At 64.8% G+C, this 60,948-nt stretch overlaps 1 protein-coding gene, 2 long non-coding RNA genes and 2 pseudogenes across 3 annotated transcripts; 3 read left to right on the plus strand and 2 right to left on the minus strand.

The window, feature by feature from the left end:
• Nucleotides 1-2,345: 2,345 nt before the first annotated feature.
• LOC107515737 lies at nucleotides 2,346-4,668 on the plus strand. The gene is made up of 3 exons (XR_001598078.2): nucleotides 2,346-2,609; nucleotides 3,590-3,702; nucleotides 4,338-4,668. It is a non-coding gene; the product is annotated as an uncharacterized LOC107515737 (long non-coding RNA).
• Nucleotides 4,669-9,399: 4,731 nt separating this feature from the next.
• On the minus strand, nucleotides 9,400-9,518 carry LOC118611633 (annotated as a pseudogene).
• Nucleotides 9,519-13,398: 3,880 nt separating this feature from the next.
• KLF13 (Kruppel like factor 13) lies at nucleotides 13,399-47,285 on the plus strand. Its single transcript, XM_016154878.2, has 2 exons — nucleotides 13,399-14,350; nucleotides 42,413-47,285. The coding sequence occupies exons 1-2, from the start codon at nucleotides 13,774-13,776 to the stop codon at nucleotides 42,700-42,702; spliced, it is 867 nt and encodes a 288-aa protein (XP_016010364.2). The 5' UTR covers nucleotides 13,399-13,773; the 3' UTR covers nucleotides 42,703-47,285.
• LOC118611413 lies at nucleotides 46,158-47,285 on the plus strand (annotated as a pseudogene).
• A 3,645-nt stretch (nucleotides 47,286-50,930) lies between these two features.
• Nucleotides 50,931-55,555, minus strand: LOC118611414. Its single transcript, XR_004954371.1, has 2 exons — nucleotides 55,402-55,555; nucleotides 50,931-55,041 (listed from the first exon to the last, which is right to left on the minus strand). It is a non-coding gene; the product is annotated as an uncharacterized LOC118611414 (long non-coding RNA).
• Between the last annotated feature and the right edge of the window lie 5,393 nt (nucleotides 55,556-60,948).

The following is a 60,948-nucleotide window of genomic DNA, read 5'->3' on the forward strand; positions in this document are numbered from 1 at the left end:
AAGGGGCCCTGCGGAGGCCCACGCGGGGGCCCAGGAAGCAGGCGCAGCTGCTCGGCAGGGGACTTCCGGGTCTCTGGTGCCTGCTGCACCGCCTGGAAGAGGTACAGGCTCCGGCTGGGCGTGTCCCCTGGGCCTGCAGTCCCCTCGCAATGGGGGGGAGGGGCACAGCTGGAGGAAGGCTCCGGAACCAGGCTTCCACGCCCTGTGTGATGGAGGGGTGCTGGGGCCGGGGAAGGGGGAATGCCAGAGGGTCACCCTGGGGTCCGGTCTGGGCCGGGGGCGGGGGGACGGCTCCTTCGCCAAGATGGGGCTCTGCGGGAAGCGGCCATGGGTGCGAGCCCTGCGGGTTCCCCTGGCATCTCTACGAGTACCTCTACGTGGCGTGGCATCTGTCAGGTGATGATGCCGCCGCACGCCGGCCACTGCCCCACCGTCCCAGGCGTGGGGCAGGACAGGGGTGTGAGGGCGGGCGTCCACTCTGGGTCTGGGGAAGGCCTCTGCTCTCTAGGTAACGTCGCTGCCTCGTTTTCTGGTTTATGAGCCTGGAGCAGGCCTGTAGGCTCCAATGCGGGCTGGGTGTCCTCCCTCTTTTATTATGATGAAAGCCACGCTCCGGGGGGGTCACCTCTGGGTGTGGAGCCCGGAGTTCAGGGCCTCCCTTTTGCTCCTTGCGGCCAAGTGTGGCCCAGGCTGGGGGCCCGTGTAGAAGCCCGTTGGGCAGGGAAGGGCAGAGAGTATGTGGGAGCCCGGGTCAGGCCCGGGTCCTGGCTCCAGCCCCCAGTGCCTGGTGGAGTGACTCCGCAGCCCACTCTGCACCTTGGGGCCAAGGCTCTGAGGATGCTGGACTCAGAGCCCCTCTCACGGAGACGGGGCCAATGACAAGAGACAAAAGAACCAGGCTCAGGTGACGGGCCTAGACCCAACAAGGAAGCCAGGTTGAGCCCCCGGGCGAGAGGCCGCTCCCTGTTTTAAGCTCTGTATTTCCTCCTGTCCTGGGGTACCCCTGAACCCCTGCCTGGCTGGGTGGCTGCGTGTGGGGTCAGACGCAAGGACGCAGAGGATGCAAGGGCAAGCTCCCCGCCTGCCGCCCGCCCTCCGCCGTCACGTGCCTGCCTGCCAGGCGGAGGCCACAATGCAGCTTTGTGTGGCAGCTGGCTCCGAGCACACGCGTGTCTGGGGCGGCCCGGGCGGGCGGCGGTGCCAGCCCTGGGGGCCCATGACGCGAGGCTGGGGAGCGAGGCGCTCCCTGCCCGCCTCCCAGGGCTAGGCACACACGGCTGGCCAGAGACCTTTGGCGGAGGCGCGGCCATCAGCCCCCCCACCAGGAGGGCCTGGGGGTGGGGGGGCCCTGGCACCCCCGGCCTCTTTGGGCTGCTGTCGGTCCCTGCCAGGGTGTCCAGCAGAGCCCGCTAGTGTCAGGTAAAGCGAGAAAACGAGGGAGGCCTGGTCACTTTGTGAAGCTTTGAAAGTCAGTTTTGTGCAGAGGTGAAACATCCTTCTTCAGGGGAGTGGTTATGGCGGATAGAGGCCGTTTGGTGACAATGCCCTTAATTGATAGACTCGAAAGTTGACAACTCTGTTGTTATCCCCTTAGAATAAGTGGCCAGGAAGCCCCCAGCGCTGACCCACAGCGCCGGCCGGGGCCACGTGACAGAGCCTGGGGCATGGGAGGCGCTGGTCCCCAGACGCTGGCACTGGGTGGGTGGGGTCCTCCTCAGCCCACGGCTTCTCCCCTCTGGACCAGGGAGACGCAGGGAGAAGGTGGGCTGCTGGGCGGCCCTGGCCGGTGGCCTTAGGGATGAGTCGCCCAGTGGGGCCGGTCGCGGTGAAGTGTGTGCTCGGCGAGGAGGTGCTGTCCTGCCCATCCCTGCCTGTCCCCACACAGCGGGCTCCCACCGGCCATCACAGCTAGGGTCACGGGGACACCCTCTGCAGCCCTGGGCAGTAGGACCCCGAGTGTGAGGGCAGCGATGGGCATGGCGTCTGGACAGGAGGGGACAGCCCTCTGGGACCCTGCAGCCGCACGGGACCCCAGGACCACACGGTCCTCCAACCCCCACCCCCAGGACCCCAGGACCATACAACCTCCAACCGCCCGGGGGCTTTATGAGGCAGGTCCATCTGGAGGGAGGGGCCAGGGTTGGTGTTCTCTGGGAACAAGCCTAGCAGGGAGATGGCTTTTCGGTCGCCGGTCACCCGTCACTGAGACGGACAAGAAAGGAACGCGGGCACGTCCCCCTCGGCTCCGCTCTCCGAATGCGTGGGCGGGTGTCAGACTCGGCTGAGGAAGCCAGGAGCTCGGATGCGCCCCCCCCCCCCTCGTCGATGCTTCCTTCCTTCCTCGGCCTCATCCTCCTGAGCATTCGGTGGCAGCCCCGCCCTGGGACCCCTGCCCGGAGGGGTTTGGTCCCCAGGCTGAGCTTCTGCTGAGCTGGGCTTTCCTTGTTCCCCAGAGAGGGGAAGGCATGGCCCCTGGGGCGGCCGCCCCAGAACCTGGAAGCCAGCGGAGGTGGCCAGGGGAGACAGATGCCATCGCTCTGATCCAGTGTCCTCATCTGGGCGGTGGAGACTCAGGGGAGAGAAAGGGGTCGCTCACGAAGCACGGAACGGTGATCGCGGGGCAGCAGAGTGGCTGGGCCCCCTGTGGGGGCAGGAGGCAGCGGGGGCAGGGGCGGGGGCGGGGGGAGACAGGCCGTGCGCCCACCGCGAGGCGGCTGGGCCCTGAGCTGGAGAAGCCTGGCCTCCCCTGGGGGAGGGGACCCTGCTGGTGCCTGGCCCAGGGCTGAGATGACGCAGGCCTGTTTCTGGGCTTTGCCGCTGGGGGGCCGAGCGGGGAGGCTCCCTACTGAGGCACCCTGGGAAGCTGAGACCTGGGCAGAGGCGGAACTGGGGGGCGGGAAGGAGATGAAGACGGGGTGCGGGGTGAGCGGGGGGCTGGACTGCTGGGCTGAGGGCAGCTGGTGGAGCGGGGGGCGGTCTGGTCCCACTCCCGGACCTCAGACAGGGCCACTGAGGCCGGAGAGGCCGGCACTTGTCCCCGAAGCCCGAGGTGCCTTCAGGAGTGCTGAGAGGCAGCATTCGGATGAAAGGAGCATAATCCTTAAATAGATTCAACCTAAAATAGTGCCTAATATCTAAGCGACAGATGCTTAATTTCTCAAAATATTTCTGTCCTTATGCTGGGCCAGGTCACCTTGGTTTCACGGGGGATTTTCTGCCATAGAGCAGGAAAAGCCACACCCCACACATGCCGTGACTGTGCTGGCACTGGCCCCTCAGCCCAGGGATGTCACCGTGGCCGGGCGCAGGGCTGTGCCAAGAGCCAGGTCCACAGAGCCGGGAGAGGGGCCTCGCCTGGCGGGAAGGGGGATGGGGCGGGCGGCCTCAGCCTCCGCCGAAGTCGGCACGCGGAACCACTGGCCCCCAAGCCCCTCGGCGGGAGGTAGAACCGTCCCCGTCCTGAACAGCTGAAGGCAGATGAGACCCAGGAGGGCATGTGACAAAGCCACCCGCACAAGACATCCGTGCACCTAGAGTGTCACGTGGGTTTTCTGTGCTGTGCGTGATGCTCCTGTTTACTCTTCAAAAGGTACTTCCGTCGCTGCTGCCTGCAGGTGGCTCGCTGCCCGGCCTCCTGGACGCGGAGTGAGGGCTGAACCGTACGCGAGCCCGGCCCCTCCCGGTTCCAGCCCCGTTGCTGGTGTGAGTGGCAGAAGGGGACGGGGGGGGGCAGGGGGTCCTGAGGGAGTGGGGACACACACAGAGGCCCTGACGGGGCTAGTGAGTGGGTCGTGGGCGGTGGGTGAGACAGCTGTGAGGGGGACCGGGAGGCCGCTCCCTGGAGCCCGCCTGGCCGGGCCCCCGCTGGGCACTGAGCCGCCCACCCCGGGAGACGCCGTCTGCCTTCTCCCTGTCCTCTGGCTGGTGTTTGTCGGGAGGAGGCTTGGGTGGCAGGACTTCAGGACTGCACCCCGCCGTTTATGAGAGGGGGCGAGGGCTACGCGGTCCCCTGGGCCTGCGTGCGAGGCCACTGGCCACTGTCCGCTGGGCCCTCCCCCTGCTCTGAAGCACGATCCCGGCCTCTCCCCTCCCCCCCTCCCTCCGACATCAAGGTGCGGAGGTGTGCCAGCTCACACCTCCTTTTACAGACGGGGAGGTTGGGCCGCAGGGGTCACAGCGCTGTGCCCGCATGCACACCCGGGGTCACAGAGGTGCCACGGGGGGGGGGGGGTGCACCCTGCTGGGGGCCTGCAGCGGGGCTTTGTGCTTGGGGCTCTGCCAGTTGCCGTGGTGACAGGTTCTGCCGCCACCTCGCCTGAGCCTGTCTGCTTCCGCAGGAGGTGGTCTCCGTCTCCAGGAGTGTGCGTGTGACCGCCGCCACCCGGCCCCGCACCCCGTCCCTCTTCCATGGGCCCAGTGGCCCCCGGTGACGCTCGGCCCCACAGGGGCACTGGCTGGGCCGACAGGACGTTGTCCCCGCTCCCGGCCCCCTCGGTGCCCGGTGTCAGGACGCGGAGCACCCCCTTCCTGTTTCGCCGGCGCGTTCTGTGTCGTGAGTGGACGGAGCGGAACCCGTTAACCCAGCCGGCGGGTAAACGGGCTGTGCCCGGCCTCCGGCAGCGACCAGCAAACCCGCGAGGAACAGCCGCACGCCTGTCATGGGGCACAGGGAGGGCGTTTGCGGGGACACTCCCGGGGGGGGGGGGCGCGGCTGCGAAATGAGCATGCGCGTTTCCGAGCCTGGCGAGCGCGTGTCCGCCCCGCTCGGAGCCCGGCCGCGGGCTTTGCCCTGGGCGCGCTCGTTGCCTCGCACCAAGACCCACAGCCGGCGATCCCCATCCTCGTCCTACGACCGACGAGGACACCAGAGCTCAGAACAGCTGCCAGTCACCGTCCAGCCTGGTGGCAGCGAGGAGAAGGGCGCCAGGTGCCGCTGGCCTGGACCACAGGCCCAGGGCCCTGGGGCTGGGTCCCCCTCTGCGTGGGAGGGGCCGCCCCTCCTCGGGCCACGGCAACTGCAGGCCTCCCCCAGAGGCCGTCCGCCCAGGCACTGTCCCCGGCCTGGTGAGCTAGGCCTGAGCGTCGCCAGCTCGGAGGGCCCTCTGCCAGCTGCCGGGCCTCCTCCTTCCCGGGCCTGCCCTCCCTGCCTCCACCTCTGTGCCCTGGTCCTGTCACTGCCTGGCTGCATGGAGAGCCCCCCACCCCAGGCTCCTGCTGGACGCAGAGCCCCGCGGGGCTCAGCAGGCCTGGCTGGGGGACAGTGGGGATGACTGGGGGACAGTGAGGGGGGCCAGGCCAGTTTAGGAACTACCGTGAGGGGGACCTTGGCTCATCTGCATCACAAAACAGTGAGCAGGGGGGAGGCTCCCGGGACCGCCTCCTGCATCTGCATAACAAAAGCCATTTCCCAGAGCCTCGCAGCCGCACTCGGGTGGCTTTGTTGAGAGTCCCTGCAATGCTCCAGCAAGCCTTGGGAACTGTTCCCCCGCACAGGTCGTCCCGGGCTCCACAGCCACCCGCCGACAAAAGCCACATTGTGAGGCCGGTGGCAGCTGCTCCCTCCCAGGAGCCTCGAGGCTCAGCCGAGCAAACACTGCCCTTGCTAGGGACATGGCCAAGGCCACCGACCGCACCCCGAACAGGGCCAGGGACAGAAAAATGAGCTTCTTCAATGCACCTGGTGACTAACGGTGACCCGGGGCCTGAGGAAGGCAAGCACACCGCCGTGGTCTATGCGCCTGCCTCCTTAGCCGCCCCCAAACCCACAGAATGTGCACGCGATGGTGGACGTCCACCGTTCCGGCCAGCCACCAAGGTCGGGGGTGTTTTGTCGCACAGCAGGAGTTGACGAACAGCAAGCAGCTAGCGATGGCTGTCAGGACAAGGAGAGACAGGAAGGTGACAGAAAGGAACGGAGAAGCGACGCTTTTCCTGGGGTGAATGGAATGAAGTGTCCACAATTTTTACTTTTTAAGCGTGTCAGTGTTTTCAAATTAAATAATGTCACAATCAGGAAGCTGTTGAAACATGGCATTCAGAGTGTGGCAGAGGAGCCAGGCCTGGGACAGTGCCATTTGCCTTGGGAAGGGGGACCCCAGTGGGTCAGGCAGAAGGGTAAGATGACAGCCTTTGCCCAGCCCATCACAGGGGGCTCTGAGGAGGCAGAGGGCTCGCCACTCGGGGCCCGCAAGGGCAGCCACCAGCCAGCTGTGAGCACCGGGGACTTTCAAGTCGGCCCCTCAGGCAAACGCGATGGCATCAAATCCCCCCAGACTCACTTAGCTCGCCTGCAGGGTCCAGACCTCAGCAGATTTCTCTCCTGGGATTGAGAGAGGCCATTTTCCTTTGGTCGAGCTCCAGGGCAGTCGGTCCCTGGTTTAGAGGCCCCTGTTTGCTCCAGTAACGGAAGCTGGTGCCTCTTATGACCTGGTGTTGCGAGCCCCGAAGCTTCTCTGCCCCCCTGTCCTGAGCTGCCCAGATTCACTGGGAGGGGTGTCAAGAAACGTGCGGCCATTTAAAAAGAACACAACAGCCCCGCACCTTGTGACCGGGCAACGATTTCTGCCTCAGAGGGTGAGGTCCAGGCTCCAGGCACCCAGGGCCCCCCAGCTGCCCTGCAGGGCTCCCTGGGAGCAGGGGCAGTCCCTGCACCGCCTGGAATTCTCCATGCTGCCGGCACACACGGTGTGTGAGTGAACACCAGCGTGGCTCGTCCCCTGGCCGGCCAGGGGCGTCTGGGGCCCAGTCCTCGTGTCCAGCCCTCTTGGTCCAGGACTTACCATTTCATAGTGACACCTGGGCAGATAAAGGTCCTTAAGGGGACACTTCAGGGAGACAACAGGATGTGGCTGGAAAACACCCCCATTCACCGGCACCTCTGTCCCGAAGGGCTGCAGGGCCGAGGCGCTGGGCACGGGGCAGTGCTGAGGAGCCCTGTCGGATGACTGACCCCAGGGCCGGCCCAGAACCCAGGGCGTCTTTTCATATCCGGAGATGGGCCTTCAGAGGGCCGGCCTGCCTCCCGGTCACTCGCCAGACCGGATGCAGACCGCTCACAGGGCGGGGGTCAGCGGCTCCAGAAGGGGCTATTTCTGGACTTCAGGTAAGGGACTCGTGGTCGGAGATGGCGGCCTCCTGGCCACACTGGAGTTACCTGCAATGCGGTTAACACGAATTCCTTCTCAGCGTCTCCCTTGCTTCTCCCTGGGGGAAAATATCAGAGGCCTTGGGCATGCGGCTCGGGGCTTTGGCCATGAGAGAAGTTCCACTGTCAAGGCCAACACCAAATCCAGCGCCAAACCGGGAGGCCCCCATTCAAAGAGCCACCAGGAGAAGCAGCAGCTCAGTCTATGTTTTGAAAATGGTTTACGACGAGGCGTTTAAGTATAAAATCAGGCCTAGTGTGCTGCTCCACAGGTGCCCAAGGCCCAGAAAATGACATTGAGCGTAAGGGGATGTGAGGGGTGGGTGGACGGTCCCCCGGAGGTGACAGCAGACACCGTGTGGCCATCTAGAGCTCACCTGACAGCGAGTCCCACGACCCTGCCTCCCTGCTGTGGTTTGGGGACACGGTCTGGTGCTCCTGCCCCCGGGGCCAGCCCCATCCGCGCGCTCCGTGCAGAAGGAAGCCGGGACCCCGCATCATCCACGGCAGCCCCCACCCCCGTCAGCGGGCTCGCTGGGGAGACGGGGCCTCCGCGACAGCCGGAGCCGACCTCGTGTGCGCGCGCGGCGCGGACCCGGCAACCGTCTCTCGCGTCGCTCCAGGCCTCAGCCGCGGGAGCGTTTCTGGTTTCGATCTTCGCCTACGTCGACATGTGAAGTCATTTGGGGCCTGATGGGTTACTTTGCGCTGACGACCCCCGGGAGAGGGACAAGAAAACAGGGTTTCCTACCGCGCCCCCGTGTCGCACAGCCGAGAATGGCTCGTCCTCTTCTCCACGCGGCAAACGTCGGTGACTGCGGAGAGGTCTCTGAGCAGAAGGTCACCGGCCGCCCAGTTCTCCTTTGTCCTCGAGGGCTGCGGAGGGCTCGGGGGTTGACGCCACGCTCATTTCATTCATTTATGTGTTTATTATTACATATTTTATTAAATTTATCAGAGTGACATTGTTTAATAAAAGCATATTAATAAGGTTAACAAAGTCCTATTTAGTATGAATGGTTCTTTATGACATTGTGAGCAAGTCAGGGGACAGGCAGAAGCAGGCGGGAGGGGCGGGGGGAGACTTGGGAACGGACGAGGGACCCCGGGCTGGGTGACGAGGCCACTGCCGTCCTCTGCAAGCGGAGGGCGCCGGGCATCAGGACATCGTGGCGGATGGTCCTGGGTGAACCCGGCCAGGCCACAGCTTGTGAGCACATGCGGGACTTAAAGCAGCAGCTACCCCGGGCAGGAGGGAGGACAGTGCGCGGAGCGTCCCCCGCGGGTCCCCCGCGGCCTGGCCGCCACCAGGAAGCCAAGCCCAGAGAACAGCAGAGCACAGCCCTCGCTCCGCCTGGCACCGCCCCTCTCCTCACCTGTCTCTTTTACCTGTCTTTCCCCGTCCCCTCCGTCCCCTTCCTCGTTTCTGTTAGGTAAGGCGGGCTGGGCTCCAGTAACAGGTAGACCCCCAACCATCATGGCTCAAACACAGGGACTGTTTGAAAGCGTGCTCTCGGCCAGATTTCTGGGTGCCAGGCTGTTCTGTTCGCCGGCCCCATCATCCCCTGGGGCTTCGTCGTCATAGCAGCCAGCTGGCGCAAGGGGAAAGCCCGGATGCGGGAGCAGCCCGCGCAGGCCCCGGGTTACACCTGCGCACACAGGTGTGGGGCGCGCGGTCAGTCGCTGCTGCGGAAAGCGGGAGCGGACTTGGCTGGCGCGCGAGCGCGCTCAGGCTGCTGTCAGAGAACATCACGGTGGGAGGTGAGCGACCACGAGCTTCGCTTCTCAGCGTGCCCGGGGCTGGAAGTCCAAGGTCGCGGCAGGTTCGGTGTCTGGCGAGGGCGGCTTTCTGGTTGTGGAGGGCTGTGTCCCTGCACTGTCCCCGTATGCAGGGACTTGTGGTGGTGGTGGTGGTGGGGGTCTCCTTTATGAAGGTGCTAATCCTGCTCACCTGGATGCTTCCGGCGCTTGCCTCCCTCTTTCTTGGTTAATGTTGTCTTTTTGGTGAAGTGTTATCTCTGAAACCTTCCGACCATGAGAAAAGATGCATGGAAGGCAGATTTTTTTTTGAGACTTCACGCATTTAAACATACAGTTGACCCTTGAATAATGTGGGGGTTAGGGGTGCTGACCCCCATGCAGTCGAAAATCTGAGTATAATCGACTCCCTAAAAGATTAACCACTAATAATAACCTGATATTGGCCAGCTGCCTGACTAATCTCAGCAACAGCTGATTAAGACTTTTTTTTTTCACGCCTACGGCACCTGGTCTCCCTAGGTGGTCTCTCATCCAAGTACTAACCAGGCCCCGCCCTGCTTAGCTTCTGAGATCAGACGAACTCAGGTACATTTAGGGTGGTATGGCCATAGACAAGACTTATTTTGTATGTTACACGTCATATACTGTATTTTCGTGATAAAGGAAACTAAAGAAAATGTTACTAAGAAAATCATAAGAGAAAATGCATTTACAGAATTGATTGAAAAAAGTCCGCATAAATGGGCTCGAGCCGGTCCATCCTGCGCTGCCTAGGGCCAGGCGGCCTTGGCGCCACCGTTGCGGGGTGCAGGAGGACAATGACACCCCTTCGGTGTCTTACCTCTTGCCTCTGCCTGCTCCCTGCTGCTACGCAGAAGCCCACAGCCTTCTGGCCCCTGCCTCTCTCTGGTGACCTGCTTCTGAACTGGACACCTTTTGTCCCCATTACGCAGAACTCCAACAGCCATGAGCCTCGGGGTCGGGCCGTTTGTTCCCGTTGGGCGGTGCTTCCTCTGGTCCTCCCAACGCCCGTTCCGCTGGGGAGACTGCCCTTGGATTAACATGAACGGTCACCTCGGTTACCCGTGTCCTCTCTGGTCACGCCTTGGGGGTCCTACTGTGATTTCCTCAGCAGACTTTCTGGGTGGTCCTCTCAGTTTTGTTTTTATCTCTATTTCCCATTTTTGATCCTTTTTGGTTCCGCTTTCACTGAGGCACTGTCAGTGTGATCGCCCGATTCCTCTCTTGAGGATTTTTTTCCCCCCAGCCTTATTTTAAATTTCTGAGAACGCTCTTGCTTTGTTTTCTGGCTTTCTGTGTGTGCCCCTCTTCTTGGGTAGCCTTCAAGGTCCCTGATGGCATTATGCATAGGTACATTGTGTACTTCTCTGCAGCGTGCTTCCTCCAAGCTGGGGCTTTCGATTTCACGACGTGGGCTTTCCCGACGTGCCAGGGCAGCTGTGGCTGCCTGTGAGAGTAGAAGCCCCAGACACGTGCTTGAGGCTCACTAACTGCGGCCTTCCCTCTAGGGCGATCTGGCCGATTAGTGAGGCAACTGCAGGTGTCAGAAAGTTCGGGGGTCCCCATTGGCCCTGTGCGTCTGATGTGCCAGGAAACAGCCTTCTAAAGAGATCTGGGGGTGGGCTCAGGATCCAACATCTGTATGTTCATTTAATCACCCCCGTCTCTGTTATGTAACCTCTGCCCTTAATTGTGTGTAGTGTCTCCAAGCCCAAGATGCTCCTTTGACCTTCTCTGGACAACACACACCCAGACTTGTCAGGATGGGGAAGGGAGCATAGAATGACAGAGACAAGCTGGGCATCTGAGTGCTTTGTAGGCGGACTTTTAGCCAATTATCTTAGACCCCCAACCACCTCAGCACATCCAGAGGGACCTAGTGCCACCCAGTCGTGAACCTCCTGGAGATTCCTCAGTTTGTTCGTGGCTTTCCTTCCTGGCCACCCTTTCAGGGTTCCGTTTCCTCAGTCTGTGGAGCATGTGAGCCCCAAAAGTTGTGTTGCTGCTCATCTCTCCGTCGCTCTCCCTGTCCTTGCCAATGTCCACCTTACGACAAACTCATTTCGGGAGGCTGCAGGGATCAGTCAGCACATGCCGTGACTCTGGCACCTTCGCCAGGAGCCCCAGCCACCTTTCTGGTCCAGCCTCGACCTCCCCAGCCACACCTCCAAGCACCTGATCTTTCCCACCTTGCTTTGTTCATTCTGTTGCTTCCAACACCTGGTCCCACTCGCCCTCATGTACACATAAGCCACCTCTGCCGAATCCTCTTTAGCAAGGAAAATAGGGACCCGCAGCTAATTCGAGGTTTTCTGGGGAAAGGAACTGTGTCTGTCTGGAGATGCTGCCACGTGGGGTTGTGACAAAGGCTTCCAGGCCCGATTCCATAGCTATCATCAAATGCTTGAGAAACCAGCCTCGCCAGAGGACTGTTTTGGGCTGTGGACGGGGGTGGGGTGTGCTTCAGTGTGGGGACCCTTGGCCCAGCGGTCTCCTCTCACCCAGGGCGGGTGTCTGGTCCATGGCTGTCTCCCAGTGCATACTCATACTGGATAGATGCCGACCAGTGTGTGTGCAGGCCAAGGTGACCCAGTGGGGGTCACGGAGGTGGAGCAATTGGAACCTCGAAGACGGGACAGGATCCTGCTGGCCGGAGAGGTGACCAGGAGGGGATGGGTGACTGGTAAGTCTGTGCAGGGCCAGCTCCATCCTCAATGACAGGCCTGACTGACACGTGGAGGGACTGGAGGCACCCTGCGAATCATTATTTGGTCATTAGTACAAGACGGCCTGGAAGAATGCTTACTTCCTGTCAACAGGAGACCACCCTGGAGGGACAGGAACCCTACGGAGCCCACCCTGTCGCAGAACACAGGGGAGCCATCTCAGGCGACACAGGCTTGATCAGTGAGAGGGGACTTTAGGCTTTTAGGTATAAGACCAGGACGCTCAGACATCCAAGCGTCTATGGTTCACCATAACGTGCAACTCAGAATGCTTGTCGCAGGTCCTCCCGTCTTACCTGGAAAGTGTGTTTTTGTTTTTTACCCAGCCCCCAAATTAACTCGGTGAGAAATGGCTTTTCCTAGTTCCGGGCGCAGGCTGACTTCGCCTCAGCGCCCCTCCTCTCGGGGCCACAGGGACGCGCGCCCTGGCGGCCCTCACTCTCCGGGCTCCGCTCGCGCGGCCGGCGCGTTCGAACGCGCATCGGGGCAAGCGAGCCAGGGCGGTCTCCCGGGTCCGGGAAGCACTCGGCCCTCAGGCGGTAGAAAGTTACGCACGGGCCAGCCGGGTGATGGCACAGGGCTGGAGGACAGTGGTGGGGCGGAGGGGGCGAGAGTGAGGGCGCCGGTGAGCGTCAAGGCCAAGTTGGCGGGACAAGGAGACCGCGAGCGTTTCCTCTGGGAGGCCCAGACGGTGGGTGGGGCGCGGTGGGCGCGGTCCTCGCAGCTGGTGGCGTTTGAAGCCTCCGCGACCGCGGCGGGAGAGGGGCAGCACGGGGGAGCTGGCGGTAGGCCTGGGCGGGGAGGGGGAGGAAGGGGCCCCGCGACCCGAACCGCCGCCCAGCACGTAGCTCGCTCTCGCAAGCACGGGACGGCGGTGGGCGCGACGTCCACGCAGCCAGGGAGCCCGCCAGCCCGGGGCCTCTCCGATTCCGGCCGCCGCGGGTCCCCAGCCGCCCGGGGCCAGTCGGGGAGCTCGCGGTGCTTCCCACGGGAGCGGCCCCGCCCCAGCCGTGACCCCGCTTCCGGCCGAGCGGCGCCGAGGGCCGGGAGCGCAGCAGGGAAAGACCGTGAGGGGCCAGCGGCCTGAGTCCGGGGCGCGGCCGCCCCGGAGCCTGACTGTGTGGGCGCGGCCGACAGTCCCGCGCCCGGCCGGAGCGGACACGCCTCCTCGCGGCGCAAACCTCGCTCGCGGGGGCAAAGAGAAGCGGAGGCGAGCCCCGCCGAAGCGCACCCACCCCGGCGGCTGCGGGCCCAGCGGAGGGTACAAAGGGGCGCCCTCCCTCGCCCGCGCTCGCCTCCACACCGGGGCGCAAGGCTGTCACTGTACAAAGGTCTGGCAGGAAAATGCCCAGCAGGGACCCCGCGGTGGGGGAGGGCGCCGAGCGGCCCCGCCCCGGCCCGCCGCCTTCGGACGACGTGCGTCCTCGTGCCCGACTCGCTCGGCTCCCATTTCCGCCCCGCCTCCCGCGGGCCACAGGGCACGCCCATTGGCGCGCGCGGGACCGGGCCGAGTACGCCTCTCCTGAGGTCCGGATTGGTCCGGCCGCGCACCCACGGACCAATGGCGCCTGGCCCACGCCCCCTCCCCAAGCGCGGGCGCGCGGCCGCGCCATCCTGCCGGCGCGCGCCCCGGGGTCCCCGCCCCCTCCGCGCGCGCAGCTCCGCGCGGCCGCCGCCGCCTGTAACCTGCGCCGCCAGGATGTGGCTGGGGGCTGACGTCGGGTCCAGATGTGGCCCCGGCCCCGCCCACCCCCGGGCCCGGGCCGCCCACACCGAGCCGCGGCGCGCACGGCTGCTGTCCCGCCTGCCACAATGCACGGCGAGGCTGCGGCCGCGACTCAGCGCGGTCGTCCGTAACGTCGCCGCTCGGCATCCTTAGGGCAGGCCGCCCCTGAGACCCCTCGGGGACCCCATTCGTCCTCACCCTCCCATGCGCTCAGTCTTCGGTGCCCGGCCGAGCGGGCGCCTCGCGGACGCGGAGCCGCGCGGGTGACGGCAGAGGCGGCTGCACGCCCAGCCCAGCCCGCGGAGAGGGCGCGCCGCGCCCCCGCCCCCCGCCCGCTCCCCGGAGGCCGTGGGTGCGGATGCGCCGCTGACGACTCGCCCGCCGGAGCCCGCAGCATGGCAGCCGCCTATGTGGACCACTTCGCCGCCGAGTGCCTCGTGTCCATGTCCAACCGCGCGGTCGTGCACGGGCCGCGGGAGGGGCCGGAGTCCGGACCCGAGGGCGCGGCCACCGCTGTGGCCGCCACGCTGCCCCGCGTCGAGGAGCGCCGCGACGGCAAGGACAGCGCCTCGCTCTTCGTGGTGGCGCGGATCCTAGCGGACCTCAACCAGCAGGCGCCGGCGCCCGCTCCGGCGGAGCGCAGAGAGGGCGCCGCGGCCCGGAAGGCGAGGACCCCCTGCCGCCTGCCGCCCGCGCCGCCCGCGGGCCCCGAGCCCGCCGCCCCCGGCGGGGAAGGAGCCGCAGCCGCGCCCCTCAGCCCCGCGTGGAGCGAGTCCGAGGCGGGGCTGGAGCCCGAGCAGGAGCCGGGGCCCGCGGGGAGCGGCGAGCCCGGCCTCAGACAAAGGGGCCGGCGGGGCCGAAGTCGCGCCGACCTCGAGTCCCCGCAGAGAAAGCACAAGTGCCACTACGCGGGCTGCGAGAAAGTTTACGGGAAATCCTCGCACCTCAAGGCGCACCTGAGAACTCACACAGGTCAGTGGGGCGGCCGGGGCGCCCCGGGCGCGCGGGCCGGGGTCAATGCCAGCCGCCGGGCCACGCCCCCGGAGCCGCCCGCGGGGCGCCAGAGCGGTCGGGTCGGGAACGGTCGGGGCCTCGCCCCTTCCCCCGCCACTCGGTCCTGCGGTCGGCCCCGCGCGAGGCGGGTCCCGGCGCTCGGAGCCGGCGCCCGCCAGGCGACCGCGCCCCCGCCGGGCACGCCCCCTCCCCGGGCGCGCTCGGGCGGGGCCGCGGGGGCGGATGTCGTCATCTGGGTCGGGGGCGGGGACCCCGCCCAGGCCCGGGGGGCGGCGCGGGCAGGTGCGGGCGAGTTGGGTGAGGGCCCCGGGGGCCGATCGGGGAGCCGCGTGGCCGGGGTACCCGGGAGCTGCGTGGGACGGGGTGGCCTTGCCCCGCCCCTCCCCCGCCGGCCGGTCGCGCGCTCGGAGGGGCGGGCCCGGCCCGGGCGCGCGGCGGGCGAAGTTCACGCGGGGACAGGGCTCCCTCCAGCCAGTCGCCACATTCTTTGCTCTCCTCTTCCTGTAATTTTTCCAGCACTCTAAGGTTTAATTTGTCGAAACCAGAGCCAGAGGCAGGCACGCGGGGGGCGGTCCGGGTTCCCCGTCCGCCGCTCTTTGTGGGGGCCCCGCCCATCCGGCCGGCGGGGGCGCGCCCGACCCCTGGGGCTCTGCGGTGGGGCGGCGCTTTCTCCAGAAAGGAGCGCCCCGCCCGCCGCCCGCGGGTCCGCGCCGCCCTCCTCCCGGCCCCGCGCTCACCTGCCGCGGGCCGGATGCGGGCACCGGGCACCGGGCACCTGCACGGGGGTGGGCGGCCGGCGCCGGCAGTCTGGGGACCGCGCACCGCCGCGCGCCCTCCGACCCCGGGGAAGCACTTCCCATCGCGCGCGCCCGCGACCTGGTAGTTGATGCCTCTGCGGTTAGTGGTGGTTTAAACACCGAAGTGGAAACATTTTAAGGGGTGGCTACCTTCCTCTCCCCGTTCGGTCTAAAGAATCGCGCATCTCCTCTGGGCTCACGCGAACTTCTCGGTGACATCTAACTCTTCCACGTTTGTCGCAAATTCAAAACCTGTGTGTTTATGCCGTTTCCTTGTTACCGAAGGTTTTGCCTTCTCTTTTGTAAAACAGTTCACAAGGTAATTCACAGACTGGTTTAAAAAACTGGAGCGCCTGCAAGACCCTAGAGCTGAAAGGCTGGTTTCTGTCGGAGAAATTGGTCCTGAGCAGGTCCCGGGTCTGCAGGCGTCGAGGGCCGCGGACCTCGGTCTCGTGCTGTGGCGGGCGGTGGGGTCCGGGGCGAAGGCAGGGCCAGTTCTAGGCATTCCGGGTCGGAATTAAGGGCGTGTGGACCCAGACGAGAGGTGGGATTTGCGTAAGGGTGTCGGGTCTTAGGAGCGTCCCTGCAAGGGTGGGTGTGGTCGTGAGGGGAGGGTCGGGGCTAGGTTCGGAGCCCAGTGGACCCCGAGTACGGGGGCGGGGGCCGCGCTTGGGGCGTGGCTGGCGTTGAGGGCGGCTTTGCGGGGCGAGGCCGGTACTGGGCGGGCGGCTTAATGACTGGAAAATCTTTCTGCAGCCAATTTCTCTGTGGCCTCCCACCCAGCAGCACCCGGTGGCTCGGTCTTCGTTGCGGAGGGGCTGGCCGAAGGCGGGGCGGGGCGCCCCTCGTGGGCGGGGCGGGCCTCCGGATCGGCTCCCCACCCCCTCCGGTCCAGGCTCTGTGGGCCCTGAGCCGGCCTCTCGGCTAGAGGGTTGGGGCAGGGTCCCCGGGGAGCCTGGAAAGCCAAGGTGGGCAGACGAGGAGGTAACCCACACTCTGCCTGAGGGGCGCTACGTCTATTATTAGTGGGGGGAGCCGTGTGGGCAGAAGCTCAAGGCGCCAGCTATAGGGACTTCCCTGGAGGCCCTTGGAAATGCAGGGTCCCAGGTCCCGGGTACCGACCTTGGCCGCGCATTGCGGTTTAAGTGGTGCCAGGTGAAACTTTCTGAATCGAGAGGCTGCTTCTGATCAGGGCACCGCCGGAAGTGGCCGCGCGCCCCCGGCCCGCAGCGTCCGTAGCGCAGACAGGCCGCGCTGGAAGGCGCGCGGGGCAGGCCCTGAGTCTGCGGTGGCTCCGTGGCTTAGGTCCTGCGGGGCCTTCTGTTCCTCTGGGGACCCCAGCTCCTGCAATCCAGTGGCGGGGTGAATATCAAGGCCCTTTACCAAGAAGCCAGTTGGCAGCTTGCTCTTCTGGCTGTGACCGGAGCCGGTGTGCAGACCTCCGGGCAGTGTCTCCCCTGACATGGGAAGTCGGGGAATCCAAGGGGGAAGTGTAGGGGTCAGCTTTGACTCTGGGGGAACCTGGCCTTCCCCCGGCTCTGCTCTGACACCCCCAATACCTGAACAGGCGTACGCGAAGAGCTCCCTGCCCTGGCCAGCTGGGGGGCAGTATGTCCACCCGCGGTAGCCGTCGGTACTGGTAACCCTGTCGCATTTATGGTTGAGGGAGCAAACACAGTGACAAAACAAACACAGGACTTTCTCGGTCACCCAGGCCACTTCCTACAGGCTCGATCCCGGCCTCCCAGCCCAGACTTGGGGTCCCGCGCAGACCACCTCTGGGGAGGTCCTAGGGCCAGGGGCAGAGTTTCTTGCAGGCTGAAGGGCTTTGGTGTGAAGATTCAGGACTTGCAGAAGGAACGCCCCTCCCCCCAGCCCTCCCCCACGTCTGGGTGGGGGATGGGGAGGGCTGCTCGGTGGGCCTCCAGGGGAGTGGCCACCCAGTCCTTCATGTCATAGATGCCCCAAATACATTTTACACGTGTGTCCCCACAAAAAGTTGTTCTCAGAACGCCTCTGTGCCCTGTCTAGTCCCCAGACTCCTCACACTGCCCACCTCAGTGGGTCCGGGGGCCTGGCTGGAGAAGCGGGCACTGTGCTGTGCGTGGCCCCTCCCTCCCAAGTCCTGGTCACCTGCCCTGTTTGGGGCGGGTGGGCAGTGGGAAGGAGGGTAAGACTGCATTCTCTCCATTTCCCATCATAGTTTGGGCGGGGTTACTCTGAAATTTATCTTTACCCACCAAACAAGTGTTCGGTGGAGCAGGAGAGATGACTGGGGGCCAGGGTATCGCGGTCCCCCACCCCAGGCGCAGCTGGAAGGACCCCTTGCAGGTGACCTGGCTGCAGTGGCCTTGGGAAGGTGGCCTGTCGGGGTGAGTGGCAGGGATGGCTCTCTCTGGGCAGAGCGGGCCAGCCGAGGGCAGGCCCTTTGCCTGGGGCATGGCCAGCCAGGCCTACGCGGCCCTGCCCCCACCCTCAGCCTCGGGCACAGAGCTCCTGCTTGTGAAACTTCAGCCCGTGCAGAAGGGCGGGGACCCACTGCAGGCCCTCCCCTCCCCCAGCAGGCCACCTCGCCCCTGATGGCGCCTCTTCCTCAGCCTGTGACGGGCGTGCATGACTGCATGCGTGTGCACTCACATGGGTGTGTACGCAGCACACGCGTAGGGTCCCGGCAGACACAGTCAGCCTCAGGCTGCCGTCCGTCCGCCCGCACGTGTGCGGAACACAGCGTCTCCATTCTTCCTGGCTGCGTGGTGCTCCCCAGGTGGCTCTGTGAGCGAGACCGCTCAGCCTCGCGCCTGCGGGAAGGACGGCCACCGTGCCTGCGTCTTGCAGCCGTGGCCGTGGGCCCCAGCGTGTGTGCGGGTGACGGCCGCAGGCGGCGTTCGAGCCCGCCCTAACAGACGCGCTGTTTTTGGAGGAACCGGGCCTTGTCCCCCACCCCCACCCCGAGGTTCCTGCTGTGCTGCCGGCTACCTTTTTTTTTTTTTAAACCCCTCCCAGTTCTCCTTCTGCATGTGAGAGCACCGCAGAGAGCGTGTTTAAAACGCCACCAGCAAAGCCGCTGGGTCTCACGCCTCGCGGCCCGCGCTGCTGCCGGGTGCCGGGCTCACCGGGCCCGGGCGACCCCGCAGCCCTGCGGCGTGGGCGCGGCCCCGCCTGGTGCTCTGTGCTCCCCTCCCCCCTCTGGCTGGACGAGGCCTGGGGATGCGGGGTGGGGAGTCGCATGTGGGGGGCTCCAGATCTCAGGGATGCAGCAGAGGCTGGGGCTTCGCCCTCCGGAGCGGGCGCCCTGAAGTCCTCAGTGCGGCGGCTCAGGTCCTGCGGCTCTAACTTCATCCGGAGCCTGCCCAGTTGTCTGGTTCCAGGTGACACAAATGAGACGCCAGTGGCAAGCTCCAGGCTCAGGAGCTCAAAGCAGGGGAGGGGCGGGGCCCGCAGTGTCACCATCACCACGCATGCATGTGTGCATTTCACGGGCGCAGGCGTGTGCGCATGTGCGTGGGTGCCTGTGTGTGTGTATGCATGTGCCCACGTGTGCGCGTGTGTGTCGAACTACATAACTGACGAGACCCCGCAAACCCGTCGCAGGGCGCCGTGACGAGGGCGCTGAGCTCGTCACCCCGAGGCCCGCTCCCTGAAGCTGCTGACTCCTGATGCCCGCTTGCGGTGGCGAGGGGGGGTGCTGGCAAAGCGTTGGGCCTGTGTGCGCCTTAACGAGGAGTTAAAATCGTGTTCGAAATGAAAACATGCAGAACGGTGCGCTGGGCCCTCACAGTGGCATGTCGCGGGGCTGGCGTGGCTCTGTCGGGAGGTTTCCTGTCTCCGCCAGGACCCCGTGCAATGGGGCCCATTCTCATGATCAGTTTTCAAAGGTCAGTAGGGCTCAGATGGGTCAACAGGCCCAGGGTCACCCAGCACGTGGCGGGGGCGGGGGGCTGGGCTTCTGCCCGGCGGCCGCGCCTCTGAGTGTGGAAGTGCCCACTGTGCCCACCGCCTGGACCTGCCTGGACCTGCGTTCCAGGTGAGGACAGGTGCACAGGCCTCACGGTGTTGGAAACCTGCACGTCCCCAGCCACGGTGGCACGGAGACCGTGCCGTGACCTCCCGCGTGCTTCCCTCCGTGGTTTGCTAGTCGATATCTCGTCTCACGTGTTTTGTCCTTTCCTCCCTCCGTCCCCCCTACTCAGTGTGCGTCCCCCTTCCCGGCCCCCCCTTGCTCTTTAAGTGTGGCATGTAACCTCAAGCACGGTCCAGACTTAGCCTTCCTAACGGTCCCCAGGCCGTGCGGGCCCCGGGGCGCAGCCCGTCACACCTCGTGCTCGGCCGTCCTGGCCCCCCTCCTCTTTGTCCAGAATGGCCCCCATCTTTGGAACGGCCCCCCCTCTTTGGTTGCATTGGCGTGTTAGGGACGAGGTGGTTGTCTTGGAGGAAAGCCCACGGTCTGTATTGGCCTGATGCTTTTGTCACGATTGGATCGCATTTTAAACAGTTTTTGGTCAAAAACGCGACGTGGCGGTGGGCGCGTCCCCGCCCCGCGGCGGGGAGGCGCGCGTGACGTCACGCGGTCCCGTTGCCGGGTCACGTGGTTGAGGTGGCGTCTGCCAGGTTTCTCCAGTGTAAAGAGACGTTCTCTTCGTGATAGTCAACGAGAAACTTGCGGGGTGACGCTCGGGGGCTGTGGCTCTCTGGAGGGCCTGGTGCCGTGCTCGACAGGTATGGCGTCTGTCCTGTGCCTGGTCACCGCCCGACCGGCGGGCCGGCCCGGCGACCTCTTCCGCCTCCGCTGACTGGACAGGGGCTGGGTTTTCTGGCTTTGCTGCCGGAACTCAGGGCGGCTCGGCCGAGTCTTAGGTGTTCCCTTCCCCAGACAAACCAGTCACCCTAGCTTTAAACGAAGACGTCTCCCATGGGGGTCAGGGGCGCGTTCTTGGTCAGCCTGGGCGGGCCTGAAGGTCGCGGTGGGTCTCCACACGCTTTCCGGAAAAAGCCCCACGTCGGCCTGAGCCCGCACAGCCGAGCCTGTTTTCTCGGAAGTGAACTTGAGAGGAGGGCTCTCCACGGCTCGGCGGCTCAGAAGTGGCTGCCGCGGCCCTCAGGGTAGGAACGTGGATGCCATGGCCACCGCTCAGGGTCACCGCGACGGAGGCTCAGCTGTTAACGTCTTATGCTCTGGCAGTGGTTTGACACTAGGCACTTCGTGTGAGGCAATTTGTCACCCAACCCAAAGCTCTGCTCCCGAATGCACATGCACGCAGTGCGTACACACAGGCACACGCACACACATGCACATGTACGAACACACATGTACACACACATGCACACGAACACACACGTGGTGTCCTGGCCATTGCTGTGGCTGAACTGAGCACCCGGACCTGGGTAGGTTTACGTGGACCCACTAGCCTGGGTCACTTGCTCCCTTTCAGGGCTCAGGGTCACCTGTGCCCGGCCCCGGCACCTGCTGAGCATAGGCTTCCGAGAAGCACCAGGTCCCCGGCTGCCCTCGCTCCTGTCAGTGCTGGGCTCTGGCCTGTCCCCTGGCCTGGCCGCTCCTGGCCAGGCGGGGTCAGTGCCACTGGCCGTGGCCGTTCGGTCGTGGTGGGCGGCCTTGACCAGTCCGTGGTTCTCCCCAGCGCTGCTGTGTGCAGACAGGGCAGAGGCCGCGTGCTGCGGGCTCTCACTTTGGGGTGCGCCTGTCGTGGGGGGAGGTCTGTTGATTGTTCTCCTTTCTGAAGTTCATCACACAGAAACGCTCACTGACCAGGAACTTGGCTGCATTCCGTGGCCACTGGCCAGTCTGTCCCAAGGTGACCTGTTTGGAAATGCGCTGAGGCCTGACGCCACAGATTAACCGTGCCCGCGTGGCCGGGGGACCGTGGTTCCCTGGGGGCGTCAGGAAGCGCTCTGTGCAGAGGGGCCTGGATTAAAAACCACGTGGCCGACAGCGTGTGGCCCAGTGCCCGTGCTGGGCACCTGTCTCCGACGGAGCCTCTGACGCTGGTGTCCTGGCCGGCGACTGTCCCCTGCAAACACGGGCCAGTCGGAAGGGAGTTCGGACACGGGATGGAGCGAAGCGGGTTCAGAGGAGCCCGGGGGGCTTCCTGGCCCCCGCCCAGGGCCACTGGGCAGACGTAGCGGGTTCGGGCGGCCAGGCGATGGGGGGCAGCCAGGCGCGCGGCCCAGGGCCCAGGGCGGGGCGTCCGCACAGGGGGGTGACGCAGACCCGAGCTCGTCCTCCAGCTGTCCCGCTCGTCTCTGGTTCTCTCTCATCGTGTCCGTGGTCACGAAGAAAGCGGAGAGAGAGGCGGGTTTGGGGCCAGCGGACGGAGCTCCAGTTCTCGGGGGGTCCGCGGGGAGGTGTTGGGAAACAGAGGAAGTAGGGAGGCGGCTGCAGCCTCAGAGCTTGGCCCTTTGGGGGGCGGGGCGGGCAGGGCCCAGGGGCCAGGCGCGTCCTTGGCGCTGGCCTCTGTTTTGCCTGGCTGTCGGCTAGGCGAGTTGCTCAAAACTGTGTCTGGGATCAGAGGGCGGGCCTAGGGCCGGGGGGCCGGCCCCGTGGGTCCTCCCCAGGCGTCTGAGCAGTGACAAACCCCAACACGGTTTCTCCGAAGAAGGGACGATAACCGCACACGGGTTAGAGTCGCCGCCGATGCTCGAGGAAGCTGCGTGACACGTGGCCGGCAGCCTGGCCACTTAGCGGGCCGCCTGGGCTCCAGGCCTCTGCTTCCCGGGACTCGCTGCCCACTGCGCCCCCGGCCGGCCACCGCGCCACCCACGTCTCCGCCCCAGGCCTGTCCCCCGGGCAGGCCAAGTGGCCCGAGGCGGCGGGGAGGGCCTGAGGCCGTGTGGACGGACGCCCGTCGCAGGGCCTGAGGCCGTGTGGACGGACGCCCGTCGCAGGGCCTGAGGCTGTGTGGACGGACGCCCATCGCAGGGCCCCCGTGCGTCACCGAGGTCTCGCCCACGCCCCGCGTCCCCCGGCAGCCGCAGCCGAGGGCGGGTTTCCCGCTGCTGCTTCATCTGCTGCCGCTTTTTGTCACCTCGCTCGGTGGCAGCCCGAGAGGAGCTGGCAGGACTCTGGCTTCCTGGTGTCTTTTCTGGAGGGTCCCCTCTGGCCAGCCGGCCGGCCGGCAGGGCAAACCGTGTTTTCTAAAATTACCCTGTCGCTCGGACTCAGGCACTGAGGGTCCCCTGGGTGCGCCCGAGGGCTCTGCAGGGTGCTGTCTTTGTCCCACAGTGCCCTCCTTGGTGGGGCGGGGGGTCTGGCCGATGCGTGCCGGCCACCCTGGGCGTCACACCGCCATGATGCTGAGCGCAGAGGTGGCGTCCTGAGGTACGGTCAGGCCTGGGGTCTTGCGGGGCGTTCAGCCTGGGCTTCGTACGCATTCTGGTTGGAAGCCACGGCGCTCTGTGTGTCAGGGACAGTGTGCATCGTTCTTGAGCACCGGTCAGCCTGCGAAATGCGGCGACCTGGCCCCCGTCTGCCTCGTCTCTGGGTTCCGAGCGGAGCGTTCGAACGCCTGCCTCTCGCACGCTCAGCGCTGCACGCGGCCTCAGGAGACGGGCACTCGTGCGTGTGTGCGTCATGGGCAGCGTGTGCATGCGTGCGTGCTGCGGATACGTGTGTGCACGTGTCCGTGGCTGCATACATGTGCGTGTGTGTGCACGTGGCCAGCCATACGCGGAGGCTCAGGACGCTTGTCCCTTTGGAAGGCAGCCACCCCACCGCGAGGCAGCTGGCCAGGCGGCTGGGGCTGTGGCCGGGACGTTCGCTTCTGCACCCCCGGCGGCCGTGTCACTCGGGGCGTGGCTGACGGCCTGCGAGGGCTCAGGGCAGGGGCGGCGTGTGAGGCGGCGCTGGCCTTCAGGTGCAGCGTGGACGCTGGAGCCCAGCGGGGCGGGACACAGTCCTGGTGGCCAGGCGGGTCCCCTCATCCCGTGCTGTCCTACACGGGGCCTGCAGCGGGAGTGGACGGGTGTGGACGGGTGGAGGCTGGGGACAGGTCAGGCTCAGCCCCTGGCCGCCAGCGGAGGGTCCAACCCAGTGCCCCTCTCTCCCCCCGCGCCCCCTGGGGTTTGGTCCTCACCCCTGAGATCTAATGACACTTTTAACCCGCCTTCAGGGTTTTCCAGCCCTTGGGCCTGGTGAGCTGAGGGTGCTGGTGCTGGGGCGCAGGGCAGGGGGCGGGGGGCGGTGACCGTGACGACACGTCCCGCTCAGGCTGGGACCCAGGTGGTGGCTGTGGCTTTCTCCTCTGAGGACACCGCCTTCCCCGGGCTGCTGCAGGGCCCCGCAGAGCAGAGCCGTAAACACCGCGTCTCCCAGGAAGCCGACGAGCGGGGCCCCGGCGCCCACGGCAGAGAAGCTCCCGTTGTCTCGAGCCGCCAGGATGGGGCTGTTTTCATTTTTTAAAAACAAGCCAGAGCGTCGAAGATCCCAAAACGCCTGACCCAGTTCCTACGGTTTCTTAATAAACATTTACGGTCCCCGTAGGAAGGACACGCCTTCCGGTGATTCATTGACTTTTTGTCTTGCGCTGTGGTGCGGTGGGGGAAACAGCGCAGAGGGCCCCTCCGCTGACCGCTGGCAGCAGGCCGGAGCCCCGGCGTGGACGCCGCGCCAGGATCGGAGTGGCGTGAGGCTGTGTCCCGTGGGCAGTGTGGGGGACACGCCTCTCGTCCTGGGGCTCGGACCCCCGGGGCTGGAGCTTCCAGCTCTCCCGGGAAGGAGGCCAAGTTCACGCTCAGTGCCAGGTGCTGCTTGGGCACCTGCTGTTAAACCGTGACTGCCCGTGCAGGTGGCGGGGGCTGGACGTGCCCTCGGCCTCCTGCCCCTCCCGCCGGCTGGCCCGGCGGGAGCCCCCGCGAGGGGTCCAGGCCCGCCGCGTGCGTGTGTCCGTGTGCGTTTAACCTGCACGTTCACACGCAGCCCTTGCCTTTCCCCTGGGGCGTCTCTGCTCCTCCACCTGTAAATTACCAGGTGGAGTCACCCGCCCCAGCCGGAGGAGGCAGGGGACGGTGCGAGGAGGCTGGTGTGAGGGCCGTCGCCGTCAGCAGCGCTGGTACAGCTGGGCCTGGCCGGGGTCCCGTCTCCCTCGTGGGTGTGCCGGGGGCGGGGCCGCGTCCTGGGCCCTGCGTCCACGCCTGTGGCAGGGGCTGGCGTGGTCGTCGAGCCGGCAGGGCCGGCCCCCCCAGCCCTGAGGGACCCGCCCACGCTCTCCGCGTGTGTCCTGCGGTGAGTCCCTGCTGTCACTTGCTCACAGGCTGCACCTCCAGTTCTTCCAGGCCCCCCGCCAGGCACTGGGCAGCCGCCTCGTCACCCCGCCTCCTTCAGAAGGGACCCTCCCCAGGATGTGTGCAGAATGTGATGTGTGTGTGTGTGTGTGAAGAATTTACTCTTTATGCCGTTGAAGAAACATGCGAACTTGAAAACATGGAAATGGCATTTTAGGTGTTGACAACCCCGACAGCCTCATGGGGGTTTCGCCGGGAGCCCTGCACCAGTGTGACCTTGGCATCCCAGCAGCCCGGCCTGTGGACCTCCAGCCCCGCACCCTACGGGTCCCTGTCCTGGCCACGTGTGTTGGGCTCAAGGAGCCTCCTGCAGGAGCCTCTCTGCCTTCGGCCGTCATCAGAGGAAGGCTTGCCTGCGTTGGGTCATGCGTTGTCCTGGGTGCCGGGGACTCTGGCTGTGAGTGAGGCTGGGTCACGCCTGCCCCGGGTCTCCTGAGCGGCGGGTCAGGGCGTGCTGACCCCGGGGAGGGGGTGTGTGAGCACCTGGAAGCTCAGTGCCGGCCCCTGGGTGCACAGACGTGTCTGCCGCCTTCCCTCTCGAGAAGACACAGTCGGCTGAGAACTGCTTTTCTGAGGCAAGTGCGGGCTCGTGCCCAGGGCCCCAGGGCTGTCCTGTGGCCCCGGGTGTGAGGCGAGCCCCGGGCAGCCTGCCCGGCTGGGCCCCAGCTCCTGCACTCCAGGTCGAGCCTGCTGTGCACCCCGTGTTCGGCCGGCCGTGGGAGGAGGGAGCAGCGGGAGCCGAGGTTCCAGAGCGTCTCGTTGCTATGGAGACTGGCCGCCTGCTGCACACGGGGGTGGTGGCCGTCTCAGGCGAGCCTCAGCTCCTGAGCCCCCGGGGCCAGCCGTGTACCTGGGCAGACGCTGCAGGGGGACGCCCTGGTCCCCAGGCAATCCCAGGTGTGCCCCCCGGCTCTCCTCTGGACGTGAGGAGTCCCGGGGGCCTCAAGGTGACAGGTGGCTGTGCTAGTCCTGCCGGGCGACTTCACCCACACGAAGGACTTTCCGAGTCCAGGTGCCCCCTGGGCGGGACTTCCGGAAGCCTGTGTCCTCGGGGGAGGGGCCCCCCCAGGGAGGCCCAGGCGTCGCAGTGGGGTTCCTGACAGGTGGCCCCGTCACCCGAGACCGGCAGCTTGCTCAGCGGCCCCGTGTGCCTGCTGTCACGGCGTCCTCGCCGTCGGCAGCCTGGGATGGCTCAGGCCGGGCCATGGCTCTTCCCATGGTCCCCGGGGGTCAGGGGGGCGGGGCTCCTCCAGTTTCAGCCCGCATGTCCGCAGCAGCCTCGGCTCTGGAGCTCTGGGCTGTCTGGGGGCGGCACCCCCTCTTTGGGGCAGCTGCTCTGCCTGCAGATAGGGGAGTGGGTCCCTCTGAGGATGCGCGGCAGCTTCCTGGGGCCGCCGGTCAGCCGTCGGACACCCCGACTTTCTGCTCACTGCGCGTCCCCGCCTGGCGCGCTCAGCATCAGAAGTTTCCTGTGTGGCCTCGGGTGACACCGGGCGAGGCTGGCCCCCTTTTCTCTCCCCTGGCACCCGGTGGCGCCACAGGACGATTGTGAATGGCAGTGCGAGGTCCCCACAGCGTCCCTCAGACACAGGAGGCACCGAGGCCGGTGCGGCCCTGAGCCCAGGCCCTGGGGTTCTGAGCAGGTGACCCTTTCCTGCTCCCACGGGTTGGCGTGAGAGGCGCCCGCCGGCCCCGGTGCGCCACTCACCTGTGCAGTCATCCCTGCCACACCTGCCCACCCGTCCCTGCCACACCTGTCCACTCGTCCTTGCTAGTTCAGCCTGTCCTGTCCACGCATCCTAGTCAGGCTGGTGATGGCCACATCCGCTGTCCTTCAGACACCCCCGCACCCTCACAGGTACCGGGGAGACCGATTCTAGGGAGCACACCTGCGTGGAGCAGGCCAGGGGGCCCCGGCAGTGTCCAGACTCTGTGGGGACCAGAGCAGGAAGGCGCTTCGTCCGGCGGGTCACCCCAGTAGGTCTGCGCGCGCACACACACACACACACACACACACCCTGTGCTGGTAGCACCCGGGGCCGCAGTAGTGCCCGTCGGGGTTCCTGGGCGTGGCCCCCGGGTCTGCGGCCCCCCCGCCACAGAAGGTGGAGAGGTGGCGCCTCCCGAGGGCTGGAGGCTGCCCCAGGACGGCCCCATGCCCAGGCGCAGAGTCGGGGTGTCGGTCCGGGCTCCAGGTCGGCTGGGGGAGGCCCGACTCTGCCTCCGGAGATGCGCCTCGTGCTCCCCGGGTGTGTGTCCCCGAGTTTCAGGCTGGAGTGCTGCTGCCCAGTGTGACGGTCTGGGGGGACCTTGGGAAGGTGGCTCGTCACGAGTCCTCCACCGGGATCAGAGGCCTCACAAAGGGGGTCCCGGAGGGTGCTCCCCCCACCGTGAAGACACCAGGAGAAGGCGCAGGCGTGGACCGGGGAGAGGACCCCTGCGGGACACCCCGGGCCTGGCCTTCCGCCCTCCGGGCCCGCGAGGAATCCGTGTCTGCGGCTCATCAGACCCCGGGGTTTCGCTAGGGCCTGAGTGACGCCCACGGCCCCCGCCCCTCGGGGCAGGCGCCCAGCAACACGACCCCCGCTCATGCCTCTGCTGCCCCGGAGGAGAGCGGACGCACCCTGATGCCGGCTCTGCAGGGGCACGTCAGAGGGCGGACTTGGCTCGTGGCGTCCCCGGAGCACGTCACGGACCCTCGTGAGTCGGGCCTGGTCTCCTGGTCTGTCACGGAGGAGCCAGAGCAGGTCTTGTGGCCCTGGTCGCACAGCAGTGACAGGTCCACAGCCGGTGACGGTGACGCTGCCGCCCAGGGACGGGGGTCGACAGCAGGGGTCGCCACGGCAGGGCCCTGGGAGGGCTCCGGCCTGGCCTCCCCGCTGGCCGGGGTCCGGCCCGGCCCCAGCGGGGCGTGGGCTGCTTCCCAGCTCTGTCTCCGTTTCCAGTTCCCTTCGTTGCACAAACCACCTCAGGGCCGTGGAAAGCAACCGGCGTCCTCGGCTGACCTCGGCTCCCTGGCCTCGATTGTTCGCCGGTCGCTAATTTTAGCTCCCTGATCCGTCCGCCCTCCCCCTCCCCCGAAGGGAGACACAGGCCCGGAATAGCTGCCAGGGAGGGGGGGCCACGGCGCTTGCGGCCGGAGTTCCCACAGCGCCGGGCGGGGGCGGGGGCGCTGCTGGCCACCCTGCCAGGGCGGGCGGGCACAGGGCCGACGGGGACCCTCTGACCACGGGGCACCGGCGGGCCGAGGAGGAGAGTGGCTCCTTGAGCCGGTTTCTCCTTTTAAGCAGAAACCAGGCTGCGTCTGGGAAAAAACACCCCCACGGCCCTGCCTGGCTCGCCGGCCCCTGGGAATCGGGACTCCCCGGGCTCCAGGACCAAGTGGACATGCGCCGTCCGGGGTCAGCCGTGGCCCTTGGCCGTGGCCATTTCCACCTGGCCTTGAGGACCAGTGCAGGGCCTGCTGGGCGGACTGGGTGGTGAGTCGAGGCTGCCCAAGGGGGGATGGGCAGAGGAGCCGTCCAGTGGTCCCCAAGCTGAGGGCCAGCGAGCGGGCCTGGGAGGGCCAGAGGGGGCCGAAACCCAGCGGGCAGTGGCCTGGGCTGGGCCGAGGCCTCGGTTACGCCCCTCGTCCGGGCAGCCGAGACCCGTTGGGGAAGATGCAGACAGACACTGGGCGACAGGAGCGCGTTGGTGGGGGGAGGCACGTCTGACCGCCCGGCCCCCAGCGCCCTTCCGCCCCGCCCCGGCCGGGTTCAAGGACACCCCAACACCCCATGGTCTTGCCCACATTTCAAAGCAAGCCCGGTGTGTCTGAGGCTCGAGGCGCACTGATTAAACGCGGACTAAAGGAAGCCGGGGCGGACGTCGCCCAGACAGGCCCCCGGAGTCGGGAAGTGGTCCCACCTCACTGTCCCTCGACCCCACATCGGGACGCGCTGGCCGGCAGAGGCCACCCAGGAGCAAGCGGTCGGTCCGTGCTGGATGTTTTGGACACAGGTGTTTGTGAAATCAAAAGCGGTCAAAAGTACTGCTGTTCTCTGGGGGGAGGCGGGTCAAGGGGAGCAGGACAGCCCCCCGTCCACACACCCGGGTGGTGGCTTCCGAGGACGGTGGGGAGTCCCAGATCCTCCGAGGAAGGGCGTGGCCGCCGAGGGCTGTGCCCGCCTCTTTATCAGTCTTAAGTGGCCACAGATGGTGGTGATCTGTTTAAACACTTCGCTAGATGGCACCTGGGGCCTGGGCCAGGTGTGGCCACACCCTCAGCCCCCCAGAGGCAGCTGCCGCCGTCCTGCCTGAGCCGCCGTGAGCTGCGTGCTCCCGGGCCCTCCGCCGATGTTCAGCACCCACGCCGTCTGTTGACTTCCCACGATGGCAGACGAGGAAGGGGCTCCCTGCCACCCCCGCCCTGGCTGAGCGCGGGCCGTGGGGCCGGGCGCGGAGGCTCTCGGGGTGACAGGGACTGAGGAGGCGCTGGCTGCAGTGGCCCAGGTGCCGCACGTGGCTCTTTTCCATAGAATTAACAAGTTGCCTTTTGTGCTCGGTTCTCCCGAAGCTGTCGTCCCTGACTTGTCCCCATGGCTCCCGGCCACGTGGCTGTCTGTCTGCTTCGTGTGGCCAGTGCAGTGTCCGCCATTGGGGGGTCTCCTGTCAACCCCCGATGGCCCCTGAAGGCCAGCTCCTGTGCCCCCCTGCCGTTTGGGCGCCGTCTCCCCGTGCCTCGGCTGCTTGGCGGAGCCTCGGCGGGGCCAGGAGGCCGATTTCGGTGAGGCCTGTGCGTCCGGCAGTGTCTGGTCATGGCTGGCGTTTGACTCGTGCTGGGTGGGTGTCCAGGCAGGTGTCGGGGTCGGAAGGCCACCCCGACCCCCGACCGGTGGCACCTGGCACGCTCGTTCTCCGCAGCTTCCGGGGTGCGGCCCGTGTCCCCGGTGCCGGCCGCTGGCCCTGGGGTGTGGCCGGGGCTCTGGGCCTGGGGCCGGTTCCCGCCTGCGCTCCGGGTCCTCGGGCCCCGGGGTCCCATTGCCTGGAGTCGGAACCGTCGGCCCGGTCCTTCCGTTCACTCGCCTTTTCCCGCCTGTCACCCGGCTCGTCCCCTCGCTCTGGGTCCTGAGGGACGTCCCCAAGGTTCTCTCCCGGCCTGAGGTGCAGACATGTCTTCTGCGTGTCCCCGGCCGTCCGCACCGTGGACGCAGCTCCTGGGCCTCGCGGATGCCGTGTCTCGGACACGGCACAGCTCTGCGTGGTCCCTCCTCCTCCCGTCACGTGGCTTTCACGCCCTCGCGATCGCCTTGCCCACCCTCCGGGCTGGGTCTCACCCGCCCACGTCCGAGGTTCTTCTCAGAGGTCCGAGGGTCGTCGGGGTCTGGGATGCCGCCCGGGCTGGGGTTGGGGGCGGGGTTGGTGTCCCTGGGCGCAGGAGCTCAGCGATCCTGTCCCTGTCAGCGATCCTGGCTGCCACCCTCGCAGAGCCAGGGTGGGGGACAGGGCTGTGGCTGACGGAGCCGTGCAGGAGGACGCCGGGGTCCCTGGCCACCCCCCCTGCCTCCCCCCACACACACACCTGCCCGGACAGCGAGCCGGTCCAGGGCAGGCCTGGGACAGTCAGGGGTCGTCCACAGGCGGGAGGAGACCACAGGGCCTGCTGCTGCTCTGACCTGCGTCCAGGGCCCCCCGCGGCCCCGCCACACCCTCACTGCGGGGGGCTGCCGTGCCCGCGGGGCGCACGTCGTGCTGGCAGCTCGGCCACTCGGCTTCCTCCGCCAGCCTCCACGTGGTGACCATCATCCCTTTCCTTTTGTCCATTAGAACGTCCTTCGTTTTAGAGGCATCTGGGGACGGGAGTGGTCACCCCGCCGTCTGTGCCCCGAGTGAGTCCCTATTTGGCTCCAGGTCCGGTGTGGGAGGTGGGGGAGAGGGGAGAGTAAGATGGGACCGGGCCGTCCAGCCCCCCCACCCCCCCCAGCCAATGTCCTTTTGTTCCCATCCAGTGACGTCGTCCAGGGATTCCAGCCAGGCCGCACACAGCCGTGTTCCCGAAGTGGCGAAGGCAGCGCGGGGGGAGGGGGCGTCTAGGCCCCAGCTGGCGGGTGTCGGCTTCTTCCCTCTGGTTACTGCCCCCCCCACCCCGATGTGGAGGCCCCCGGGGCCCGAGGCACCTTCTCTTTCTGCCCAGTCGCTGTCGGCCCGTGCGCGTGGCCACGCCTGCGCGCCGTGATCACAGGACGTTGCCGCTCCTACGAGACGGGCACCCGCCGCAGGCAGAGGGGGCGTGGGCCCCTCCGCGGCGGCAGGGACCCCATGGCGTCTCCAGAGCTCAGTGGCCGGAGTCCGCTCGCAGGGCCGGCCGTCGCTGCAAGGGAGTCGGGGAGAGAGCGGCTTCCCCTGGGGCTCGGGCCGTGTCGCGTTGTCTGGGAGCCGGGGACGCGGAGAGCCGGGGGCGGGTGGCAGGCCCCCGGGCGCTGTGCGGCTGCAGCCACAGCCCCGGCGGGCACTCGCCGATCAGGGAGGCGTGCAGCTGGCAGCGAGGGAGCCAGTGTCCCCAGAGCCCCCGAGGAACCGTGGACATCACCTCGCATCTGCAGCACCCACCGTTCCGTGCTGAGTGAGTCCCTGTTCGCCCTGGGCGGCGTCTGGGAAGCGTCGGCCTCACTTGGAAGTAAGCGGGGGGTCACCGGATGAGCGTGCCCGGGGCTCCGGTCATGCATCGTCTGCACGGTGGCTGCCGCGTCCTCTCGGGCTCCTGGCGGCTGTGACTGCCTCGCGCGGCCTTCCTGCCCGTGGCCTGACGGTGGCCAGGCGTCCTCTGGAGTGTCGCTCAGTCCGCGTGTGCCCCGGGGGCTGCCGCGTCCTCCGACACGTCCCCGTCGCTGGCTGTCTGTGTACGCCCTTGCGCTCCGGCGTTCCGAGACGCCTCGGGCCCACCTTCTCTTTTTCCTGATCTCGCCCTGCAATCGGGCGACCCCCCAAGAGTCGCTGCTTCGTGTTCCTGGAGAACGGTATTTAGGAGCCAAGATCTGGGCGCTGAGCGGACTCCTGGGTTGTGGCCACTTCGAGCCACTCCCTGGGGACAGAGCCAGGCAGCATCCCTGTGGCCCTGCGTGCACGTCGAGCTAAGCACGGGCCACGCGGTGTCTGAGACGCGGGGCCGCCCACGGGCCAGTCTCAGCCCCTGTCCCCCTGGCTGGTCTGTAGCCTCCCTGCCGGTGACGGTGACGGTGACTCCCGCCCCCCACCGCGCACGTGGACCCGTTCTGGGCTGTTTGCTCTCACGGAAGCGCACAGCCGCCGTGGTCTTACAGCACCCCGCAAAACGCCGTGTGCCTGGGTCGCCTGGGTCAGCTCTGTCTCCTGCCCCCTGCGAGGCGCCATGTCGTGCGGCCGTCGTCCAGTCCAGGGTTCATGCTGCCCCGAGATCCCCCTGCACGTGTCGAGAGCTCACCTACGTCCTGCCCCAGCACCGGGCCCACCGCCCCGGCCCAGGCCCAGCTGTCCCTCACCCCAGAGTCTCCTCGTCCGCCACGCCCCGGCCCCCTGGCCTTGCCGATTTGCCCGTGGCAGAGTGTCATGTGAAGGGAGCCCTGCAGCAGGTGGACTTTGGGGTCTGGCTTCTTGGACTGAGCAAAGCGCCTTTACGGTTCGTCAGTGTGTATGTGTGTGAGTCAGCAGCGCCTCTGTTTTTGTCACCGAGTTGTGTTCCGTCCGTCTGTCTGTCCGTCCAGCTGCGGCCACGCTTGCTTCTGGCTCTTGCTGGCGTGAAGGACGCTGCTCTGAGCATTCCTGGGTGGTCTCGGTTCCCGTGGCGACGACCGTCTGGGCCTGGGGTGCTGGGCTGGATCCAGTCTGTGTTTAACTTTGTAAGAAACTGCCAAACGGCCGCTCTCCCCAACGGAGGATGGGGGTTTCGGGGGCTCTGCCCACGGGTCGTGTGGTCAGGTGGGAATTTTGGCCGTCCCCGTCAGGCTGCCATTCCACCTCATTTTACTTTGCATTTGCTCAGCGACGAGTGACCTCGAGCCTCTCTTCCATCCCCGTTTGCCATCCGCGTACCTTCTTCGGCCGCGTTCAGACCTTTCGTTCATTTTTAAGTGGGGTGTTCGCATCTCGTTGAGACTAGAGAGACCTTTGTGTGTTCTGGGTGTGCGCCGCGTTCATTCCGGCCACCCTGAGGTGAAGGACATTTTTGTCAGGCGAGGGAACGTGCGTCTGTAATTACGGATCCCAGACGCAGGCCCTGGCCTCCCCTCGTGTCTGAGGGACTCTGAAACCGCCGAGTGGAATGTGCGCCCCGGGGCCACCAGCAGCCGCCAGGGCTGGGCGTGCTGGGCCGGCGCCCCCGCGGGGGGTGGGGGTGGGCGCGGTGGCTTGGCGCGATCGCCGCCCCCTCTGCGCGCTCGGCGTGGGGGTGCTCAGTGTCCCTCTGCAGGCGGCTGGGAAGGTGAGCATCAGGATGGAGGGGAAGGAAACGGAACACACCTGTCCCGTGGGTCCCCCACTGAGAGCGTTTGAGCGCCCGGAGAAGGGTCCCTGCGCACAGCTGGCCGAGCCCCCAGGCGCTTTGGGGGTGGGGCAGCGCATGCCTCTCCCTGCGTGTCCTTCTGGGAGGAATAAGGGGGCCGCGCGGCTGTGTGTGGGAGCAGAGGGCAGGGGCTCCGGAGCCCCCGTCTGGGGTGGCCTCTGGCAGAAGCCACCGGTGTTTTATTATTGCTGCTTTCAAAGGGCCCTTGGGAACAGAAGTCTTCCCATGTGTTTTGTGACCCTTCGCAGGAGGGGCAGACACCTTCCTGGCATCCCTGGCTCGGGGTCCTCTGGCCTTGCTGGGCACTCGTCCCCACGCAGATGGGTCAGTGCCGGCTTCTCTGCGGCCGGGGGGTGGGGGCGGGGTGCGGGGTGCGGAGCGCACGCGGCTGTCGGCATGTGGGGTCCGCGCCTGCGCCGCGGGGAGACCCGCCGCCCCGCCCCCCGACCTCCGGCGAGAGGCCCCCGCGCTCACGCTGCGGGAGACGCGGGGCCGCGTTGCCTCTGACCGCGCGAAGCAGGCGTCGTGACACGGCCCCGCGTCCCCGTGTCCACGGCTGCGTTTCCGCCCTGCAGCCGCGTGCCAGGGGCCCAGGGCCCGGCGGCGTCTCCGTGGCGGCCCCGTGCGCGGCTGGGGCCCGTCTGTGCTTGTGAGGACATCAGAGAAAGACGCCCAGATGCCTCCATGCTCGCCCTCCCCGTGCCCCGCCCAGCACATGGAGCCGGGTTCCCGTGTCCTCGGGGGTGACACCAAGGAGCAGTGGGTCCCCCGCAGCCCACCTTAGGTCTTGGGGGAAGGAGGCGGGGCACAGGGCAGCAAGACAGAGGACTCAGCCCTCTGGGCTCCTGGGAGGGGGGGCGACGTGGCACCTACGTTGCTTTCTGGCTGGTTTCCCGGGGAAGGGTGTCCTCTTCGAGGGCATAGGGACAGGATGTGAGGAGGAAGGACGGGCTGGGAGAAGCGGTGGGCAGGCCCTGGCCAGGCCAGGGCTGGGGAAGGGACTGGCCTTTGTCCCTGGAGCCTCGGAGGCCGCCCGGGGACGGCCGGGGGTCAGGCTCACGACGGCCGAGCCGCACTCAGCTCAAGCTGCAGCAGCCGGCTCTCTGCACGCGGTTGTTTTGAAGAAGAGAGTGTCCCCAAAACACGCCAGGCGTAAATTGCTCCACGCAGCCACGGCCGGCCGGTGACCGACGGGTCTGCCACCGGCTGCTGAGGGAGCCGTGTCTGGCCAGGCCCTCTGGAGTCGGCTTTGCTCTGGGCTCCGTCTCCCTCAGAAGCCAGAGACGTCCCAGGACTGTGCTGAAACAACTCGCGTTAATCCTGGCATGTTTGGTCTGCGAGGCCGGCCCTGGCAGGGGCTCGTTTTGCTGTGCTCTCTGTGCAGCCTGGCAGACCCTTTTCCTGAGGGGCAGGGGCTGGGCCCTGCACCTGGGCCTGGAGCTCCCCTCCCCCCAGGGGGCTCTTAGCTGCGCTGTTCTAAGGGCACTCAGCCCTTCTCAGACACAGGGCCTCTTGGGAAAGAGCCATGCAGCTCCCTCCACAGGTCAGGTGTGGCCGCTCGCCAAGGCCCCAGGGCCAGGCGGGCGGCGGGCTGCGGCACCCCCGGGAGCCGGGATGTGTGTGGAGGTGCGTAGCGTGCCGGGCCTCGGTGCCCTCAGCCTGGGCGGCCCCTCTTCCGCTCCCACCTTCTGGGGTGCTAAAGGCTGAGGTCAGCTTGGCACAGCTTGTCACAGCGGTCCCTTGCCGCCAGTGGGGCGAGGCCGGGAGGCTGTCCCCCTTCCAGGTGACTTCGAGGTTCTGAAGCCCAGCCACCTGGGCACGTGACCTTGGTGAGGTCATCGTGACCTTCTCCGCCAGTCCCCTGTCTGAGGTGGCTGTCACCGTTCGCCCTGTCTCAGGGTTGGTGGAGTCACGCGCGCGTGCGCACATCACACTAAAAGCCACACACCTGTGAGGCCGTGTGCTTGCAGGCGTGCGAGCTGTGGATCCTCCCTGCCGCCCGGTTGGGCTCCCGGCTGGCAAGGCCCACCCAGGAGGCAGGGGGCGGAGGGCGGGGGTGAGGAAAGCAGGATGGGGGAGGGGGAGGCACAGGAAGGGGAAGTGGGGCGGGATGGTTGCCACAGGCTGTGGGGAGCAGGGCCCTCCCTCAGGGGCCCCGGGGGTCCCTGCCGCTCGGGGCCTGGGGTCCAGAGCAGGCGGCTGGCCGTGCGCCGGGCCCCAGAGCAGGACGGGGACCTGTCGGCTGCTCCTGATGCCCTCTCCCAGGGTCCCTGGCAGACCTCGAAGTTTTGTTCTCTGGGGAGGCGATGGCGTGAGTGGCTGGCCCCAACTTCTCCGAGTCCCTGTGGACCTCCTGTGTGGCCGCCTGGTGCCCCACCAGCTGACGGCCGGCCGCACAGACCCGCGGGGTTGGGGGTGGGGAGGGCCTGCGGCCAGCGCCTGCCCTGCGCTCCCGGCTGGTTCTCAGCGGTCAGTCGTGTGAGGGTGGACTTTTATGACAGGAGTGTGGTATTCGGGAGTCCAAAGGGGTCTCGAACATGTAATCACGACCCAGGCGTCTGCGGCTCAGATTGTTCGCCGGGGTCTTTCGGTGGAGCTGGGGCTGCCCGCCAGCAACATGGTTTGCGGTCCACCCAGGTGCCCCCTGGAAAGGCAGATGGGGCTCGGTCCCTGCTTCTGAGCTGCTCCTGCTCCGAGGACCCCCCTTCTGCGGAGAAGGTCATTTAAGGGGAACTGTGGGCGGCATTACGCAAGGCCCCACGTGGCCCGAGCGCCCGGCCAGGGTCTCTCTCGAGAATGCACTTCCTTTACCGCGTGTGTTGAAATTTGCGTATTTCGTGCCTAGTATCTCCAAGTCTGTTGTGGGCGTTTGTTTTTATTTTATCATTTTCGTATAGGTTAATAAATTCGTGTGTTTCAAAATCCAGGAGGTTTAAGAAGTTTTCCCAGGAAAGTGCTCCCAACCCCCCCTGGTCCTCCACAGCCCAGCAAAGTGTGACAGTGCCGTACCCCGAGCCTCGGCACCCTGACAGGCCAGAGCAGGCTCTCCGCGGGTCCAGTGTGCCGTGGTCTCCTGATGGCATCTTTTCAGATGTCTGAGAGTCGTTTGCATTTCCTTTTCATGATCTGTCAGTCACAGCCTTTGTCCATTTCCCTGTTTGGTATTGGATTTTCCTTTTAATTGCTGAGTTCTTTCTATTTTGGAAACTAACCATTTGTAACATGAGCTGCAAATATTTTTCCTCTATCATTCATCTTTTGCTTTCGGCAATGGTGACTTTGTCTGTGGAGCAGTATTTTATACTTTTGTAGTTAAATGTATCAATCTGTTTATTTATGGCTTCCGACTTTGGTTCACGGAAAGAACTTGGCGGTCCCAGCCTTGTAGTTCTCATGCTTTCTCCTGGGACATTCGTGGTTTCGTTTTCACATTTCAGTCTCTGACCCATTTAGAGTTTCTCTTGGTGTAAGGTGTGAAGCCTGGACCATTCTGTCTTCCCAGGTGCTACCTCATGGTCCTAAAATATTTTTTGGACCCTCCTCGCACCTCCTCTGAGATGCCACTTTAGGCGAACCCCAGTTCCCACTGCCTGTGAGTCCAGTTCTGCTCCGCTCCCCGGGCCAGTTATCAGCTTATGTGACAACGCGGTGAATGTTTGGTGGTCCTGTCTCCTCACATCTTTTTTCTTCTTCAGGGTTTTTCTAGCTTTTTCGATTTGTGTATTTTCCTGTGAACTTTAGGATCCAGTTGTCCTATTCCAAAACGAAGCAAAGCAACAACACAAACGCCTCCTCTCACAATGCGCTTCGTCCGCCCTGGAGCCGTGCAAGACGGGTTTTCCTGTTTGGTGGGCTTCACCCCGAGGCTGCGGGTGGCAGTCCCCAGCCAGGCGCCACCTCCCTCCTCGTCCGGCCAGCTCCGGCTCACGCACAGGTGTCAAGGAGCGTGGGCTCGGCCTCACGTGCGCCCGCGACAGCAGCGCCAGGCCCGAGCACGCTGGCAAGACGAGCAAGGCCTGGCGAGGGCGCCCCGCGGTCCCCGGCTCGCACGCACGCTGCCTGCCGATGCTCACAGGGTCTCGTGTGCGCACGTGCGAGCTCTCACTAACCCTCACAGTAACTGGGAGGAGCAGGGGACGTGACCACAGGAAGCCATGACAGGAGTTGGGGCTTGGGGCAGGGGCGGGGCAGGTGCCCAGCACTGCAGGGGCTGCTTACCTGCAGAAAGCTGGGGGAGGGGGGTTGGTGTCCTCTGTCACCTATATGATGGGAGACAGGTGGTGTCAGCCCTATGGGGAGCACAAACCCCAGTGTTTTTAGTGACTGGTAGAGAGGCCAAATGGCCTCCTGGAGAAAGTAGGAAAGTCGCCCCCTCCACCCCCAACCAGAGGATGAGCCTTTCTGCCGCCCTGAGGCTGCTGTGGGCCTGGGCGACCCTGGAGGCCAGCAAGTGTCACCAGAGCAGGAGCCGAGTGGGGCAGGCCTGGGATAGGAGCCCGGAGCGGCCGGTGCCAGCGGCCACCACTGCTCGGGGCCGTCTGTTGGTCTGTTGATGGATGACAGCCCCTCCCTGGCAGCGAAGGAAGAGCCGAGAAAGGGGGGTCCTCTGGGGAGGCCTCCCCCCCTCCACCGCCCCCCTCCCGTGCTGCCCTCTGTCTCTGCCGAGCCTGCCCCCACCATCCCCCACCCCCACGTGAGTCCCTCGTGCTCTAGGAGGTCTGATCGTGTGCCTTGGGCACCCTGTAGGTTGGTGGGGCCCTCTGCTCTTCTCCTCTGGGTGGAGAGGCATCCCCCACTGCTCCCCTCCACAGAATGGGGTGCAGCCAGACTGCCCAGAGCCCTGTCTCAGGGCCGCTGGAGCTAAGAAGCCCAGCAGGAGGCAGAGGGACAGGCCAGCAAAGGCGCTGGCCCTGGGCCGCAGACAAGCGGTCCCAGGACACGGAGGGAGGCGAGGCCACGGCCCCTGGAGCCCGGAGGGACCTGCTCAGCGGCGGGGACCGCCAGTTCGGGGTCTGGGTGGGCGACTGCGATAACGGGAGCACGCCCTTTGGACGGAGGCGGCGGGGTGGGGGGGGCCGTCACGCAGAGGGAGCGCAGGTCTGCGCCCTAGCGCCTGCGCGCCCCGGGCCGACTGCACCTGCGGGCTGGGGGAGGGGGTGGGGGAGGGGTGGGCGGAGGCGTGCTGTGGGGGGCTGGGCCGGCTGCGAGAGGACAGCAGAGGGGAGCCCCGCCCTCCGCCCGCGGGCTCTGCCGGGAACACGCTGTCCGCCCCGCCCGCCGCCGCCTGCGGCCTGGGGCCGGGAGCGCGTGGGGCGCCCTGTCCGCTGATAAGATGAGGCAATCGCGCTGGGCTGCCTCGCTGTAGCCGGTGCCAGGGACATTTATGTAACCCCGCCTGCGCCACCGGGCAGGCACTACAGGCCCCGCCCTCGTCCCCACCTCATGCCCCACGGGCCTCCCCCAGCCACCCACACTGTCCCCGCCCTGCCCGGCAGCCCCCACCCCATGGCGGTGCACCCTCCTCCCGCCCATGGGTCCCCAAGCCTGCTAGGTGACCCCCGCTTTCCTCACCCCAGTTCCCTCAGCCCCCTTGCCCCTCACCCCGCCTTCCTGTCACGAGGCCCTCTCCCCATCCTGTCCCCAGGGTGGGGCCCCTTGCAGCCTGCCCTTCTGAAAGTGGGGGCTGCCAGGTGGGGGCGGGCACCTTGGCTCAGGGGCGCTGAGCTCCCTTCAGGGCTCAGGGGTCTGGGGTCAGGCTTCCTTCCCAGCGGGCAGTGACACTTCTGAGCTGGAGGGGCACCGTCCGTGTGGCAGTCCTGTGGTGCCATTGCTGTGCCCCTGCCATGTGCCCCGATGGCCAGAGCACCCCGGGGCCCCAGGCCCGGTCCCTAGAAACGCGATGGCAGAGTGAGGCCAGGGACACTTGTAAGTCCCCGGCACCCTTCACCGGGGGCCATGAGGTCAAAACTGTTTTTATAATGCTAACATTATTTGCCCGTCTCTCAAAAGAGCACGGTGGAATATTCCGGAGGCTGCGTGGCGTGTGGTGACGTCACCCTCTGACAGCCACTGGGATGCACGCTCGGGTTTAAGTTCTTCCAGCTTATTTCCTGACACAGCCCCCCCCCCCGCCCCCCCGCAAACGGCCCTGGGGGCCCGAGTCCAAGCGTGAGAAGTGCTGTTCCCACCCGTCTCCATCCCCCGGGCTGCTCCTCGTCCGCCTCCCGGTGCCATTTGACCGTCGTCACCACTCAGAGGCCAGCCCAGCCAGACGCTGGTGCTGCTCGGTGCCGTCAGAGTGCCACAGTGCTGCGTCTGTCTGTCTGTCTGTCTGTGGACGTTGCATCGGCTGCCGCCCCTCCTGGAGCAGGCTGGCTGGGCTATGGAGAACGGAGGGGAGGACCCTGGCTATCTGTGTCACAGCCATGTCCCCAGGGCCACAGGAGTGCTGAGCTGCTGACGACTGACAGGCCCAGAGCTGTGTGCTGGACACGCGGTCATGCTGGGCTTCCCCGCCACCCGCTCCAGGCCGCCTGTCACCAGCAGCCCGTGTGGCGGGTGCCGTAATCCTCCGCAGCCCACCCCCTGTGCCTCCCAGAGGTGCAAGCAGAAGGACCCCCAGAAAAGAATAAGCCCCCAACAAGGGCCTAGGGCTTACAGGAAGCAAGGGAGAATCTGAATTTGAGTTGTTACCCACCCCCCAGCCCCAGCCCCGAATCCGAGACCTGACTGATGAGATCAGCCGCCGTGTGTGTTTGGTGTGCCAGGCACAGTGCGTGTGACCCGTGGGTCACCACGCGGACCCCGTGTGAGGCCGGGCGGCGTATTCACTTCCTGTGGCCATCCTAACAAATGACCACGAACTGGGTGGTTTAAAACAGCAGAAAGGTCCTCTCTCACTGCAGGGAGGGCAGGAACTTGCAGTCAAGGAGGTGGCGGTGCTGGGTCCTTCTGGAGGCCCCAAGGGACAGTCCGTCCCCTGCCCCCTGCCTGGCTCCTGGCCGGCCACCTGTGGTCAGGGTTCCTTGGCCTGGACGCCCATCACGGCCAGTCTCGCTATCTCCCTTCCCCTTCTCTCTAAGGACACCTGTGGCCTCATCTCAACGTCCTTACCTTAATTACACGTGCAGAGACCCTTCTGCCACATAAAGACGCATTCAGCGGTTTCGAGGATCACGCCTTGTCCATGTCTCTTTAGGGGTCCCCATTCACCCCACTGTGGGCCACGAGGTGCTGTCTGAGGCCACACCCTCATCCACTTCGGGGACGGGGCTCTATCGGACTTGATGTGCCACAAACTCTTGAACTCAGCACCTGGTCCCACGAAATGGAACTGTTCTTTTTAACGCTGAGCCTTTCAAAGCACGTAACGACAGGCACATGGGGACTCTTGCGGGGCTGCACAGCCTGCAGCAGCTCGCGCACATTTTTGCTGACAAAATTTTTTTTCTTCTGGCACCAATTAACAATTTTTTCAGTTATAAACATTTCTTGAACACAGTTTGGGAAACATCGGGCTAGATACTTAAAGAAATATTTAAACATCCCCTTTTATTGTTACCAAAGAAATAAATGCACATGATTTTTTAAGTAGACACGTAACACGGAAGAGCTTATAAAAAGTTCCTCTTCCTGACCCAGCCTTCCTCCCCAGAGACGACTCTGCCGTTTTAGTTGTTTTGGTGGTTACCGCCGTAAACTACGTGATTTTATTGCTATTTCTTGATTTATCAAATTTGGATGTTATGTATGATGTCCCTGCCATGGAATTTAGGGTTCACCTCCTTCCTACCTCTTCCCTCGACCTCCTCCTGCCTCCTCACGGGCTTGGGCGAGAGAGATCACGCAGAGATCACACAGGAAAGGCCCCTGGGACAGAGCGTGGCTCAGAGCGCTTCCCAGATGACTCACACGCAGGCGGGTTGAGCTCGCGTCAACAGAGGATGCCGTTTTCCTGGACCTCTTCTGTTTTTCCTAGAGTTACTAATCGCCTTTTTTTTTTTTTTTCACTGAAGAATAGTGTGCGCCTTCGCTGCGTCCTACAGTGTAGCCAGTTGGCCTCCCGGTCACATTGTCTGGCACGTGGGACTCACTTTCTCCTGTCCGCCGGGAGGCCTGGCCCTTGGCTCAGGTGGCCCCCAGCTCTGCCTCTGTCCCGTCCTGGGATGCCCCTCATTGTCTGCTCACTTCAGTTTCTCAGTCATTTCCTTACTTTCGCAGAGCTTGAGAAGTCCGCTTGGAAGGCCCTGTTCCCCTGTCATCTGGCATCCAGCGTGACTTACCAAGAGTCTGGTGTCTGTCCCAGCCTCGTCCGTCAGGGGCGACCCGGCGTTGGTTTTTCCCCTCTCTCTATGAAGTTTTGTGGTCGCCTCTTTGTGCCCAGAGCTCAGACGCGGCAGACCTCAGAGCAAAGCAGGAGCCTTTGCTCTCCGCCCCGCCACCCTGCCCCGCAGTCGCCTGCACCTCGCCCTGCGTTCACCCCACCAGACGCTGCTTTGTCGCACCGTCGGGGATTTCCTCTCCGCCATCTTTCTGGTTCTTCCGCCGGGCGCCTTCTCGGTTAGATGTGGAGGCCCCAGGATGGGTCCCCGTGACCTTGGACTTTTCGCCCGCACTGTTTGTAACGGTCCGATTGGTTTGGGAAACGGCGGTTTGCTCTCCTGTTTGTTTCGAATCCCCCGCTCCCCCCAACACCCTGCCCCGCAAAACTCAAAACCCGTAAGAACGGCAGCCGCAGCCACACGCGGCCGGGCCTCCTGCGCAAGGTGCCGGTCACCTGTTTTCTAGAGCTGTTTTTCTGTTCTGTTTTGCTGGGGTATTGCCGGAGTGTGTTTCCAGCTTTTCTGAGGAATTTTGGGATCCTCTGGGTTCCTTAACGCTGTATTTTGTTCTCCGAACCTCCTCGTTAGGGCTTCCTGTCCGCCGTATGCGTAACATTTTGTCTGCGATTTCTCTGAGAATGCGAATGAGGATTTTTAGGTTCACATTCGCCGCGTCCCGGCTTCTTCCTTTTCCCTCTGGTTCTGTGGCTCTTTGCCGCGCCCCTTCTGCCGTGGACTCTCCTTGGTCGCCCGCCATCCCTGGTCGTCTGTCTGTAAAGGGCTCACAGGGCCAGGTGGTGTGGATGTCGTCCGCTGGGCACAGCTGGGCCAGCTTCAAGGACTGGCCATCTATCTGCTTTAGGGCTGGAGTGGGGAGGGGCGGGGACGGGCGGGAAGGGTTTCGCCCAGGAGACGTCTGCTCCCACCCCCGTGTGGGCTGGAGGGCTCTGGCACACGCCCCTTTGCTCCGATGGCACGCGGCGGCGGCGGGGCGCGGCGCGGAGGGGCGGGCTGGAGACGCGTGGGTGGCAGGCCGGGGCCGCGGCAGGGGGGCTGCTGCTCCGCCACTGACCCCGTGCCCTGTCGCCCGCAGGTGAGAGGCCCTTCGCCTGCAGCTGGCAGGACTGCAGCAAGAAGTTCGCGCGCTCGGACGAGCTGGCGCGGCACTACCGCACGCACACGGGCGAGAAGAAGTTCAGCTGCCCCATCTGCGACAAGCGCTTCATGCGCAGCGACCACCTGACCAAGCACGCGCGCCGCCACGCCAACTTCCACCCGGGCATGCTGCAGCGGCGCGGCGGGGGCTCGCGCACCGGCTCGCTCAGCGACTACAGCCGCTCGGACGCCAGCAGCCCGGCCGCCAGCCCGGCCAGCTCGCCCTGAGCCCGGGCGCCGCCGCCGCCTGGGGCAGACCGCGCCCGCGCCGGGCCCCAGGCCGCTCCCACGCGGAGGAAGGGCGAGAGCTTTCTGAGGTCAACAGCGAAACGACCCCCCCCACACACACACACCCCACCCCCCCACCCGATTTCCTTCACCTCAGGTGTCAAACTCAATTTGTAAAAAAACGAAAAATTTTCAAAAAACACCATCCACAAATTGCACAATGGACACGCTCGCAGGAGAGATGCCGCGGCGCCGCCCCTTCCTCAGGGATGGACAGTTCCACGAGCTCAGCGAGGACCCTGCTGCCGCCTTACGCCCTGCGCGGGTTTGCAGCTTTCTGTGGGGTCCGGGGACACCCGAAACCACGGGGGCCGGCGGAGTGGTGCAGGTGGAGTCCAGCACCCGGCCCGCAGGTCGGCCCGTGGGTCACTGACGCTCGCCTTCCAGGGCCGGTGCTGCAGCAGGGGGTCTGTGTCCCCTCTGGCCACCCACGCGGCCCCCAGCGTCTGCCCCAGCGGACGGCCGACTCAGGACGCAGGCGGGTCAGAAGGATGCCTTAAGCAGCCGGCGGAGGACGGAGGAGCAGGTCCTGGGAGCGGCTTCCTGTCCCTGTCCGCAGGAGCCCCTCTTGGAGGCGCTGGGAGCCTGGTTGGGGACCACTGTACCACGACGGCGTGTGACGTGTGACAGCCCAGGCCACGCGCTGGAACGCCAGGCTTCGTCTGGAGTTCCGGGCTTGGACAGAGACGTCCCGCAGTCACCGGTGCACCCAGCTCCCTGTCCCCGACCGGCCCTGCCCTCGGGTCTTGGGACACCTTTGTTTGAACCAGCGGGTAAAGTCACCGGGCCACCTTGCCAGAGGCCGTGCGTGTGTGTGCCAGGCACGTGGCTGCTCGGCACCCCACAGACGTCGATCTGTAGCAAGAGACCAGGACATTGTGACTTGGAACTTTCGGGGGTGGTGAGCGGGTGTTGGGGGCCACAGATGGAAGCTGCGGGGAACTTTTCCCAGACCCACTGTGTCCCCAGCTCAGCGAGCACACCCAGCTTCTGCGTCCCCGCCTCCCTCCTTCCTCCTCCCCCCTCCTGCCTGGGGGCCCCAGCCCACACCTGCCGGACCTCGGGGCATCCACCCCCTTCCCCAGAGAGATGGGGCCGTAGATACGAGCCCCCAGGACAGAGTGTATGTGGGCGTGTGTGGGGTGGGGTGCAGGGGGGAGGGGGTGTGGGGCGGGTGTGGGGTGTCTTACAGAGCCCTCTGCCCATTCTTTGGAGGAGGACTGACCCCCGGGACCCGTTCCCGGCCCAGAGTGCCTTGGTCGTGGAGGCCACCTTCCTCCCCGGCTCTCAGTGCGGGGCAGAGCAGAGCCGCTGGACGGGCTCCCCACGTCTGACTGCTGTGTGTCAGCCGGGAGGGGCCGGTGCCATGCCAATGGCTTCTGGCACCAGGCTGGGCGGTGGTCTTGCCAGGGGCAGGAGTAGGGGTGGCCCCGCCTGCCAGGCCCCATGGGGGCTGCACGATGGCCCTGCTCACGTCGGGTCCGGGAGAGAGTGGACCACGCCATGGGGGCCTGGGCAGGATGGAGCCCCGCGCTCGAGGCAGAAGGGCTGGGCGCCCGGCCCCAGGTGACGCCCAGGGGTCCCTCCCCAAAGCCGTTTCCGTGTGAGGCGGAGAAAGCCACACGCCGAGCACGTCACGTCTCAGGAACTCAGATCCCAGGTTCAGGAGTTTTATTCCAAAGTCCTTCGGTGCGCGTCCCGCCCACGGGTCCCCAAGGGCAGGGACGGGGCCACGGAGCAGTGCCTGGAGGGCGCGGGGTCTCCGTGCAGTCGGCCTGCCCACAGGGAGGGAGCGGGCTCCAAGGGCCGTCGTCTTGGAATGAGGAGAGCAGGTTTGTCTTAGAGGCGGGTGGGTGGGGTGGGGGTGGGCTGGGGGGAGCGGGGTTCGCTGTTTCCAAAGAGAGCACTTAACTTTTTCTCTAAAGGACCAGGGCTGTTCCGTGCAGTCGACGGGAGGGAAACGTTGCCTTAAAAATGGAAGGTGTGGGTGGTGCTGTCGTCCCCGTAGCAGCTCGGGGGGCCGGCAGGGCGCACGCAGCCCTCGTGCAAGGCCAGGCGGGGAGCCGGGGCGCCGGCCTCCCCACTCAGGCACCGGGGCGGCCCCCAGCCAGGGCTTCAGCCAGCGGGCATCCTGGCCCCACCAGGACTAAGATTTAAAGGGCGGGTGGTCCATCCATGCCTGCCAGGTTCACGTGGGCCCCCAGCATCTCGTGATCGTGAGGGACGGGGGGCCTGGCAGCCGCCCTCACTGACACCCCCGGGAGGGGGGACCCTCCCCCACCAGCCTGCAGGGTCCGCCTGGGCACGGAGACTCCGGCCCTGGTGTGTTTGGGGCCCTTTGCTTTTCCGGTTTATGGCCATGCTCACCGGCTTCGGTGACCGAGGGGACTGTACAATGAGAGGGGGTGGGATCCAGGCCTTTATTTTGTGGCTGACTCCGGCTCCTGCAAGCGGGCAGAGAGCTCAAAGCAAAGGTTGCCTGTGTGAAGGGACAGGTGGGTGACAGGACTCAGCCCCCGGGGGCTGGCCTTGGGCTCCTGTCCCAGATGGGGGCGGGGAGAGCCTCTCTGTGCCTGTCGTGCACCTGTAGCCGGCAGAGGCACAGCGTGCCCCCCGGTCACATTGGAGCATGGTGGGGTGGCTGCCACGCCCTGTACCCTGCCCTCGGCATTGCAGGCGAGGGAGACAGTGGGGTTCCCAGACCTCAGCACGCCCTGGGTCACAGCCCAGGCCAGTGAAGGGTGATTCAGAGGCGGGGACAGACAGCTGGGCCACAGGTGGCCCCCAGCCTGCTTATTGGGGCGTGCGGGGAGAGGGCTGGCCACTTTCTGTGGTCCCAGCCCGGGGTCTCCAGAAGACCCGGCCTCCTTTCTTGCCAGAAGCTGGTGCTCAGGTGACCTGCGCAGGGTCCCAGCGTTCCCCGGCCTCCGGCGTCGATCTCAGCAAGCAGGAGTGCCCCCTCACGGGGAGACGCGGTGCGAGCACATGGCCCCGCGTCCTCGGCCTGCGGTGTTTACAAGGCCACCTGATCATTCTGACATCTGCCAGGTGTCACCGATTTTTTTCTTTAAACCCACTTTTAAAAAGTCGTTCAGTCAGCAGTGCTAGGAGATTTAAGGGGCCGGAAGGGCGGTCACACCACAGCCAGGTAGAAGTGCCGTGTGGGTCCCCGTCCTGCGCCCTCCAGAGGTTCCACATGCGGTCCTGGCGACCGCATTTCCCAAAGCCAGCGTCCAGGCCGTGGGTGACCCCCGTTGAGTTCAGGACCGCCCGGGAGGAGCCAGGTCCTGCGTCCGACTTTCCGACTTGGAGGCTGGCTCCCACAGGCTTGTCCCAGACACATTCCAGAGAACTTTGTACAGAACTGGATGCGCAATCCAGCTTACTACTGATAAATGCCTGAACATCCAACACCGCGCCGGGCGAGGCCCCCCATTCCGGGGAGGGGGCGCCACCTGTTGCTGCCGCCCCACCAGAGGTGCCCAGCCTGCTTTGCGGCCACCGGCCCCGCCCAGGCTCTTCTCAGGCAGCTTTAAAACCTATTCAAAGATGAGCGGGAAGGGAGGGGAGTGGCTCGCGCCCCTGTCCCAGGCCTTGCCTTCCCTTGGCAGGACACGGGACGCGTGGGGAGCAGGGGTGGACCCCAGGAGCAGCTCGCTCCCAGGGCTTGGGGCAGCGTCCTGGTGACGTATTGACAGCAAACCAAGTACATGAGCTGAATGCCCACAAGGCAGCCACAGGTCTGGCCGAAGGCTGTCCATCCCTCCCGCCCTAAACATACCTGGCCAGGTGCCTTCCCAGCCTGCCCTCCATGGGGACAGAGGGGTCCACCTCCCAGGGTGGCTGGGACAGATATGGAGGCACCATTTCCGGGGCGGGCTGCCTGCCTCTGGGTATGTGGCTGGGAGACTTAGCTCCCTGGCCTCACCTTGGAGCGTCCCCATGGACCAAATGCTGAGGACCCCAGGGGGCTCACGGTATGTGGACATACGGCTGCCCTGAGCAGCCGTGCGTTGCAGGGTGTGGGCGGGCTGTGGCTCCCGCGTGGCCAGGAGTTGCTCGCGTGGGTGTGCTGGGTGCATGCACGGGGGTCTCAGCCGCCCCCAGACCCCCTCAGATGACCCCCTTCCCCGTCCAAAGCCATTGGTGGAGCGTCTCCGGACTCATTTGCCAGCCCCAAGGCAGAAGCCGAGGGCCCGAGACCGCTCCGCCGCACACGCGTTTTCCTTTCCCGTAGGGACTTTCCTTTAGCCAGCCAGCATCACACCCCGCTTCCACAGGCCACGCGTCGCCTTCCCGGGGCCACCCCAGTGAAGTATGACAGTCGCACAGGTCTCTGTCTGGCCTTGGCTTGCTCGGATGAAACTTTGTATGTATTTTGTATGGCATAGATTCTATATTGTAATGATGTCCTATGCAAAAAGAAAAAAAAATTAACTAAATTGTAAATTTTATTGTTTTAACGTGTATGCATGTTTAGTGACGTTTACATTTTGAAATAAAATTTATGATTCATTATTGTACTTGCCAGAGCCGATTCCTTTGAAGGGCGTGCCCGTGGGCAGCGAAGGGGACCGAAATGGACCGGCGAGCAGCTGCGTGCGCGATGGTCCGAGGGGCGGAACCGGCCTGGACCCTGCAGAGGGCGTGGCCTGCCTGCTTCCCACGCCCCTCCCCAGAAGAGCTCCGCCTCGCGATCCTCCCCCAGCGGCGCGGAGGAGAAAGGCGGCTTCCCACGCAGGGCCCCGTGCGTGTCCCGGGGCGGCCGCCCTCAGCCCCAAACGGCTTCAGAGGCCCTAAAGGCTGTCACACGTCCTGCCACTCAGCCAGGTGACGGCTCACCTGCCCCTCTCCCAGAGTCCAGAACGTGCCGTGTTCACAGCCACTAACGTCCCCAAGGGTGGCCATGGGAAGTGGCCCCAAAGGGCCAGGCCCTTAGGGCACTCGGGGGCTAGGGGTGGGACCCCTGAGCCCATCTGCGTCTCCCGTGAGCATTAGCTGCCCCCGGCTGCTCCCCAGAGCAGAGCTTGTCCACGCAGGCCGCAGAGAGCCCACAACAGTGGGAGGAAGTGGGTGACGGGGTCTAGCCCCCCTCATTCACAGACCTTCTGCGGTGCTTCCACTGTTACCTCTTGTTTAGAGGGTGTATGTGAAATACAGTAAAAGATGATCAAAGATGGTTTCCCGTGAAGCCGCGTGCACACCAGCAAGGCAGTCACGGGCCAAAGTGAGTTTTCTGTACCATAAATTGGGGCGTGCGTATGGCGCGCACCCCAGCACGCGCTGAGCCGGCAAGACGAATGCACAGCCCGCCCTCTGGGAGCCGACTCCCTGGTGCTCAGGTTGCCCCAGGCCACAGCGGCTGCCTGCCTGGAACCACGTCCCTAAATAGTGGGTGTGGGGGAAGGAGCCGCAGATGCTTTCAAAATATTGACAGGAAGAAACAAAAAGCAGTCGTCAGTTGTGACGCTGCTGAGGTTTGAGAGAGGCTGTGGGTTCGTGCTGGGAAGACAGGACCTGGCCATGGGGGAGCCCCTTCTCAGGAAGCAGGAGACCCCAGTTGTGTCGGAGGACGGAAATAGGCCATAGGCTTTGCGGGGGTTTGAAAAACAAACAGGCCGAGGTCTCTGCCCCTTCCCCCCACATGGGTCCTCCAGTACCAACCTCTCGGCGAGGGGCGATGCCGTCCCCCCCAGCGGCACCGGCTGAGTGTCAACAATAAATGTCAGTATGTCTGCGCGGGGCGCCTGCTGGCGGGGTGATCCGCGCACACAGCGGCCCACTTGCTTGGGGAAGTTAGTTACTGGACCCCTCAGCTACTCCCCGTCTCTGGCCTCCCGTCTGTGTTCTGCTCTTTTTAACCCCAGTCTGGGAGGGGGTGCCTCCACCACGGAGGGCAGGGGGCCTGAGAGGCACCCACAGCGAGTGTTAGGGTGAGCTGTGCTGGGTGGGGGTCAAAAGTTACACTTCCTTTACACATACTCATGTGAATGCAGCAAATACTAAATAATAATTTAAGTTATGTTAAAAATAGCAAAAACGGTTAAAACAGCATAAATAGGACTAGGAGATTAGTTAAATGAACTATGTAACACCCGGTATCTCCAGGTTATAAAACAGTATCCGAAGTATAATCACATTTTATTAAAAGTGTTCTCGATGGCTATGTGATTGTGTTGTATACAAGGCAGAAAGGCAAGCAGCTAGCTTTTAGCAGTGGAGAGCACAGATTCTTGTCACATATTTTTGTTTATTTTCTAATTGCTCAGAACTACGCGGGTGTAACTTTCACAGCTAAAAACCACGAATACACTTGTGCAAGGCTAAGAGTTTGTGAAGGGCAAGCTGGGGAGCACCAGCCACACCCCGGGGACATGTCCGCCAGCACCCATGGCTGTGCCCTTAAGGAGGCCAACGCCCCAAAGTTCTCCAGCGTGCGTCCACACGAGGAGGCACGATGCAGAACTGCACGCATCCACCTCAGCACAAAGCTGCACGACAATGGGGAGGTGCCAGACAGACGCACTGTGACAGAACGTGCTGGAAAACAGGCAGAGCGGTGACACCACGTGCTGCTCTGCTCGCGCGTCCATACCCGCAGACCAGGAGCACCCAGCCGCACGGGGAGTCAGGCCTGGGCTGGGAAGGGCCCCGGGCGCCTCCTGCACCTGCTGGCGGTGGGGTCTGTGGCGTTCGTTTTTTCTCTCTCTCTGGGTAGGAATGTCCAACACTTGACACGGTCCACGGATGCGGCTCCTGCGTGTCACCTGTAGGCCGACCGTGCAGTGTGCGTCCTGAAGCGTGCTGGCACGGCTGCGCGCTGTCCCTCTCCCCCGGAAGCGGCCTCTGCCAGGGAGCCTGGCACCTGGGGCTGTGCTGCTGACTGGGCCATAGGTCGAGCAAGGACAAGCAATAAAAATAGAACTGCGCAGGCGCGAGGCAGGGGGGCGGGGCCGGCCGGAGGGCGCCTTGCGTGCGGGGGTCCCAGTCCCCTCCGGCACCTGGGGCTGGCGCTGTATCCTTGGGTAAACATTTGAAAGTTCTTTCCTCGTTCATGTGTACAGCAGGGCAGAGGAGGCATGCTCTGTGTACATTGGGTGATGGTCGTAAAAGGAATTGACGAAGTGCCAGGGGGAAATGCTTCACCAAGGGAAGCAGGGAAATCAAATCTGTTCGCTCTGCCTGGTGTAGAGTCCCAGTGCTCTGAGGACTTCGGAATGAAATCAATCATCGGTTTCATTTTCAGCATTTACAGATTTTAAAACCTAAGTACTATATAGGAACAAGGTTTAAAAAAATCAAATAATACTAAGGAACCTAGTGATAAAATGTCTCCTCTCCCTCCTGCCCCCGACCCCTACCAAAGAAAGTCCCACTACCCCAGGACTCACCCCCCCCTTTTTAAAAATTATTATTTCTCTTTTTAACTATCTCATCGGTTATTCCTGCAAGCTTCAATGAAACGCTTTGTCCGTCCTCCCGTGTTGTGACTTCGGAGGATTGGACAGATACGCTGGCTTCCTGATGCGAAAGGTGAGCCATTAACTCCAGCGCCTCCACCTGCCTCTCCCTTCCGGGAAGGTCTGAGGCCTCCCGTGGCGCTCGCAGCGTTACGCCCGCTTCGTCTGCAGCAGAGGCGGCTTCTGACGGTGCGCCGGAGCCTCCACACCCCCTGGGCTCTGAGCGTGTCCAGCATTGCAGGTCACTTCCTGCACAGCGGGACCCTGAGCTATGAGACACTTTGCTCTCTGTGCACGTACAGGCACCCTCTCCGGCCACTGCGAGTGGCCGGACAGTGAACATGTCTTACACTCCGTCAGTAGCTTAAAAGAATATCCCATTGTAGTTGACTTCACGTTTGAAGCTTAAATTTATTATAACCTTTTTTTTCTTTGTAGCTAATTCCCCGACTTGCTTCTTGTTAACAAACTAACATAGTGCCTCTGCCATGGCCCTGCTCCCCCCACCCCCCACAACACCGGTTTGTTCTCAAGACCTCCTCCCCAGCCCTCTCCCTGCTCCCACCGATCCAGCACCCTGGGCTCCCTGCACTGCCTCTAGGGGTCACTCTATAGTCCAAAGGTCCCATTTTTCTCTTTCTTAGTTTTCTCTCTCACTTTGCTGGAATACATCCTCAAGTAACTCCAAGAAAGGATGCACGAGAGTCCTTGAAGGCGTGAAAATATCTTTATTCTGTCCCATACTTGACAGATAATTTGGACAAATACGGAGAACTAGGTTCAAAGTGACTCGCTGAGTGTGTTCTTACATTCACCGCTGCCTACCGACAGGCAGCCCGATGCCTTGCGAGTCTCACACCCGGGCTGATTCTCGCACCTGGGCTCACACCTGGGCTGCCAGCGTTTGCTTTTACCGGCTTTGAAGGCTTTCGGGCTTTCCGTACTCCCTGTGGTCCTGCTTCCTGCGGATGGCCCTCGAACCTTGTCCTGCGTCCCCCTGGCCGTTCCCTCGGAAGACGCCGAGCCTCTGTAGAACCGGAAGCGGCTCCCCTCGCGTCTCGTTGCCCCGCCCCCTCCACGTTCCGCCCGCTCTGCTCGTGCTAGCTGCGGCCGGGCTGAGGGGGTCTCCTGTAACTTTCTCCTTCCACTTTGCTCTTCTGGATCGTGCTCGCGTCCACCTTTCCTTTTGTCTCCTGGTCTACTCCCGGAGCTGGAACCGGCTTCTTTGTCCACACCACGCCTCGCGTGTTTTTCCAGCCTTTCCTGGCACCCCTGTGTAGGCGGTGGTCACGGCACCCTCAGTCGGAGGCACCTCGTCCTGACCCTTACGAGGCTGCTAGACAGGAAAGAACGGTGATCTCCACTACGAGCCTTCTCTACCGCACAGAGGGATGTGGGGGGCTATGGGGCCAGATGAAACCCCGTCAGCGAAGAAGCAACTGGCTTAGGAGTGACACCCCGCCCCCACCCGCACCTGCCAGGTGGGACTCTACGTTGGGACCCGACGGGCTTCGCAGACCCATGAAGTGTGAGGACAGACATCTCCCCTGAGTCCCGATGCCCTCGGTGTCTTCTCCGCTCAGACCCGGGCTGGGACAAGAGCTCGCTCTGTTTCACGGCGGGGCCCCACCTCTGACCCCTGGCTTCCCTCTTGTGAGGACCCTTGTGTTGACACTGGGCTCAACGAGCTAATCTGGAAAATCCTCCCATCTCGACGTCCTCAGCCTCATCGGTCTGGCAAAGTCACCTGTGCCATATTCTCAGGTCCAGGATCCGGTTGTGGTCATCTTTGGGGTGTGTGTGTGTGTGTGGGGGGGGTGTATTCAGTAGACTACAGTGTAACATAAAGATGATGGGAAACTTGCAGAGCTAAAAACGGGGGTGGGGATCTTTAAAATTAGAAATTCCTCTGACTAACTCAAAAAGACGATTAAGGGTTAGCACCTGGGCACTTGTGAAGGGAGAAACCCCCACGGGCTGCCTGGGGAGGAGGCGCCCAGTCACAGGCAGAGGAAGAAGGTCCCCAGCATAGTGACCGAGTGCCGCGAGGAAATAGGAGACTCCCCTCAGGCTCGAGAGAAAATTATGACACTAAAATGCAGAAAAAAAAATTTTTTTTTTCAATCCAAAAAAAGGATTAAAAAGGAATGTTAACCTCCCAGGGACTTGCTCTGAGGAAGTGTAACCTGAGATGTACTTTGCCCACAAGAAGATGGACATCCAGGAAAAGGACAACAAGGAGGTCCCCAAACCGCAGAGCTCCAGCGTTCTCAGCCGGGAGCTCTGAGCTGGCGGGAGGCTAGCAAGTGTGACGTCTAAGCCCTCCGCAGTAACAAGCCGCAGGAGGAGACACACCACCCAACCCGGTGCCCCTGGTGACATCGCACAGACCTCGCCCTCACCGCGGAGGGATGCGGGCTGGAGGCGGAGCTTCCTGGGACGGCCGGGTGGGACAGGGGCAGGGGGTGCCGGAGAGATGCGCCCGTGGCCACCCAGGGGTTAGCTTTACAATAACCTGCTAAGCTGAACGTTCACGTATCTCTGGGTGCGTGTTGTATTTCCCAGTGAAGAGGAAAGATGGAGAGAGAGGAGGGAAGCGGTGAGGGCAGGTACTGGAGGGGGCCCCGGAACGGAGGTCGCTTCTCCTGGTTCTTTCTGTGTCTAATGCCCTCCTGCCCCACCCCAGCCCTGGGCCTCAGGCTCCGCTGGGGACCGCGGGCGCCGGCAGAGACGGCCCCTCCCGACCACTGCTGTCCTTCACTGCTCCCCAGGCACATGGCCTCTGACCCGGACGAGGCGCTGGCTGTGCCGCCAGCTGGCAGACTCGGCCGCTCCCCACCCTGGGGGACGTGCTCCTCGCCCCTTCGTCTGCAAGGCCATCCTCTGGCTGCAGGCGCCGTGAACTTTACGTGTGGGATGCTCGACGTTTATGCATCCTTGTAAATATTCTTGAGCCGGTTTCTGAGAGGCAGTCGGTGACTTGGAAGTCCCTCGGTCTCTGGGGTCTTGCTTTCCTGATGCATCAGGGAGGTTGGAGCTGTCCTTGGTCAGGGCCTCAGAGTCGTCCGGGCAACCGGCGGGGACCCCAGGGGTGGCTGCAGGGGTGGCACCAGGCAGTGCTCCCTGCCCCCCCCCAGGAGGTCCTCGCAGGCTCCTCTGCAGACCCCCGAGGCTCGCTTTGAGCAGCAGCCCCTTTACGGTCCTCTGTTCTGGACACTATAGCTGCCTCGGTCTTTCTGGACTCCCAGTTCCGTTTCCTGAATTTGGGGAGCCCTCCCTGTTCCCCTAGGCCCCCCATGTCCCATCTCTCAGGAATGACTATCCCCACCTGACGCCCTGTGGGTCCCTGGCTTGTCTGGCTGTGCGGCAGCTTCAGGAGGGGGCGTCTGGGTCTCGCCACCCACCCTGGGGTGGTGGGGGGGACGCGCAGATGGCTGGTTTTAAAGGGAGAGTAAAGCACGGTCCTCTCACGAGTCATCGGGCAGGACGGGCACCCGGGGGGGCATCCAGGCGGGGACAGTGCAGGGGTTGAGGAGCACTCGTGCAAGGTGGGAACAGGGGAGAAGGCGCTGGGCGCAGGGCTGGCAGGCAGAGGCCTCCGGATGTCCCTGCTTGTGGCCTGAGGGGAGAGGGGACAGGGCAGAGGGGGGAGGACCCGGGGTCCCAGCGGCACAGAGGGCGGGGCGGCTGCCGTCCAGAGGGCCTCGGGCAGCCCGGGGGGTGGTGGGTCCTGCACTCATGATGCCATGAACACGCGATCCCCAAGGGCCGCCCAGAGCCAGCTGAGCGTCCAAGGCTCGGGGCCTCGGAGTTGCCAGCCTCTCTCCAGCCTGTGCCGGCCATCTGTCTGGGGAAAGCCAGACACCCCCAGCGAGTTTGTCATGACGTTCTCAAGGTCCCAGGAGCGGGAGCCTCCGCCGGAAGCCTCAGGGGCGGTCCGGCACCCCGCCTTGGGCCGTGCTGAAGCCAGGACAGGCCTGCGGGGGCTTCTGGCCTCAGGCAGCAGCCTGGCTTTTTGTGACTCGCTGCTTCTGTGACCCGGGCCGGGGCCCAGCCTGTGCCCCAGACCCTCCCCATCCCGGACTTGTGTGTCTGTGCAACCTGCCTTCTCGGACATCCGAGGGGGGTCCGGGGGCCTTGGCCAGGCCGACACACTGTCCTCGCAGGGCGCCCTCTGCCTGAGTGCGGGGCAGGGCCGTGGGCAGTCGGCCACCGTTGACCCCTGCCCCAGGCAGGAGGACCCAGGCTTCAGGGCTGGAGCGGCTCGACCCCGTCAGGCCCCCGGCCTCTGAGCTCAGATGACAGACGGGGGGAGGGCCCGGGGGGGGTGGCACCACACTGGGCCCCGGGTGCTCGGCCCGCAAGGTCTCCCGAGGCCCTTGGTCTGATTGCAGCCCTGCCCCGACCCAGGTGGAGGGACCCTGGTGTGCCCTCGGCAACACCCCCAGGCCAGGCCCTGGCAGCCTCGGTGGCCGCCCCTTGCTGCCTGCCCCTGCCCCGGGGGTGAGGGCTGCCGCTGGCCACACCCTGGCTCTCACCTGCCCTCCCCCACGCACCTGCTGTGTGCAGGAAGCATCTACAGGGCTGAGGGAGATGGGGGGAGGGTCGGCCGGCCCTGCTCCACAGAGATGACGGTGGGCAAGCGGAGGACGAGGCCTGCGTCCTCACGACCTTGTGAGGCGCCAGTGACTGTCCCCTCTCCAGATGAGTCAGCCGAGCCGCGCAGGCTCTCGCGGCTGGACCTGTCCTCGCCGTGGCACGCTGAGATGGTGAGATGCCGGTCAGCACCGGGGGTTGTGGGCGGGGAGGTGGCGTTGTGCTGGGCTCAGGGAAGGGAAGAGCTTGGTCAGGGACAGGCCACAACCACACGGGCCGAGGGGGGCGGACACAGCGTGCCTGCCACCACAGAGCCTGGGCGTGGGCCCGGGGAGGCGGCCGGCAGGGACAGGATGGGCTCGGGGCTGCGTCCTGCGGTGACCAGCGGGTGTGGAAGGGACCTCTGAGTCAGGGAGCGACACCCTCAGCCTGCTGGGTCCACAGGGCCGGGCCCGCGGGCCTGGAAGCTGGTTCTGAGCAGGGTCGCTGGGGAGTCGGCGGCTGGAGCACACAGAGGACCCAGCCCCTGGGAGGTCCACGTCCTCCTATGGCCCTGCCCTGGGCCACCACTGGCCACACTCACCAGCGGCAGCAGCGTTTGCTTGGTCGGCCGGGTTCCAACCCACAGGCCACTGAGCAGAGGCCTGCCGGGCGCCTTCCTGCGAGAGGCCCCCTCCCTGTCTAGACAGCAGACCCGGCCAGCGCGGGCGGGGGCGGGCGGGACAGGCCGAAGCCTGTCTGAGGCCGCGCTCAGAACCCAGCGGGGCGGACTCGTTGGCAATGTCCCTTTCCTGCAGGCCTCACGGCTCTGCCTCTTTGAGTCACTGGCCACTTCCTTCCTGTGTGAGTCTCACGCGCGCCGAGGGCCCCGGCGGCTCCGTGTGCGTGTCTTGCCTTTCATGTTTTCGTCTGTGTTTGTCCCTTTGTGAGCTGGAGGCTGGCGGGCGGGGCTGCCCTCGGGGGCCTTTGTGACGGGAAGGACGTCACGGGTCACTTGGGTTTTCTCGGAAAGTTAAAAACCTCCAGCCGAGAGAGTGAGAGGGCCACCCTGGGGACCTGTCACACGTGGTACCAGGCGTAGTCTCCGAACCGCCGCAGGAGGCACCCTAGACAGGTCGGGGACGTGGGGGGACGGTCAGGGAGGCTGAGTCCTTACCCAGCTGTCTGCCCCCCAACTGCAAGCTCTCTCCTGGACCCACAGGCCATACCCTGCAAGCCTGGTGGCAGGCGGGGGACAGTCTCCACCCCTCGACCTTCAAAGCCTGTTTCCTGAGAAGCTGGGGGACCTTTGGCTTGTTACTGTTTTTTCTCTCCGGGTAAACAAAATACAAAGGAGTTTCCCAAAGCTCTTGGGCTGTGACTCACAGATGATGCGGTTTCCATGGCAACTCCACGCACGCACGTGTGCACGTGTGCCCGCGCACGCACACGGATGTGTTCACGCGTGTGCATGCGACGTTCATGACACACTCACCCCGCCTGTGTCCCCGCGCTGCGCGTGCGCGCACGTGTGTGGCGATGCACGCGTACACGTCCGTGTACCTATGACTCGCTCCGCACGCGAGGCTTCCGCGTCCTCCTCATCGCCCGCCTCCCACGGGGTTTGCGTCCCATGACTGGGTCACAGCCCGAGGTGTAGCAGACACTGAAAGGGACCGAGTCGACGCCTCGGACTCGCGCGCCGCTGCCGAGGTTCGCGGCTGCGCACCAGCCACCCCGGGCGCTGCGCCTCTCAGGGGACACAGCATTTTGGGGATTCAGGGAGGAGGAACTCAAGGCCACACCCCCAAAGACAGGAGTCCAGGTGGTGGCACACTGCAGTGCCGGTGTTTCCTCTAAACATCCGTGGTCGTGACAGTCACACGACCAGCTCTGCGCCTGTGCAGAGGGCTGAGTCTAATCGCACACCTCGGGCGGCAGGAGCCGCACAGGGCGGAGGGGCCTCCAGCTAATTCGTGGGGCCTTCAGGCCGGTGGCTCCCCTCCCCCACACGCAGGCACCGGGAGGCGCAGCTGGGTGGGCGGAGCTGGAGGCGGGGCCCTGGCAGTTCACCCAGGCTGTGGGCCCAGGAGGCGTGTCACGTGGGGCCCCGCATTTTTTACCGGCTGACATTGCCCATCTGGGAAAGAATCTGAGGCACTCTTTCTTAGGGTCACCGTCCGGCAGAGCACTTAGAGCAGTGACGGAACTAAATACCCAGTGGACACACTCTCAGCTCCGGCCTGCCCAGGCCACAGGGGCTGTGGCTCCAAGCACAGCCACCGGGTGTGGGCAGGGGCGCAAAGTGCAGGCCGCCCTGCCCGGCTCGGCCAGACCGGGGGTCAACAGGCCTGGTTCCCAGAGCCATCTGCGGGGGACTTTCTCCCCGGGGCCCTGACGTGGAACGTGCGTGAGGGTGACCGGGTGGAGGTTACTCATCTTCCTGCGGACAGTTGCTGGACGGGGTTGGAGACCCACTCGCGCGTGGCATGGCGCAGGACGCTGGGTGCTGCTCAGAGGGACCTGGCAGGTGACGGTGATGGCGAATGCGGGTGGGGCAGCCAGGTGCCTCTTCTGCATCTTGTTCCCTGTCACGGTTTGCTCTGGGTGCCTCTGGAGCCACCTGCAGTGCCCCTGTGGGAGGGGTGTGGGTGCTGCTGGCTAAGGGCTACTCAGAGTCTGAGGATCTATGGGGCGGGGACAGGCTGGAGTGCACCCCAGGAAAGAGTCAGCAGGAGGCGAGCCCTGGGAACCTCCTCCCGCCTTAGCTCTCCTCCCCTCCCCCACCCAGGCTCCGCCCTCTGCCCCCAATAGCAGCGGTGGGTTTAGCAAATGTAATACAGGATACCCTGTAAAATTTGAATTTCAGAGAAACAATGAACAAGGTTTTCGTGTAAGAATGTCCCAAATGTTGCGTGGGTGTTTTTAATTTTGTCTTCTGGACCTCGGGCCTTTCCCCCTAACGTCTGCCAGGGCTGGTGGCTGAGGCGCACACAGCCCAGGGACAGCCAGGCCCCCAGGCAGCAGAGAGCAGTGAGGTCTTGCGTGTGGGCCTCATGTGGGCCTGATCGCACGTGACCTTCTAGGACAGCCTCTCCACCCTGGCTCACTCGGAAAGGTCCCCATACCCTGTCCGCCGCCGGCACCCCGATCCTGCAGTGGTCACCGGGTGTTCTCCGGGGGAAGAGAGGACACTCGGCCGACCCCTGTGCACCCCATGTCAGAGGAGGCGGGGCTCTCTAGCAGTCCTGGGGCCGCCTCGTTTCTGTCACGTCCTGACCTCCAGAGCCATGGGATGGGCGATACAGGGAGAGGGGAGCAGTGGGCCCGCAGGGTCTCCCCAGGGAGCCCGTGTCTCTCCTGCTCCCATGTCAAGGCGAGGTACCGTGCTTTTGTCACTGACGGGTTGGCCTTAGGGCAAAGGGGCCCCTCAAATCGTAGCCTCAGTGGAAGGAGGGACCCCAGCGGCACAGCCCAGCTTAGCTCTGAGTGGGGGGTTGCGGCCAGAAGCCGTTTAGTGGTTTTCATTTGTAACTGCCCGGAGATGCGGTTCAGGCAGCTGCGAGGAAGCGTACGGCTGTGTAACTGCGTGGCCGACTGCAGCCACAGCCGGATCAAGGGACGCAGATCGTATCCACAGTCGATCTCTAAAACTCTGTTCTGTCACCACCCCACCCCCGCTTTCGACTTGTTCCTCGGCCAGCCCCCGCCCCAGCTCCCCCACGCAGGGGCAAGCTGACCCGCAGGAGGTCCAAGTTTAGACGAGCTGGACTTCTGCAGCAGAGAGTCCAAGACAAAGTCCTTGACGCCACTCGGACTGTCCCCGCCCCCTGGGGTTGCGCCAGCCGCTGGGAGGCACCGCTCTGGCCAGCCCTGGGTCACGTGCTGTCCCGTGCGGTGGGCGTGGAGGGGAAGTCGGGCAGACAGCTGCAAACCTGCAGTTTCCTCCAGGGCTGAGCGCCCTGCTGGCCTGCTGAGCGCAGGTGTTTCTAAGGGGGCCGCCTGGGGGAGGGGCGCTGTGGCTGAGCTGGCCGAGCTCATCCTAGCGCATCACACACGGCCTCCTCCAAATGTACTTCTGACGAGCCAGTCAGTCGGGGCACCTGAGCAGTTGACAGATGACTTGGGCGTGGCCTTGGCCAACCAGCCATCCTCCTGCCGAAGGGAGGTAGGCGCACTGACCCTGGGGGCTCAGGCCCTCTGTTGTCGCTGCGGGAGACCCCTGCTCCCCCTCCCTTCCCGCCCGGGGAGATGACACTTCTGGGGCCTCACGGTTAGTGGGGTCGCGTGACCGGTTGTGACAGTGCTCTGTGAGCAGAAGGGTCTCTGTCAACTTCAGGGGGGAGCGTTTTCTGGCCAGCCTGGTTCTCCATCTCCCTCGCCCCCGTCCCGCCATCCCCGGGGGGGGGGGCGTTTTGCCATTTTGTCTTCGGTGCCCCTGCGCTGCACCCAGGACGGTCCCCACAGTGTCATCAGCGCCTCTGCACAGAAGTCCTGGCTGCCATCCTTTACCATCTGGGCGGGTCCGGAACTTGGAACGAAGGGGATTCCAAGATCGTGGCGAGGAGGCGTCACGGGTGACAAACGGAAGCTGTCCGAGATGGAGCCCGGAGCACTGCCCGGAGCACTGCCCGGAGCATGGGGCTGCCTGCGCCCCACGTGTATGCTCCTGGAAAGTTCCCCGTGCGGAAGAGGCTGTCAAGAGCCAGGCGGACGGGATGGCGTGTTCTGTGATGTCACCCACTCCTGTCACTGGCCATTGTGACGTTTGCTCCGTGGGCCCCGCATGAGGGGACCCTGCCCACAGGGGTGGGGCCGTGGGTGAGCGCCCCCGCTGTGCCCGGTGACCTATGACGGCCGCGATGGGCGGGCGTGGGGCCCTGGGGACGGCCAGCAGGGCCCTGGGGGCACTGCCATCGTGTCCTGGATCCCAGCTTGCCTTTCGCCGCGTGGGCCTGCAGCACGCCAGTCTGCCAGAGGGCGGGCCACGCAGTGTGCCTTCCGCGAAGACCTGGTTTTCCAGCCCGGGGATCGTGACATGAACCCCTCGTGCCACGTTCCGCTACCCAGAGGCAGCTGGCCTGGCCGAGCTGTGGGACAGCCCACCAGAGGTGCCCTCGGGATGCCGGCCGGGGACAGCTCTCGGGAAGGTGGGCGTCCTGTCTTGCAGATGGCGTTTCTGGTCGGGATCAGCAAGCGCCATATGGCAGTGGCCGTCTGCGGCCAGGACACACGGTCTGGGAGCAGGGGCAGTGTGGGACCGGCTCTCGTCACCGTGATGCCTCGTGCCCGAAAGCCTGTGCTCCCCCACCCCGGGCCCCAAGCTCTCTGACATGCCCCTTGCGGCGGACATAGCACTGCCACTGCACTAGGCACTGAGACTGGCTTTTCTGGGCTTTGCGGGCCACTGTCTGGGCGCCCGGACCTCACGGTGAGAGACGCTGAGCTGCTGCTACGGGAGGGGGGCGAGGGGTGGCGTCTGCAGTCGAGGGGGCTCTTGGGGTGCCTTCGATTATTTCACGTCCCAAAATAATGATCAACTACAGGGGCCACCGAAAGGCCTTGGAAGGATTCGGACCCCTCAGGAGTGAAAGTTTGGGGCATTTCATCAGGAATGAGACAATCCCAAGGAACCGAGGCCTCAGCTGAGGCCAGCGGAAGCTGGATGTTTAAGAGAGGGCGTGAGGGATGGACGTGGGACATCGGCCCTGGACCCCCGGCCAGCCACGGACGTGGGACTGTGGCAGGGAGAAACACTGTTTCAATCCCTTTCCCATCCAGGGTACGTGTGTGTGCACACAGCACACGTGCATGTGCAGACAGACACGTGTGCACACACACGGCACACTCGGGTTTCTCTCGTGTTGTCCTGGTGACCGTTCGTCCCTTGCTGGCTGCTGTTTGTCCCAGTTTTGTCCTCGGCCACGTGGCGGGCCCTGCTTCCCACAGAGGAGCCGGCCCCGTCCTCGGACCGCGGGGCCTGGAGCCCCGGGCCGGCCCGGGCTGGCTGCTGTCTTCCTAGGTGACACGGGTCCTGTGGTTGGTGGGGAGTAGGGACCCTCCCTCCTAGTCCCTTGTTTACAGGATGAGCGGAAACCACACAGCGAGCTGGGGGTGGAGGGGCGAGGTGCCTTCGTGGGGGGCCCTGTGG

This window comes from Rousettus aegyptiacus, unplaced genomic scaffold (genome assembly GCF_014176215.1).
Source record: "Rousettus aegyptiacus isolate mRouAeg1 unplaced genomic scaffold, mRouAeg1.p scaffold_m13_p_14, whole genome shotgun sequence".
NCBI classification, from domain to species: Eukaryota; Metazoa; Chordata; class Mammalia; order Chiroptera; family Pteropodidae; genus Rousettus; species Rousettus aegyptiacus.

Bases quoted from the DNA above. Each gene is read 5' to 3' on its own strand.
- KLF13 (XM_016154878.2), top strand. From the start codon at position 13,774: ATGGCAGCCGCCTATGTGGACCACTTCGCCGCCGAGTGCCTCGTGTCC. The intron at 14,351-42,412 runs GTCAGTGGGGCG...TGTCGCCCGCAG, and splicing joins GCACCTGAGAACTCACACAG to GTGAGAGGCCCTTCGCCTGC.